Here is a 72,089-nt window from a genome sequence, read left to right on the forward strand (position 1 = left end):
CCTCTCGATGCGGCGGTTTATATTGCATCTCCGCCCAATCAACAAGGAAATCAGCCAAAGCCTGTGATTTTATGGCATCTCTTCTTTCATACACCGGCACGTACGGTGATATCTGGATTGCCCATTTTGCAATCCGGCCGCTGGCATCTTTGTTGCACATGATGTCGGAAATTGGTGCTTCGCTCACCACCTTCATGGGGTGCTCCTCAAAGTAGTGCTTGAGTTTAGTGGCGGCCATGTACACGCCATAAGTCATTTTTTGGAAGTGAGGGTAGTTTTGTTTTGAGAGGGAGAGCACCTCGCTCAGGTAGTATACCGGCCTCTGGACGGTTTTTCCTTCCTCTTCTCTTTCAACTACAACCACTACACTCACAACCCGGTTTGTTGCTGCTATGTATAACAGCATAGGCTCCCTTTCTAGAGGTGAAGCCAGTATGGGTGCTGTGGCTAGCATTGTTTTTAGCTCCTTAAACGCTGCGTCTGCCTGAGGGGTCCAGACGAACGTGTCAGATTTTCTCATCAGAGCATAAAGTGGCAGAGCTTTTTCTCCCAACCTGCTTACAAACCGGCTTAGCGATGCCAAGCTTCCGGTAAACTTCTGCACATCTTTTAACTCTCGAGGGATAGCCATTCTTTCTATTGCCCGGATTTTTACCGGATTAACTTCTATGCCCCGGCTTGATACCAGGAAACCGAGCAACTTGCCGGCAGGGACACCGAAGGTACATTTTGCCGGATTGAGTTTCATCCGGAACCGTCTTAGGTTATCGAACGTTTGCCTGATGTCATCAATTAAGGTGTTTTTTACCTTAGTTTTTATCACAATGTCATCCACATAGACTTGCACATTCTTTCCGATTTGATCAAACAAGCATTTTTGCATACAGTACAGTACGTTGCACCGGCGTTGCGCAAACCAAAAGGCATAGTGACATAGCAATAAGCCCCGTGCGGGGTAATGAACGCAGCTTTTATTTGATCTTCCTTTTTCAAGGGAATTTGGTGGAAACCGGAATAGGCATCCGTAAAGGACAACAACTCACACCCATAGCTTGAATCAATCACTTGATCGATTCGTGGCAAAGGAAAAGGATCTCTTGGGCAAGCTTTGTTTAGGTTGGTGTAGTCGATGCACATGCGCCACACCTTCGGAGCTTTTGCCTCCAGGTTCTCATCTTTCTTCTTTTCAACCATTACCGGATTGGCCAGCCACTCTGTGTGCGTGACCTCCACAATGAATCCGGCAACAAGCAGCTTGGTTACCTCTTCTCCTATGATCTTTCTTCTGTCTTCAGCGAACCGGCGCAGTGGTTGCCGCACCGGCTTGGCATCTTTCCGAACGTTTAAGGAGTGCTCAGCCAGCTCCCTCGGAACACCTACCAAATCATCAGTTGACCAGGCAAAGATATTCCGATTCTCACGGAGGAAGCTGACGAGCGCGCTTTCCTATGCTTGATCAAGGCCGGCACCGATACGAACGGTGCGCTCTGGGTAAGCCGGATCCAGCACGATGTCCTTTGTTTCATTTGTTGGCTTGAATGCCGGTGAGCCCATGTTTTCACTCATTGCCGCTAAGCTCAACTGTGAGGACTGAGCCAGCGCAACAGCTGTCTGCATTCTTTTCTTTTCCTCCGCGATCACCAGCGATTCCGCTAGGTTCGATCCGGCAGATGCAGTTTCCAGTGAGATCTTATAGTTTCCCACCACAGTCAATGGTCCACGAGGTGCCGGCATCTTCATTTTGAGGTAAGCCGTATGAGTTGTGGCCATGTAGGCTGCCAATGCCGGTCTTCCCAGCAATGCATGGTAGGGACTGTCCAGATCCACCACCTCAAACTCGCATTTTCCACCCGGCAATTGTCACGTCCTCCAAATGCCACGTCCACCCGAACTTTTCCTATCGGGGCACAGGACAAGCCAGGAACGATTCCGTGGAACGTCGTGCGCGTTGGCTGAAGCATGTTTTCTGTTATGCCCAGCGTATGCATGGTGTGCTTGTACATGATGTTTATGTCTTGCCATTGTCTATCAGCACCTTGCTGAACTTCACTCGAGTTTGTGGCCCCTTCATGATTGGGTCCACAACAAGAGCATATCCACCGGATTCGGCATGATCTTAGGGTGATCCTTTGATGACCAGGTAATTTCTGATTGGACCACATCATGTACTTGGGAACCGCCGGCATCACAGCATTGACCTCCATGGAGCGGCGGTGCACACTTTGCCTGTCTGTTGGCTCAGTGACAAAGACAACACAGCACAGATGCGGATCTTCATAAACATTCTGGCCTAAAGGTGCCGGCGGAGGTGGTTGGTTATCGTTTTGCTCCACCCGGTTAACTTGCTGGTACTGCTGCCGGTTTGGCTGCACCGGTAAGGCGTTTGCCCGGTAAGTGGCGGTGGTGGCGGTAGCTGTTGCCGCTGCCGCGGCATGTCTTGTGGTGGCTGTGCATCTTTTACCGTCCCCTTTTGCATCAAGTACTTGGTCTAGGTACAATCCTTCGTCAGATGGTTTGACGGGTGTGCCGGATTCGGTGTGTGCCATCGGCAAGGTTGATCCATGGCAGCTTCCATGGTGTATTTCGCGGGTTCTTGCCGCTTTCTTTTCTCGGACCCGTGGTTTCTTTTCCACCCATTGTTTCTTAGGACCAGCCCATGGCTGCGATCCGGTTTTTTGCCTCCGACTGCCGCCGGCCTCGTAGTTTTCCCCGCACCGCAAAGAACTTCTTGTGGACCGTACCTTCGATCCGGAAAATCTTCCCTTCTTTTGTTGTTCCGGTTATCCCGGTGTTGTTCGTGGCGCAGCTGTTCCTGCTCCGGTTGCCTTTGCCGGCTGCGTTGGGTCTCCCAACGCATAGCTATCCGCCACACGTATCATCTCTGCCAGCGTTGTTGGCATGTTGCGCCGCAACTTTTGCCACAACGGTGAACCTCTTCGCATCCTTTGCTAAACCAAGCAATGGCTTGTGCCTCGATTACCCCTTCACAGGAGTTCCTTGTGGTGTTCCACCGCCGGATAATCCCGGCCTGTTTCATTCGGGCGCTGCACGCATAGAGCAAGTTGTCGCGCTGTTTGGCCTCCGATAGGTGCTACGAAATTGCTCACAAAAGCCTCCTCAAAATCCAGCCAGCCATTTATGCTTCCTGCCGGCAAGTTGTTTAGCCAAATTCTTGCCGGTCCAACCAAAAACGATGGTATGATCCTCACGGCCCAACGCCGGTTTCCTCCTCTGCTACGGTTCCTCCACCGCCGCAACGTACACCGCGGTCACGTAATCCGCGAGCCGATCTTCCGGCTTCGTGGTGCCATCGTATGTCTTTGTGTCACGAGGCAACATAAAGTTGCGAATCGGTGGTTTTTCTTTCATGATCCTTGGGCCAAAGCACTTTGGACCCGGAGGACCTTCCTCCTCGATCATTTCGACAAGTACACTCTATCCAGACGGTGCCTCGCATCCCGTTCCTAAGTATCTCTCTCCTGTGCGTTCTCCCAATGGGTTCCGGTGACACCGCCGGTCTTGCAGAATCGGCTTCATCATAACATTCCGGCACCGCGGCCCTTGCCTCGCCGGTACCTTGGGGGATCTATTTCCTCCTCATCGTACGCTGCCCTTGCAGCTCGATAGTTATGACCGGTCTCATATCTACCGGCATGATGGTTTCCGGCCTAGCCTCAGGCGTAGCCTCGCTCTGCCCCTTGGCTTTTTCTACCGGCATCATGTTGCCCGGCTTGTTTCTGTCCGGCAAGAACCGGATCGTACACGATCATTCGCTGCGCATTCACCTCTTTTTCTCTCCTTCTATCCTGGGATGGGGGACGATGCCCGCCCATGGGACTCGCAACCGGCATTCTTTGTCGAACGCGGATTTCGAGGCCGCGGCCTTGTTCAGCTTAGCCAGCTGCTCAGCATTTTGCTGCTCAATAGTTTCCAGCAGCTCTCTAACACGCTCTTGCTGTTTTGCCAAAGCCTCTCCGGAAAGCGACTCGCACAGCTCTACGGCAGCTTTAGCAGCTTTTATAGTTTTATCCGGGCTGCTATACTTAGGCTTTTCCACGATGCTAACAGATGCAGAGGCACTCTTGCCGGTAAGAATCTCTTTGCGCAAATCTTGATCTAGGTTGCGAGCTTTTAGCCGGTTTTCCGGCATCCTAGCGACATGTGCGCTAACGAAGCAAAGCCATGGGCAGCGTTATACTCACGTACGGTTAGGTTCAGCTCGCGCCGCGCCCGACGATGTCCTTGCCGCTCTCCGGCATCTTACGGCGCTGCGCCTCCAGCCTCCGCTCGAGCCGCCGGGTCGATGTTCTGCGCGATGGGGGTGGCGAGGACGTTCATCGCCGCCTGGAGCGGTGTCTCCGGTGGCGCGGATGATGCTCCCGCTGCGCCTGCGCCGCGCTCCAGCGGTGGCTTAGCCGCACGGGTCGAAACCGCGCGACCGGCACCTTCAGCCGCAACCTCCTTTCCTGCACCAGCCACACCGGTCATCATTACCTCGACGCTGCCGGCGGAGCGGCCAGCACAGAGCCATCTTGGCGGGTCCGGTGCCACCAGCACCGGCAAGAGGCGCTGGCGCACGGGGACGGTGCCGAAGTAGACGCGGTGGCTGCCGAACTCGATGATGCGGCCGTTCTTGGGGAAGACGCCGCCGTTGGCGAAGCAGCCCACGTTGTCGTTGATGAAGTCCATGGCGTAGATGCGCTGCACCAACGCGGACACCGTATGCTCGCCGGAGATCTCGAGGACGCCCGCCCGAATGTGAACTCCATCAAGCGCCACTTCATGCCCCACGGTGGGCGCCAACTGTCGTCGTGGTGAACGAGCAGATGCCATAGGATGGCTTAGATTGGGGTCGAATGGACGCAAGAGGATTCGGGGGAGGGTTTGCGATTAGATGGGAAGAACTTCCGGATGCTTTCCTCAAGAACACAGCCAGAGACCGGTATACAAGAAGAGAGACAAGAGGAAGAACTCTTTACTAGATCGCTAGCTTCATTGATCACAGCATGGTTACAAGTTCTGTCTACCTCTATTTCATCGTATCGTGCCCGCAAGGAGGGCTGCCCCCTCTCCTTATATAGGGGAGAGGGAGGCTTACAGAGCAAGAAACCCTAATGGCATCTTTGACTGGACAAACTACTTTACAGAGTTACTGTACAAAGCTACTTTAATCATAAATGACACCGGGGCCTTCTTTTATCATAGAAGCTGACGTCCTCCGGCTTCTTTCTCCGTCACCTCTCTCTTTGGCGCCAGGGCTCCGAATAAAGTTGCTTTGCTTAGCTCATCCTTGTCTTCTTGCTCTGAAGAGAATCTTTGACCAGTCCTGCCGACAGGCTCTCCTTTCCGGTATCTTCTTTACCGGGTTCCGGCATACCCCTTTGGGGATACCGGCTTAGCTTTGCTCTCCCGGATTCCTACTAGGCTTCCGGTAAGAACATTAAACCGGTATCTTGATGGCTCAAACCATCCGGTTTGGCATGCCTTTGGCATACCGGGGGTTATCCCCCCAACATTGCTCCGGGGAGCTTTTTCTCAGGGATGGACTCATCAACACAAATAACGCTCGAACGCGGCAAGAAATGTTCAGCTGGTAGGGCCAATGTGGTGGCGTACGCAGCTGGCCGAGGTTGGGCGCTCTTATCAGCAGAGAGAGAGGGACGCTTGGGACGTCGGGAGTTGGCCAGAGAGGCGCCAGCGAGAGGAGCCGGCCGACGAGCGGCGGAGCTGGAATGGCGTCGGAGAGGAGCAACTGCCTCAACATCAACTGCCCTCGAATGGCAGGGTTAGACCCACGGGAAGCAAGGGCAACCGTGACAAGTGTGACAGAGGGATCCATGGAGGTGGTCGGCGAGTCAAGGCTAGACGCCGTCGTGGGCATGGGGACGGTGAAAGCTTCGAGAGCTGCAACATCACTGTGGCGTCTGCAGATCACGCCGCTACATGTGGTGTTGCGACAGGTGCGTGTTCGGAGGATGACGGTCGACGTTGGAGTCTGTTGTGCAGCTGGTTGTGCTCTTGTGGTGCAGTTCCTTCGGATCTTGGTTGGGGATGCATTGTTCGGGTGAAAGCCTGCACTAACTTTTGTTTGGTGCCGGCAATGACGGCACACTATTGCATCGTTTTCCTTCTTGAAATCCGGTCCTCCACCACGACGAGTGTCATGGGATCTCCGGGTGAAAACCCAATCTCCATTTGAGAGGGCGGCGGTGTAGGAGCCACCTTTTTGAAGGCACTGCCTTGGACCCCATGACTCTTTGCAGGAGTTGTGGCCATTGTGCATGGTTGCTTCGTCGAGAAGGGCAGAGGAAGCTGGGTCGGTGAACCCGGATGGATGCCGAGGCGACAACCTTGGGATGCGATGATGGTCCAATGGGGTTGGGCCATGGCTTGTATCGCTCGGGTGGCGACAGTTGGTGCTTCGAGGGTTGTGATATCATCGACCCGGCCGACACAACATGAGAAGCCGTTCTGTCGGTAAGCCGAAGTGGAGGCCCCGGTTGTCGGCGCAACTGTTGAGGTCTGCAAGCGGTTGTGTTGGTTAGCTAGGGTTACGGCCAGTCGAGGCGTGCGATGTAGGGGATGTCGAGGCGGCAGCCTCGGAGTTGGAAGTGTGTTCTTGCTGCGAGGGTGGCCCAGCGTCGCATGGGCGGCGAGTCTCTTGTGTGTGAGGGTTTCTTTTCGGTTTTCCTCATCAACCGGGTTATATTACGGTTTATATGATCTGGTTTTCCTTATAAATGGGATCACCCTCTAACGAGGTTCTATCAAAAAAAATATTGTATTCACATTTGTCAGTGTAAATTTATGCATAAAGTTTTCAACTACGTGATAATTATATTCGTCATGATAAATATATTCTTTGGCATAACCTCATTAACAGGATAGGGGTGCTTCTAGATGAAAGACATCTCAAAGATTTTTCTGTAACTTTTGTTTTTGTTGAGGTGCTTTGTCGTGGGTTGTATGTTTCACACGGTTCTTTCGCGAAAAAAAGAATGTAAGCTTGTTTCTCTGGCCGTTTGTTTTTCTTTGAAATCACACAGCACAACGATACCAGGCAAAAATAAAAGCTAAAATGCGCCGACCGTGGGGATCGAACCCACGGCCACGTGGTTAAAAGCCACGCGCTCTACCACTGAGCTAGGTCGGCTCGCGTTACTTTGTATTGAAAATATTGTTATTATGAAGAGGAAAATCGTCCATATCGGAATTTGTGGCAGTTTGTTGTCTCCGCAACTTTCTTTTTCCTTTTTTTTTTTCTGTTTACGCTCGAACTTGGATCTGCTTGCATGAGTCTCTACAGCGCTCTCTTGACTCCCTGTCGCTGCATTTCCCATGCTAGATCATGCTAACCTTGATAAGCTGATAACAAAAGAAAGGATTTGAAATTGGTGAAATCTGCGAAAGATGCATAAACTGAGAAGTGAAGAACTGTAATTTGTTTTGAAACACCAGAATTTACGCTATTTCTACTTCCTGGAAAATAAGGACGGACGTTGAGGGGTATTGGAAGAGCTAGTGTCACCAATCACTCACGGTGAAAACTTCAATTTATCACAAGATGGAACATATTTTCTAAAGAGAGAATATTGCCACTTTCTTGATCAAAAACTCTTTGGTCTAGAATGAAAGACACAAGGGACTACTAATTGATCATAAGACTTATCACGGATCAATATGCTCAGTGAGTTCGCCGATCGAGTCAGAGACACCTTTGAGAAGATGCATTATGTATATAATTGCCGATCCACGTTGGTCTATGTCTAGGAGCTAGCGCTTCGCCTAAGTCTACACATGAATGACCTTGTCTCAAATTCCCAAAGTGCCTTCGTAAAGAAAAGGAGTATCCATGACAACTTCCTCTATGTCAAGAACCTTGCAAAAAGATTTCACAAAAGCAAGACGTCGGTGCTACTTTTCAAGCTTGACATCCAGAAAGCCTTCGATTCCATCCGCTGGGAGTATATTGTTGACCTTCTCCAACGCTGGGGGTTCCCACCACGTTTCCGAAATTGGATCACCGCCTTACTCATCACCGCTTTGTCCCGTGTGCTCCTCAACGGCATCACCGGTGCTCCCATTGCCCATGGTCGGGGGCTTAGGCAAGGGGACCCTTTATCCCCCCTCCTTTTTGTGCTAGCTATTGACCCGCTCACACAAATTCTTGACCAGGCCACCACGCACGGATTGCTTCACAAACTTCGGGGACGTGGTTCAATCCTTAGAAGACACCCCTCTTTCTTTACTTTAGTTGTCGTATCACCTGTTTTTTTTTTTTTTTTGCATTGTTTAACTACATACACGTGTTTATTTATTTTATTTTGAGGGAAACTACATAGACGTGTTGTGTGTTTAGTAATCAGCGGGTATTTATATGTTGTATTAGTCTTTACTGAACACTGAAGGAAGAAGATGTACAATTGAACAACAATTGTTTAACTACATTATTTTTGGTGTCTTTTATTTTGTACTTATGTTGAGTTATTTCTCCTTCGTAGTAGTGGCTTTTGTCTCCCTTCATAAGTGTCAGATGATGCATTTGGTGCCATTTTGAAAAAAAGAAAGGAAACGGGTGCCGACAGGTTTGCGGCAGGTGTCACGCGTTCACATGTATCTCCACTTGTTTATAGTCCATGGCATTATTCAAATGTTACGTCTGAATTCCTGCATAATTAATTTCCCGAGAAGCGTTTAAATTATACTCCTCCTCCAAGATATGTATGCTATAGCCTATAGATCTAGCCCCGTCTTGATATGACATCGGCGGATCCACTCTCTTCTATCCGGTGAACTTCAACCAACTGTACTTGTACCGCGGATTTCTGCAGCATCTGAAGACCGCCTACTACACATCTGCGCTACTACAGGTAATTACGATGTTTTCGTTGGTAAGGTCTTATCAGAAAACTAAGCTAGGTCTTATTGCGATTAGTCACTCCTCCGTATATTTGCCTGTGTCATCATCCTATGATCCTATCCCTCTGTGAACTGGTTCCCACTAATTCGCTTCCACTTGTTACAGTTAGCTAAGCTGTCAAGGGCGTCGAGAGATCTTGTTCTACTAGCGGTGGGGAACGACGACAAATTGCTTGGTTTGCTCTGTTTCCTCTCCGATTCTCTCTTTTATCCCCTACTTATTATTCACACACGCTAACTAGACAAGGCCGGGCTGTTTCTCTAGCGAGGGGGCTTGATTTGGTTGTCGCTTATTTTCACTTGCTAATTAAGGTTCCCTGGTGCGGTCTTTTCGCTTGGAATTCTTCTCCGTTTCCAACACCGCCACGCCTGCTGCCATCAAAGTCTTCGTGGCCGGGGAATTTTATTTTTTGCCCACTTTACTTTGCACCTCTACAATTTGCCCTCCATTACATTGAGCTTTCTTTTTTGCCCCATATTACTTTGGTACTTGATGATTTGCCCCTTGCCCACATGCAATGACCAAGTTGCCCCTCCTAGCTGATTAACCTGGAATCCTGGATCGAGCCCTCCGTTCGTCTGTCTCGCGTCGTTGGAACAGAGCAGAGCAGCCCCGTCTAGAAGAGCTGGGCGGCGCCCACCCTCCGGTAGTGCCTCCCCTCCGCCCCAATCCTCGCGGGTGAGTAGATCCTCCCCTCCCCTCCGCCCCAATCCTCGTTCGCACGCGTTCGCCTTCCCGTAGTGCTTACGTCCGCTGAATCAGCCTGTCCACGCGCGGCAAGCTGCAGGGCCCATAGGGGTGAGCGCGCAGGAAGCAGCAGCTAGCGGCGGATGTGTAGCAGTCCGCAGGGTGGTGCAGTGCCGAGCACCAGCGCCGACGGAAGTTGCGCGACCTGTGAGCTAAGGTTCTTCCGCCCCGTTGCGCAAACAGACGAGAAAGGGGAATTTTATTTTTTGCCCCACTTTACTTTGCCCCACTTAGCAAGCATAGCTACCTTGGCAGCAACACGATAAGTTGGAAGCGGTGGCAGCGTCACTGCCTTGGTTCCCATTTCGCACATATTGCATATTTCTGTTCTGTCTTTGATGATTATACTCGAGTAAATTGGCAGTGAGGTCTAGCAGCCTCTTAAATAATGTTTTTTCCTCTTTCTTTCAAGGGTACTGTCATACTCTACAAATGGATGATCAAGTTAGTACTACACGAAGTGACCTAGAACACATGGTACAGGATGAAAACGCAAAGCCGAGGCCGCTGCAATTATCAGTTATAGAAGGCATCACTAATGGTTTCTCTGATGACCGGGAAATTGGCAGAGGTGGATTCGCGGTGGTCTATAAGGTACATAACTATTAGTCACAGCCAATATGAGAACTCAAGCTTCTGCTGACTACTGGTAATCTTTCTTTCTGCAGGGAGAGCTTCGGAACGGGATGATTGCTGTGAAGAAGCTATTGAATACGCACATTCAGGATGAGAAATTCCAGGAAGAAGTAAAATGCCTCATGAAGGTGAAGCACAATAATGTAGTACGATTTCTAGGATATTGTGCCGATACACAAGGGAGGCTGGTAGACTTTGAGGGAAACATGGTCATGGCAGATGTACGACAGCGATTGCTCTGCTTTGAGTATCTACAAAAAGGGTGTCTTCATGATTATATCACTGGTAGGATCATGTCACACATGACATACTTTTGGGGCTTTAACTGTGCACAAAACCTGCATTCCTAGTTTGTTCCCGTAAGAGAAATTATTATGGTGCTATATAATATCAAGTTATTCACAAACTAAAGACTTTAACTATCTTGAATACTAAACTCTCTTTCTTATCCTTTTGTAGATGCATACAGTGGACTTGAATGGACACAACGGTATGAAATAATCAAAGGCATTTGCAAGGGTTTAAAGTATCTTCATGATAATCATATTGTTCACTTGGATCTTAAACCCGCTAATATACTGTTGGATGACAATATGGTACCGAAAATAGCTGACTTTGGTCTCGCGAAGTGCTTCGGTGAACACCATAGCCGGATAATCATTTCAAAACTTGGTGGAACACCGTAAGCTGGCTAAGTCTCCTGAAAGCTCGAATCTATAGTGAGGCATCTATGCATTCTATTGCATTGCCATTTCATATTCATGTATCAATTTTCATGCAGAGGTTATTTGGCACCAGAATTCTACGGGGGGAAAATCACATTCAAGTCTGACATATATAGTCTTGGTATTATAATCGCAGAGATACTAACTGGACAAAAGGGATATACCAAAGTTGAGAATGTATGAATAATTTCTCTTATGATACCATGTTAAGTCAAATTTAACAGAATCATGCAGTGCCTTTACTTTGCATAATGTAACTATTAATATTCTACTGAGAAATACCGAGTCATTATTTTATTCTTGATGCACGGGAAAGTATCATTGTTGGAAGAATATATAGGTCAATAATTAGTTTTTTCAGAAAGGAACACTTGGAATTTGACTGTGTAATAATCAACCAACATTATTTGTTTAGTAGCAGAGTAGCACAGATTAAATAGATCAAGTACAAACGGAGAAACACACTCGTACTTGTTCCAACTGTGTTAAAAAGTAGGCAAGTAAAAAAAAGCACTGATTAAATAGATCAAGCAGTACTAAAATGGATGAACACATGGAAATATAGAACGTGAAGGTTAAAAAAAGTATAGTCGCATGTGTTACTTCTGGGAGGAAGAACTCACATTGTATATCTGCTTGCGACTTTGTGTTAATCAAACAGAAAAATAAAATTTACATGGCATCAGATCTTACTTAAAACTAGAGGTTATTCTGTTGTTAGTTTGGTGTTACAAAATGCGTATTAAGGGCACGTATGGTCTTCACAACTTCGCAAACGCTTCCTAATTTAGTCTCTCATCCAAAAGTTCTCACCCTTTTTTCAATAAGTGCAACTCACGGTTACAAATTTTGTAGATACTTGAAAGCTGGAGCAATAGATTGGACAATTCGGACGGAGAAACACAGTTGGAACAAGTACGAGTGTGTGCCGAGGTAGGGAAAGAATGCACCGAATATAACCCAGCGATGCGACCAGATCCACAAAGTATTATCAAGAAGCTTGATGAATCGGAAAGCACAAATGGGCCCACTGAAGATGCCGTGAGCAGTTCATCAGTAGAGCAGGTAGGTTTACTTACAGCAAATGACCTGGAGCAGATGCTAATTGATGAAGATGCGGAGCCGAAGAACCTGCCTTTATCTCTATTAGAACAAATCACAAATCATTTCTCCGATGATCAGGAAATTGGCAGGGGAGGGTTTGCAGTTGTTTATAAGGTACGATAACTGTAAACTGACCTGGTTTTTAATAAAGACAGTTGTTGCAAGAAGTTGACGAATTGACAGAGTAAAAGCCATGGTGGGATTGCAGGGAGTGCTAGGGAATGAGTTTGTGGCTGTGAAGCAGTTGTCCACAAAACTTGAAATCAACGAGAATAAACTCTACCAGCAAGTATACTGTCTTATGGATGCGAAGCACCCAAATATCATACGATGTTTGGGATGCTGTGTTGATACACAGCGGAAAAGGATAAGCTATAACGGAAAATTTGTCACGACAAATATACAACAACGATTGCTCTGCTTTGAGTATATGCATAAAGGGAGTCTTCATGATTATATCACCGGTAGGCACACTGACATATCTTTCTTTCATGAGGTCTGCTTCCGTACACCCTCTCCCTCCAAAACTTAAAAGGGTAATATAATCTTTTCCCATTACTTAGTTGCGAATATGGATTGAAATTCCTTGGCTACCGTGATCCAGATCCGAACCTCCGTACATGAACAGCTACTCGTATGCCTATATGTGATCCATAAAGCGGTGATGCAGGTTGGACTACATCTGATCGTCGTGAGTGTCATGGAGTTGTCTGTCTATGCGGCGTGCTGCCGCCGTCGCTCGCTGCCAGGAAGCCCATGGCGATGCCCGCGAAGGTGAGCAGCACGCCAAGAATGATGAACTTGATGTCGGTGGTCAGTTTTATTTTTAACAAAGAGAATATATTAATACAACATAATGCTCTAAGAGCATCTCTACCGATGCCCCGATAGCTATTTGGGCGCTGGCGCTGTTTTTGGACTCACACCGACGCGCCCAAAACGCGCCGGCGCGGGTTCGGGCCCAATAGAAGCGCCCGCAACCCTGTGTCGGCCCCTTCGCAAAGGGCACGAATCGGGTGCGCCAGCACCCTCGTCCACGTAGGAAAGCACCCGTAGGGCACTTGTCAGCCAGACGCCCCGGTTTCCCTCACCTCCCACCCTGCTCGAGCCGACTCCCACCCATCGGCGCCGTCGCGGTCGCGTCTCCCATGCTTGCCTTCCACCCCGCCTGTCCATAAAACACCGGCCGTCGACACTGCCGCCACTCCCTCTATCGGCCACCACTCTTTCGGCTGGAATAGAGGTTGTCGCCACCGCCACCCAAACGCCCAACCGCTCCGCCCGCAAGGTGTTCGTCGGATTGCCTCGATGGATAGCGACGACGAGATGTTGGTGCAGCTATTCATGGAGGAGGAGAGCACTGCCCCTATCCGGCGGCAGCAGCATCTGCTGATTTTGACGAGCCTCCTTCGCGTTCACCAGCCCTTCATGGCCGTGCCTCGACGCGGCGGTTCAAGGCCAGGCAAGAGGAGGAACACGGACCGGCATCGTCAAGCCAGCGCCATGCTACTTGAGTGCGACTACTACGATGCTACTCATTCACCAAAGGAATTTCGGCGCCGGTTTAGGATGAACACGGATCTATTCATGAAGATTGTCTTCGGCGTTAGGGAGTACGACTGTTAGCCTAAATATAATCTTGTCATGGTGTGACCTGCATACGTAGGTTGAGTGCATGCTATAGTGTGAATAGCACACATAGGTTGTGTGCTTGATGTGTGTGAGAACATGGCACATGAGTTGTGTGCAGCTGTCTTCAAGTTGGCTTTGACTAGCAGTCTCCAAGTTGGATTTGACTAGTAGAAGCCAACTAGACATTAGTTGTCTAGGTCGGTTATTGTAGCACCGACTTAAAGCCTCTATATAAGGAGAGGCACCCCATATGGAGAGAAAGTTGTAAGCCAAGATGTAGCATATGTGGCTATATAATAGTGGAAGAGCATTTGTTGCTCAAGCAAGTTTCTCCCCTGTTCTCCTTGCTCATGTGTGTGTCCACTAAGAATGAGCTGAGAGATTGAGAGAAGGCTGCACCCAACATTTAGTATGGGTAGAAGCTAACAATTGGTATCAGAGCCTCATGGTTCGGGGCCATGGCGAGCGGTGAGTCCGCGGCGAGCCCGGCGGATGTGGAGGCGGCGCGCTGTGACGTCGTGCGCACGGCGGCATGGAGGCGTTGCACAGCAGTATGGAGGCTGCGGCGGCCATGGCGCAGCGGCCTCATACCAGCACTAGAGCACCGGGTTGGGAGATGTCAGGCGATCGTCGAAAAGCCGCGACACCACCACCTCTCCAGCAGCGGCGTGCGTCCGCAACCCCTCCTCCGGCAAACGAGCGACGGCGATCGCCAAGTCGGGGACGGAGCAGGGTGCGACACGGCGGGGGTCGAGGTCGTGGTACAGCGGGAGGTGATCCGCAAGATGACTAACGGCGGAGGCGGCGGTACGAGCCTCGTCTTCCCGATGCTCAAGCGCGGAGACTACACCAACTGGGCCATGGTGATGGAGGTGAACCTGCAGGCGGCATCGCTCTGGGACGCGATCGAGGACGCCGCAGTCTCTCAGCGAGAGGACAAGCACGCCTTGGCGGCACTGCTCCGCGTCTAGGTTGTACGTGGCCATGGCGGGTGTTCCGGGTGGAGGCTTGAGAGGCAACGACGATGGTGGTGACCAAGGTTTGGTTGCGACAAGGTCATGTTAGTCGGCTCCGTTCCGGCGTGTCCGAATGTCTTCGTGGTGGTCTCCTCTTGCTGCGAAGTCGAAGCTGCCCTCGGGCGGTGTACGATGACCTTCGAGGGGCGGTCCGGTGAAGGCCTTTTTCGGCACTTGTCTTGCGCATCCCCTCTCCGAGGCTCGTCTTCAGAATCGGAGCTGCCGGTCTCTCCTCGAAAAGCCATCTGTTTGGCATAGGCCGACTTGAGCTTCTTAGCTTTTGTGGGTAGCCAGGGTGGCTAGGTGTGCCCGTGGCGGGTGTGCCCAGCTTGTATGTATCCGGTCCACGTCGTGCGTCTGAGCGCGTTGGTGATCTGTTGAAGGCCTGCGGCGTTGTGCGCATTGTGCGTGTGACCGGTATGTGCGCATCAAGCAGCCAAGTGTGCGTCTCAAGATGAAGTGGCAGGAAGAAGTTGCGGCGTTGGTCGCCGTTGAACAAGGAGATACTGGAGACGAGGAAGAAGATGACAAGATTAGGGGGGTGATTGTTAGCCTAAATATAATCTTGTCATGGTGTGACCTGCATACGTAGGTTGAGTGCATGCTATAGTGTGAATAGCACACATAGGTTGTGTGCTTGATGTGTGTGAGAACATGGCACATGAGTTGTGTGCAGCTGTCTTCAAGTTGGCTTTGACTAGCAGTCTCCAAGTTGGATTTGACTAGTAGAAGCCAACTAGACATTAGTTGTCTAGGTCGGTTATTGTAGCACCGACTTAAAGCCTCTATATAAGGAGAGGCACCCCATATGGAGAGAAAGTTGTAAGCCAAGATGTAGCATATGTGGCTATATAATAGTGGAAGAGCATTTGTTGCTCAAGCAAGTTTCTCCCCTGTTCTCCTTGCTCATGTGTGTGTCCACTAAGAATGAGCTGAGAGATTGAGAGAAGGCTGCACCCAACATTTAGTATGGGTAGAAGCTAACAACGACGACCACTTCATGAGCAAGCAAGATTGCACAGGTTTGTGGAGTTTCTCCTCAATCCAGAAATGCAATGCGCTGTCTTGAAACAGAGCTCCTCCAGATACAACCAATGACTACATGCGCATGGCGGAGTCGACATGTTCACAGACTGTCTACAAGTTTTACCGAGCCCCCATAGTGGTGTTTGGTGGGGATTATTTGAGAGCACCAAGGGCAGATGATACACCTCGAATCCTGGAACAAAATGCAGCCCGAGGGTTTCCCAGGATGTTAGGAAGCATCGACTGTATGCATTGGGGTTGGAAGAATTGCCTTTTGCTTGGCAAGGAATCTATAAGGGGCATACCGGTGAGTGCAGTGTCATTCTTGAGGCGGTGACAGATTATGACCTATGGATTTCGCATGCCTTTTTTTGGCATGGCAGGAACAAACAATGATATCAACATGTTGCAGCGCTCTCCGGTGTTTTCCAGGCTAGCTGAGGGAGAAGCTCCTGCCATGAACTTTGTGGTAAACGGCCACGCATACAACAAGGGGTACTATCTAGCTGATGGTATCTATCCAACGTATGCTACATTTGTGAAGACAATCCCGAGTCCAGCTTCGGAGATGGACGCTTATTCTGCGACATGCCATGAAGCAGCTCGCAAGGATGTTGAGCGTGCTTTTGGGGTGCTTCAGCAGCGTTTCGCCATCGCCATTGTTAGGTACCCTGCTCTCACTTGGTCCGAGTCTCAGATGTGGGAGGTGATGAACGCGTGTGTGATCATGCATAATATGATCATTGAGAGCAAACACGGCGAAACCTGTGTATGATGATCAACCATTTGATTATCATGGCCTCTTGCTGAAGTAGAGCATGTGCCCCAACAATTTTTCGCTTTCCTTCACATGCACCAAGAAATCCGAGATGCAGATGTTCATTTTCAATTTCAGGCAGATCTCTTTGGGCATTTGTGGGCAAGGAGAGGAGCCGCCAACAACGCATGATGTAGTTTGAATTATTATACGAATAATTTCCTTTTTTATTTGTGTTAAACTATGTTAAAATATTGTATGAATAATTTTATGTGATTGAAATGGTTTTGAAATATTGTAAAAGAAAAACAAAAGATTTTGGGGCCACCGGTTTAGGGACGCCGGTGTGGGAACCCGTTCCCCAAATAGAAAATGTTGTGCCGACGCACTTGCTGGCACCCATTTGGGTGGCGCCGGTGGAGATGCTCTAATGAGCGAAAAGTACACGAGGATGGGCCTCTCGCGACACCGCCCTCTTCGGATGTGTGTGCCGCCGCCACGCTGATCTCTTTCGTCCGAGCTCCTCTGCAGCCCTCTCACCCAGAACCAGGGCCCCCGCACCATTATCTCTCGACGCTTGCTACCTGAGTGCCATCGCTCCGTCTTCAGTGCCTGCTCCGTCCGTTCATCTAACACCTCCTGTGGCTGTTGGCAGCGTCAAGGATCCCGCGGTCTGGGACGTCGGCAAGTTCGTTCTAGACGTGCCTCCACACCCGCAGTCTACGCCCGCCGCCACGCTCGCAACAGCTGCGGTGCTCGCCCACCGGAAATCTGACCCGCCATTGGTGGATGCATCGTGGGGCGCTCTCTTCGTCCCAAGCTGCGATGGTGGCTACTCCGCCATCGAGCTGCCTGGTGCCCTTCCCAAGTTAGTCTGATGCCGATGGGGAGCTGGATTCATCCAGATGGTGTTGGGGACCGTTCCAGTGTCGTTGCTCACTTCTCCGCATGCTACTACTCCCGCCTTCACCGAGGTCTCCAGCAACACCATGGCTTCCTCGCAGCAGCCATCATCCCGTTGCTTCCAAGGCAATGGTGGCTTGCGTTGTTACTTCTTCGCAAGCTCCACCGGGCATTATGGCCACGCCGTCACTGCTCCTCCTCAACTTGACCCACACGTGGCTGCGGAACTCAAGGGCGGCAATGGTGGGTGTTCTCTAGGTCAAAGTGTATGCATCAGATGGCTTTTGCGACCTTCCACCGTCCTTCGGTGTGGTTGAAGGATCGATATTTCCGGTGCCTCTCTAAAGGTCATCAAGTTCGTGCTTGCAGGGAGCCAATTTGCTGCATGACCTGCCTCCATTTTGGCCACATCGCCCGCAACTATCGTGCAAATCCATGTATTGACCAATCTTCGACAGATCGACATGCTGCTCACTCTCGTACACTTGCTGAAGTAGAAGAAGAAAACTTGACATTTGCGTCCATTCAGTCTAACCTAGCGGAGCATGCTGAGTTGCTTCGCTCTGATTTGCAAGGCTGCCTTGCGCGGGTTGGGAGCTTTTTGGCAAGAGCGGAGGCTTCTCTTGGTAGGCTTCCTTTTGACCATGTTGTCGCTCCACTGGTCGGACTCTTTGATGGTGCCACGGGGGTAAGGCTGACCCCTTTGGTAGTTTCTCCCCTCGTGGTAGGCCATGCACATCAGCTATGCCGGTTGTCTTGTAGACTAAGGCCATCGTTGAGGTCGTGACTCCGGTGATGCAGATCATGGCTAAGCTATCGAGGATATGTGAAGAGCCCCATTCACCTTTGTCGATGGTGTGTTTGACAGTGGACTCTCCTAAGGCCTTGGCGATGCCTTTTGTGCCTACACAACCACCACTGGATCCCACACAGTCGTTAGCCTCTGTGGAGCGGGGAGGTTTGGATATTGTTGCCCCTCAGTCGCATGATGAGGTTTCTATTGCTCTCTTCGCAGGAGAGTTTTGCGACTTCCTTGCTAGGTTGGAGGTTGGTGATCCGAGATCTGGCAACACAATGGGTTGCCTCCTAGAGGAGAGGACAATCAGGAACAAAAGCAAGAATGTGAGATCTAGTATCTTGAAGGAGAAATCTTTTAAAAGCAAAAGCAAGAAGAGTGGTTCTACAAGAAAAGCATTCGCGGCTGCTCGATAGATCCTAGTGTAGGGGTTTGTCGTAGTTGCATTCGGAGGAGTTCGCCGGAGTTGCGTTGGGAGCGGTTGTTGAGTGGTGTAGTAGTCTTTGTGGTTGAGGAGTGGTCCGCTTGCTCGGTTGAGTATCGGTTTTTGTCCATTTTTTCGTTAATTAACCGGAAAACTCTGTCTTCGGTAAGGCAAATCTTTTGCCTTGTTAAAAAAACAAAATGCTCTAAAGGCATTGCCGATGCCCACCCATCCTAAACAAAAAAAAGAAGAAAAGAAAAAGAAGTCCCGCTATAGTGATCTATCCTTTACATCAGTAGTACAAACAACACCAAGATAACGCTCGAACTCCAAATTCTCCAAAAGTGATACCTTCAAGAAGGGAACAATGCATAAGCTTCATCATCGCCCGATCATACAACATGATCATAGGTTTTCACCCTAGAGAAAGTCTGCGCTCTCAAAACAATGCCTTCAACAAGGCTATTATCAGGCACAACCAATTAAGGCCAGACCTTGGATTTTCACCCTGAAAGATAAGACTGTGTCGTTCTCTTGTGTTGCCAATGTCGCTGCTACGAGGCACGAAACACCAAGTAAATTCTATGTCGCCTCAAAGAATCGAACCACCATTACTAGTTCTTAGATCTTAGGTCCTATGATATACTTCTTCTTTGACCTCATTATGGAATGCAAAAGACATGTCCAACGATGGCAACAAATAGCGAAGCTTCGCGATGCTCCCTCCTAAAACCGAACGGCCAAAAAAATAAGGGTGTGCACGATTGAATTCTATCTAATCCAGCAATCTCCAGGCATGAGACGCCCAATGAAAATCATCTTCGGAGTCTTTAACGACCAGTTCAATGAGGACAAGCATCAAGAGGAACACGCTTTTGGCTCGAGAAGAATTCAAGGACCACTACCTAATTTATTAAGCAGACCCATTGGTCAACTCCCTGCAGACCCGGTCATCCCGATCTCCGGTGCTCGCAAATGGAAGCCAACAAGCATTGTTGCAGATCAGAAGAGAGGAGAACGGGACTTAGAGCATGACTAGTAGAGCCCTTAAACCCTCAAACCCTCAAAAATAACTGCTTTTTTACAGTTTGTGAGAGGAAAAACGCGTAGACTAGAACCCCTAAACCCTCGAACCCTCAAAAAAATTTAAAGGCCCAACCCTCAAACCCCTTTTCAACCTGTAGAAGTAGGGGTTGGAGAGGCCCAACCCCTACAACCTCTATTCCCCCACACGCGCGCGCAGGAGGGAAGTTTCAGCCCCGCGCCTCGCCTCCAAACCCTGGCCGCCGGCAGACGCCACCTTGCCCTGCCGCTACCGGCCACCCCACACCCCGCCGCGACCGCCGTTAGCTCCGCCTCGCCCGCCCGAGCCTCCTCACCAAAGGAATCAGCGGCAGGCGCCCCCAATCGCCATTGCCGACCCCATCTTCCCCAAGTCCGGCCGCCGATGCCGTCGAGCGCCGCGGCGCCTCCCGCCTCCCCTGCCGTCGCCGTCACCACCATCGACTCCGGGTGAGCTCCTCGTCCCGCCGAGCCCCTCCGCACTCCCCTCTCGCCCTAGAACTCCGCCGCCACACGCGCCCGCACCCGCCCGCCCCGCTGCTCGTCGCCGGTCGAGCTCCGACGGCCATGAAGGAGCGGTGCCGCCACGATCAGGTTCGCCGCGGCCTCCTCTCTCGAGCGCGCCCTTCCGCGCATATAGGGGGCCACGGGAGCGCCGCCTCCGCCGCTCATCGGTGCCAGTCACCGTTGGGTTGACCACCTCAGTGGCATTTTCTTTTGATTCTTTTATATCAGTTTGAGGGTTTGAGGGTTCTAGTCTTTGCCCCTATTTTTCACCCCTCAAAAGTGCCAAAAAATGCCCATTCTCAACCCTTAAACTGGTTTGAGGGTTTAGGGGTACTACTAGTGATGCTCTTAGCCACGCACTTCATGGTCGAGCGCACGGCGTAGATCACACGAAGTGAAAGTTCCCATGCTGGCACAACACGGACCCAGATCAGGCCCTGCGGCCAAGACGGAACTCGCATGTGCACCGGAGCATGTCCGCTTGAGCACCGCGCTACCTAGCTCCGCGACATCTCCCCTCCACCTTGAACTGAAGGGTGCGACCCCAACCTCTGCATGGAAAAGATACATACGACCTTTATTGTTTTTATTAAAACGTTCAACAAATTAGACATGACAAAGAACATACATCACAAAACCTGAAGCCATCACGCTAACTTGACAATGGACGAAAGCCTGTTAACAAGACCACTATGTGACCGGAAAGACAACGAAATACCTCCACCAGCTAGGAACCTGAAACAATCACATACCCCGAGACGTCCTCTAAGCGAAATGAGAGCGTACATCCTGATAAGCAGACTCTTGGTGAAAACCTTATGTATACGCCACATAAGTCGTCACAAAAGTCGAACATCCGAGCAACATTCATGGTCAAGATCCGCATAAACTTCACTAATCCTGCAAACGACATCACCACGACATCAGCCAGCGCCCTCTCCGTGTGCACACACATCTTCCGCATCTGCCACCGGGACCCCACACTGCCATGACTCATCATCGTCAACGCAGTAGTGACACGTCGCTCCATCGGTCCACTTCTAGATCACTTCGATCGTTGCTCCAAAAACGATGCCCTCAAGAGGGGTAACAAAGCCGGGCGTCGCCATCTCCGATCTTGGAGACACATATATGGAGTTTCCCCCGAAGCAACTCGAGTGTAATGATGGACAAGGAAACACGATGCCTTCGACAAGGTAATGACGCCACACGATTCCTCCATCATTCCTCAAGACCGAGGTCGAGGCACAGTTTTCGCCGGCTTCCACGTCACCAAAACTCGTCATCTACAGGATCTTCAACACCGGACCTCCGTGTGAGAGCTCCCCTACACAACGACTTGCCGCAAAACGGCCAACCTCCGCTGGCGAAGGAGTAGACCACCACCTCCATGTCTGGACCATATCCCAGACATCCTCAATGATGCAGAGGTAGCCTAGGGGAGACTTCGCGCCGTCGGCATAGAGTCAGTGGGAGACAAGCCTGCAACCCACCCATGCCAAAACGGACCTAGCTCGGGGCCAACTCGCGCCACCAACTTCCGGCACCACCAGCCACAGAAACCCCGCCTCGTTCATCACTACCCTGCCTCACCGCCTAGCCCAAAGAAGCTAGCTCGTGTATGCATCTAGCTCACCCCGCGCACCGGATTGACTTCTTCGGCCACAGTTGTTTTGAATCAAATAATCTCCTCCATCTAGTTGCTCGTGGAAGACTAAATTATCTGTAACACTCCTGTCTCGCCCCCGTGGGGCGGCAGGAGGGGAAAACCTAAATCGTCACCGCTAGCCCCTCTCGTACCCCCTACTCCTACCTCCCTCACCCGCTGCCAAGGGCACAACCGAGCAAAGCTTGGTCGTTCCCGGTGTGTGTGTGTGTGTGTGTGGGGGGGGGGGGGGGTCGTCTCCACGCATGCGGGAATGCGGCACGGATGCCATCCCCAAGCCTGGACGTGGAGTACCGGGCACCACGGTGGCGTGACTTCTCCGGTTTCGTTGCAGCGCGGCGGTCGGCGATATGGAGGTGGTTCACCTCCAAATCGGCAAGGGAGGAGGTGGTGCGTGGCGTCGATGGCAACCTGTGCAGTGATGGGGCTATATGGGCCTGATTCGGCTCCATTGGGGCTGCACAACTCTGATCCATCATGCATGTCTTCGTGGGAGGATGCATCGCAGTCTAGATAGTGTCGGTTTTGGAATTGCACAGTTGCCGGTGAAAACTGAGGCGGTTGATGGCGGCGCCTCTTGGCATCGTTTCCTTGTCGAAGGCATCATTTTTGTAGCTGCCATTTTCTTGATCGGGATTCTCCGACGAAAACCCTTGATCCGGGATTCGGGATCGGACGTTGGCGACACTTTCACTGCCACTTGCCATCTTGAGGGCAGCGGTTTTTTGGAGCACATGCTGACTGGATTGGTCTAGAGGTGTAGCGGTGTTGCTTTTTGTTGCGCATCATCGATGACGAGTCTCGACGGCTGATGACGTTGGGACTTCAAGTGCAGAGTGTTGTGTCAGCAGAGTATTTTCCCCACAAGAGTGACTTGAGGGTTTATATCGAAGTCTTGAGGAACTGAGCAAAGAGTGTTCTCTTCTCTATTTTTCTAGCAATCCTGCAAAGTAGAATAAAGCCTTGTGTCCCCAACTCCACCGTGTGATTGTCAAGCACAAGGTTTCGTGTAAGTAAATAAACACAAGTAATAATAAAGCGAGTAAAACTAGATAAAATAAAGTAATTAAGTAAAAAAAATAGTAAAGGGGTTGATTGTTTTGGATGTTTTTGATGCAAATAAAAAAAGTAAATATTTCTGTATTTTTGGATTAAAATAGTGCAGCAAATAGAAAACAAGATAAACGCAAGGTAAAGGTGTTTCTTATGATAAAAAGTGGACTGGGTTCATGGGTTACTTGACTATTCTATCTTTTAACTTGTAGTGGACAAATAGCAATTCATCAATGAGACATGAAGATGCAAAATAATAACATGTGAAAGATATGCATTCATATGAACATCACACCCTAACATAGAGATGATGCAACACGTATCTCTTATATTCTACAGGAAAGGGAAAATCCATGCAATCTTGTATTAAGAATTAACAGAGCATAGTCATAAGTACTTTGGCATAATGTTTGAATATCAAATATGCTACCTTGAACAAACAACATCATCACTTTTGTCATGTGACGAACATAGCACATGGATTCACTTTATCCCTAGCGAGGTAGCAAAAGAAAATGCAAAGCCATAATAGATCTTGAATTCGTTGTCACTATTCAGTCACTAAAACCATGATACTCCGTCTAATACACACATCACCCCACACACGCTCTTGCATAGATATTGGATCAGAACAATACTTAAGAACGGGGTACATAATATGCATCTACCAATACATCCTGCGCATAATATGATCAGATCTCATAGCACAATATCATAGAATAAGGATCCACCATATATGTATTACAAATATGGCCATAATCATGTAGGGTAGCTCATATGGCACTAAGAACTATGAAGAACATGAGAGAAATAGATCAAGCTACTGCCACAAACTCATAGTCCAGAGGTGGACTACTCCCCCTTGATCATGGTGATGATGATGAAAACGTTGGAGATCCCTCAAGCGGTGATCCTAGCGGAGTTTCCCCCTCCAATCTTCGCTGATGCAACCTCTGTTTTCGTGTTTCTGTCTTCTGTGCACTCTCCTCCCGAGAACTCTTCGGGACCATATATATAGTGATTTTTAGGTCAAAATACGTCGGTGGGCGAAGGACTCAGGTCAATTGGACGACCGACGTCTGTAGAGTTATAAAACAAATAAAGGAGATCATTAGTAAATCCCCATAAATCAATGTAAAACATGATATTATCATCATATATGCTGCAATATGTGGGAATTCAATATGATAAAGGACAAATTTCATGTATGCATTTTACATGCATCAGCGGCATGGTGCGGCGGTACCTCAGTGTAGGTTACGCGGTGGAGGACACATGTAGGGTGGAGGAACTATCTGGCCCCATGGTGGCATCAATGGTAGGCCTCACAGGAGCCAAGTATATCTTTGTCTTGAAGATAGACCAACGGTTGATGGTGGTGATGGCTTATGCAACGTGTGCATGAGGTGCTCGCTAAGAGCCTACTAGACCGGATGAGTGCTCCCATTTCTTTTAGAGGGTGTCTCGGGGCATGTGAAATTCCCGATTCTTAGTTGATGAGAGTTTGTCCTACTGATGTGGGGCTACCACGACAATGCCGATGGATTATGGACTTGGACTTTAGGGAAGAAAGCGTTGGTGGTTTCTTCAGCACACAAGCAACACAAGGGACACGATTTACCTAGCTTCAGGTCTCGGAGGGAAAACCCAACATGTTGCTTGTCTGTTCTTTATTGATGATGATTAGAAGCGTGTCGTGATGGCTATGAAGAATTAGCGTAGCTAGGGTTTATATTCTATATATTCGTTGTGGGTTGTCCTCCCGGCGACCCCTCGTAGCCCTTATAAGAGAGGCTAGGTCCCAGGTATCGCGTCCGAGTCGACTACACGTTGAATAAGAACTCTAGGGTTCCTTGTTTTGGGCCTGTTTGTGCCCCGCACGCCAAGTTCTTGTGCTTCGGCTCCTTAGTAATTGCCAATGCTTCTTGGGATGCGTATTCCTCACGTGGGCCTCCAGTTGGACCGCACATGGTATGGTAATAATGGGTATGTACCTGATAGGTGTGCCCATGTCGATAGCCCCTAATTAAGTGTCTAGGGGAGTTGTAGACTCGCGTAGAGACTAGAATTTATGAGCTCACTCAAAGTCATATAAGGTGAAACTACAAAACTGGGAGTACATCAGGTCCACACATCATCAGGTCCACACATCATCAGGTCCACACATCATGTGCCTGGTGCTCTCGACAGATCGAGATTAGCTAATTGCTCTTGTGAAAAAATAGAGTTAACCTACTCAAGCTCGAGTCCTCGGAATCGAACCTGGTATAGGCATGGTAGCTCGCCTTGTGCCGTGGGGTTATTTATCAAGTGGAGCTCTAGCTTATGAGAGGGTACCCAACACGTTCCGTCGGGATTTTCATCACACATTAGGTATGGAAGTTATCTGGCAGAGCGCAACGGCGGTTCCCATGCCAGTAGATTAGATCTACGGGTCTTATCTTCATGTTATAAACGTGGCAACCATATTATCTTCACAGCGGATGCGATCTAGGCATTCGAGGAGCTATCGACTCCGCACTCGACGTTACACAGGTTGCAGTGAATGGGGCTGTGAGAAGCCAAGAGTCGACGATGCAGACGAAATCGATGCAGTACACAAGCTATACCATCGTTTCTATTGGGTGCGCGACGAGCGCTCCTAACGGGAGTAGCCCTGAGACTATGCTTGGTTACTTCTAGCCATGCATAGGATCGTTTTGTCATGACACCCAAGGAGGTACTTGACTTGGGACACGCGCCTGCGGGCGCGAACAATTGTTGTCAACTTCGTTGGGGGACCTGATAAAGTGGGTCGATGTAGCTGATGTCATGGACGACGACACGATGTACTCGAGTGCTTTTGCATCCGCGTGCTCCCAATGGGAGTATCCCTCGAGGGTATGACTTGACTCGTGGAGTGTGTCATGGCGAGGAGGGTAGTAGAGGTCCTTGTAGTCGCCCATTTTGTAAACCGCAGAAAATGGGAAGAGTTGTGAAGTATTTGTCAGTAAAAAAATGTCGCCTTTGCAACTTATAATATTGTAGGTTATGATTGTACTTGGTGCGCCGCCACCGTACCTTAGGCCATTTCGTTAGCCTGATGCCCTTGGTCTCTGTGCCTTGCCAACATGTCAGTTGGGCTGCAAGGGCTATAGTCTTCATGGATTCAACGTTTAAGCAGAGTTAGCTACTAGGGTTTTTGCATGTGACTTGTTGACCGCATGGAGTTAATGATATGTAAGGTTAGATTGTGGGGGCAACCTTGAGTGGCAAAAGTAAATAGTTATCGAATCTTGATAGAGGAACACTTAGCTTTATTGATAGCAGATACAGGGGTGGCTGAGTAGCTTGCACCGCACAACTGGGTGTCTTCGTCGGAGTCGAGGGCCTCATGATTAGCACACTTTGCATGGAATCTGTCGACTTTGCGTTTCGTGATGTCTTGCGGGTGTTTAACCAAAAAGAGTCAACGCAGTGGACGAGGTCGCGCTATGTCGGACGGAATCGAGGCAATGTACGTAGCCAACGCGGCATACGGAGTTGTGCTGTGACAGAGGATTGCCGACTTGGCCATTGACGAAACCGAAGTTGGAAGATGACGAAAGTCGTTCTTGATGGCGTTGAGGGATCCCGTCCAGATGATAATTCCAAGAAGATCGGCTAGGGTTTATTAGCTTCTATGTCTTTGTTGTGGGTTGTCCTCCGAAGCGACCCCTCCTAGCCATTATATGAGAGGCCAGGTCTCAGGTATCATATCGGTTATAGGTTGAATACGAACTCTGGGGTTCCTTATTTTGGGCCTATTCTTGTCTTGCACGCTAGGTTCCTGGGCTTCAGCTCCTTAGTAATTGCCAATGCTTTTTGAGATGTGTAATCCTCATGTGGGCATCTAGTTGGGCCGCACTAGTATGGTAATAGTGCGTACCTGATAGGGGTATGCCCACATCACATGCTGACATTGTTGTCGGGTGTGTAGGTGTTGTGAGGTGGCTTTGGGTTTTTGATGTATAAACTTTGCCAGTCCTTGGTTGAATAAATCATTCAAAGCCGTATGCATCGGGTACTCCCTCCATTTCGAAAATGTATATTTGATGGTTTTGCTTGCCTATCTCTTGTTTTACCACCAGAATAGAATGTTTGGTTCAAGCATCACATATAAAAAAAAATACCGTGTGTTGTATACTCTGTATTTTTCAAATTTTTTGAACTTCAAGTATTTCAAATAACTGAATCCCCTCATCACTCCATGTCATAGATGCATCTCGTGGACTTGAATGGAGAAATCGCTATAAAATTATTAAAGGGATTTGCGAGGGTCTGCATTACCTTCACGAGAATCATATCGTTCACTCTGATCTCAAACCGCATAATATATTGATGGATAGCGATATGCTGCCAAAAATTGCGGACTTTGGCCTCTCAAAGTGCTTTGATGAAAATCAAAGATGGACTATTACTACCAAATTGATTGGATCAGTGTAAGATGGTTAATCCTCTCAAACTAATTTGCATTATCAGGCAATGATTGTGTACATCGTCCTCTCTTTTTTTCTCGATCTTCCATGGAGCACATAATACTTTTTATGCAGGGCGTATTTAGCACCAGAGTTCTATAGTGGAAAAATCACATTGAAGTCAGACCTATATAGTCTTGGTGTAATAATCATGGAGATACTGACAGGAGAGAAGGGGTATACAGATGTTGAGAATGTAAGAACAATTTATGTTACCGTTTCAAGATTTTTTTTTTTTTATAAAATAAACATGTTATTCCTTGATTTGCATATATAATATCATGCTCTTATTTTCCTGTTGTTTGAAAAGTTGTATAATGTAAGCATAATCGTAAAACTAGCATAATGGCCAACACATCTTTGCCGCTAGATTTATTTGTATATGCTTTTTATATGTGGGGGTGTACATGTAACCTATAACCATCCATAATTTTTTTTATTACTAAGCCAATCAGTGAAACCTTATTTGTAATTCAAAAGATCATGGGAGTTAATGTGTGTCAAACAAAACCAGTGTATTGTGTATTTTTTTATGCAACATAATATTAAATATATACAATTGGTCCCTTCAACACTTCTATATTTAAGTTACACAGTTTGTTGAAATTTCATCTCAAAAAGTTTTTTGAAATTTAAGCTACATGATATGCATCTTAATTGGTTTGCTTATAGTTAACTATTACTCATGCGGACTAAGTAACAGTACAATTGTTTATTGGGTAAGTTACCTGCTGCTGCACCAACTATTATTCAAGAAATTAATCTGTACATTAAAATGTAATATTATATAAAATATAGATTATTATTTTAGCCAATATGTATATGCTGCCGGAGAATATGATTGAGCATCGCTGGTAATCTTTCCACCTGGCTGCTTAGTTCATGGCCCTTGGACTATGAGTTTCGCAAATAACCGCCATCTCATACATGCATCCACTCGCCTCTAGTCTCTAATAATCGACATCTTTTCAGCTGCCAGTCAAACCCATAAATGTTGATATATCGATTTGGGGCATGTTAAGTTGGCATTGATTCTCCGTTGCTAACTGCAGGTCAAATAGTAATATTATTTTCCAACCTTATTCCATATTTCAGTTAAATTAAAATATCTTATGTATAACCAATGTCTAATGTTCTTACAAATTATTTCAAAATTTTCATATTCATGGAATTTAAATGAGTTCTGTATAAAAATAACTGATTATTTTATAGTTTTTTCTACTACTTTAATGATGTATAGACATGCAAGTGTGGACAATAATTTTTTCTATATATGCCTATATATACCTTCACTACTAATAAAATAAATGAAGAAAACACATAACATAATTGCATATGTCATGATTGGTGAGGAAACCTTAATTACCTTTTGTTTTGCCTGTTCTGACCAGACGTCAAAATGCAATTTACATGACATTAAGATCTGATACGAAATGTGGGAGCAAATTTAGCCTTTTGGATAACGTGTTTTCTTAGTTTGATGTCATAATTGATGTGGCTTATACGTGAAGCTATCAAGTATGGTAATAATATACTCCAGAAATTTCCCATCTAAAATATGTTACTCAGCTGTCAATACAATTTCATAGGTACGTGAAAGTTGGAAGGTTAGGTTCGAGAAATCACAGGAAGACATATGTACACAGTTGGAACAAGTACGGGTATGTGCTGACGTAGGGAGAGAGTGCACTGACTATAATCCAAAGATGAGACCAGATCCACGCATTATAATCGATAGGCTGGTTGAAACAGAAACAACAGATGGGTCTACTGAAACTAGCAGGATGAGTTCATCTATTGCACAACATAGATTACTCACGGCACATGACTTGGAGAAAATTCTACTTGATGCAACTGCTGAGCCGATGAGCCTTCCATTATCTCTCTTAGAACAAATCACAAATTATTTCTCCAGTGATCAGGAAATTGGCAGTGGAGGGTATGCAGTTGTTTATAAGGTATGATAAACTGTCGAGTGCCCCTGATCGGACAACTTGAGTTTTTGCTAACAAGCTATGTTCGGACTGTAGGGAATGATTGGGAATCAGATAGTCGCTGTGAAGATGCTGTCTAATGCATATATGCATGAGAGGATTTTCCACCAAGAGGTAGAATGCTTGATGAAAGCAAAACACAAAAATATAATACGATTTCTGGGGTATTGTGCCGATACACAAGGGAAAATGGCATCCTACCAGGGAAGGTTTGTTATGGCAGATGTATCACAAAGGTTGCTCTGCTTTGAGTATCTGCCAAAATCTCTTGATCGCTATGTCATCGGTAGGGTCATTGTGGCTTGTAACGTGCTTTTCCATCTTCATTTTCTTTATTTATCTTGATTATTTGATTCAATGATACACTATCAGAATCGAAGTATACAAATAAATACATGGCACCGTGTACATTCTAGATATCAAAATTTTCAATAAGAACTAAAGTATCTCACATTCTGCTCGTTCTTATGTAGATGCTTCTCATGGGTTTGAATGGAGAGTGCATTACCAAATAATCAAAGGGATATGCCATGGTTTAAATTATCTTCACCAGAGTCATATTATACACTTGGACCTCAAACCAGCTAATATATTGCTGGATTATAATTTGGTGCCTAAAATTGCTGACTTTGGTCTCTCACGGTGTTTTGATGAAAAAGAAAGCCAGATCGTTACTTCACACTTGATGGGAACAATGTAAAGCTGGCTAAGCTCTTCAGTGCTATTTTTTCCGTAATAGGTCAGCTAACAATTAGACATTTCATTATCTTCTCTCATTTCATTCAGGGGATATATGCCACCAGAATTCTTCAGCGGGCAAATCACATTGAAAATAGACTTATACAGTCTTGGTGTTATAATCATCGAGATGTTGACGGGAGAGAAGGGGTATTTTGACATTGATTGTGTAAGAACCACCTGCCTTACTGTTTCAAACATTTATTCTATGTCAAGCGCCCTGCTGCACCTTGGTCTTCACGTGAGAAACATGCGGAGACTGAAACCCATCCACCAAGCCGTCCACACGTATGTCCAGCCGATGAGACGGCGCCATCATCCAATCTAGGAGGCACCCATAACACCTCCAACGAGGGCTACGATGCAGTTAGACCACCGTTGATGGTGGCATCCTCACCCACTTCAGCAGTTAGACCACCGTCTTCTCCTCACCGTGGACCGCTGCACCCCACAGTCTAAGCGATCCGCCGTCGGGAAACCGCCGCGAGGCAGCACCACCACTAGCTAAATCCCTTTGCACCGACGATAAAGACAACCAAAGTTGGAGGAGGCCACATCACTGCGTGACCGGCGCCATGGCCCCACCACACGTCATCCCGCGGCGACCGCTCAAGATCTACCGCCACAGCCACGCCTCTGAGCCGCAGCGGAGGGACACCCTGCTGCACCATCATCCTCGCCCACACGGGCTTTGCCCGGCTGGGATCCGACAGCGACGGGAGAGGACATGGGGAGAGCGACGGCTAGGGTTAGGGGGACGGTAAATGGAGAGGGGAGATCAGTTCTGTATAAGAGACGCAAAAGACTTAATTCTCTTGTTAGCTTTTTTTTTTTTTGCATTGGTATGTGGTTTGAACGTTAACATCATGTAGGTGTTTTGTATATACCTAGTTTTCTATTAAACATATATGTCGATCCTTATTCCCTCAGTTAACTCACAACTCACAATTGAAATTTCATAGATACTTCAAATGTGGGCCAATAGATTGGAGATTTCACAGCTGGAACAAGTACGGGTATGTGCTGAGATAGGGCAAGAGTGCATTGCAACAAACCCAGCGAAGAGACCAACTACACAGGATATACTTGATAGGTTTGCTGCAACTGATCTCACAGATGGGGTTACAAAACTGCGTGTTCATCAGTAGTGAAGGTAAGTTCACACAAGGCACTTGCGTCCAGTTTCTCCTTTTAGAGCATGTGTGCATCTCCGTTTCACTCTTGTTGCTTCCAAGTCGTGTATGAAGTGACCGGTCCGTGGTTGTCAAACAGGCAGAAAAGGCTTCCCGCTAACTGCAGGGAGGTGCACTCAAATCAGAAGGAGCTCAAGCACTGAGGTGAGTTGCCCTAGTCAAGGCTTAAAATTAGGGTTGTTTTGTGGTACCCCAAATAAATAATAGCCATTAATTTTCGTCCATCCAATGGCCCAAAAATTTTCATACCATAGTTGAAAACTCACAATTTTCGCACCTAAAAAAAACATCGGTGGGCCGGCCCAATTGACAGGCCCAGCCCAGTAGATTGGTCCAGCCCCATTAGCTGCCGACCAGATCGTGGGTGGGCATTCCTGCTCGTTCTTCCACGACGAGAGAGGTTCCGCCGCCGCCGTGTCCATCCCAACTCCGGCGCCATGACGGTGGACAACGGCTCCTCGGCCTCCATCCTCACCATCGCCGCGGAGCAGGGGAGAAGCAAAAATACATTAAGCACAAATAGCAAGGTTGAGTTTTAATCAAAACCACATCACTTCAGCCTTGTTGCTGTCTGCCTCTGGACTGACGAAACACCTACAGCAGAACGCTTGTTTGCTCCAGTATCCGCACCCTGTCGGGCCTGTTTTGTCCTTTGTACTATCAATTCCAGGCTATGTCTGTTACACTATATCTTTCTGAGAAAATCAATGTAGATCGGTAATTCCAGGCTATGTCTGTTACACTATATCTTTCTGAGAAAATCAATGTAGATCGGTAATACGAAAATATAATCCATAACGGTACCATATCATTCAGAAATCCACCTGTTAGCTGATGGTGCAAAATTAAGTCATTGTCTTATTCAGAAATCCACATGTTAGCTGGCCTATATTTGTAAAACACCAGGGCTATAATTCAGTAATACAAAATTCACACTGTAATAGAAATCAAAGATAGTGAGGAAATTGTTTTCCGATTCCCATGTTCACAGAACTTGACAGGAATACTCCACAACAACAAGCAAACTTAGAACGCCATTATCACTGGTTAAAGCTGCTCCTTTGTCTACACACTCTCAGGCTCTCAGCCCTGATACTTTGTACCCACTAGCCCACAAAGCAAAGCAATAATACTAAATCAGTTGCACAAGGAAATGAGAAAACGGAAAGTCAGAGCAGAGTTCATCTATACTGGCGTAGGTCATAAAATTGACACTGAACACATATGTAACTGACATTTCAGAATAAGAAAATAAGCAAATGTGTTTTGTGTTTCAGAGCTAAGCCTAAAACCTTATCAGAACATCGCCACATCCATGTATTTCAGAGCTAAGCCTAAAACCTTAAGAGAACCACCTTCGGAAGACGACACAGCAGCACCTTTTGCTTCAAATCACATACCACCTGGTATATGTTTAAACAAAAGAAACAGTAAATAATACATATCGTATACCAGAAATAATATTGGCGGAAAAATATAGATACAATGAAGATAACATTTGGTGTTCATTACATGCAGCACACAATTTATTATTATGGTACAGTTACCTTAGTCCGCGGGTCTGAATCTCTCATGGAACGCCTTAGGCCTCTTCTTAGATGGAGCACCTTTTGGCTTTATCGGAATTGGATCGAGAACTTTCCCAGTAAAAGCTTGGTTTGCCCCTGAAAAATATGCAGGCAACGGACCAAATGTTCTGGAAGCAGTATTGACATCATTCTCGCCAGCCTCAGCATTCTCGTCATTCTCGTCGTCATCCAACGAAATAGTGTTAAAAAATCCCATCACTCTGTGATTCCTGGATGCTCAATGAAGCTTTGAATAGAAATGTATTCGCCTTGTTTCGGAGTTCGCCGGTACCGATCCATCTGTTCAGACCAAACATGTCTACTGTTATTGCCCTCGGGTTCCAAACCAGCTTTAGTTTGCATTGTCCATCTGACGGCAATACAACAGTGAGGTATATCGCGGAAGCCTAGGTGTTTCAGAACACGAAATACGTGTGCACAGTGGATTTCCTCACGCTGCATCTTCCGACAGTGGCAGCACACGCTCTCCATCAAGGTATCGCCGAAAAACACACGTCACATCATGATTGCCCCATTTACTGACTACAATACAACTAAAACCAAAAGCATCTTGCTGGGTCACCTCACCAATCTTCCATTCATCAGATTTCATGATCTGCTCCTTTACTATCTTGAACATTACCGGAGTATAAATACGGGCAGCACTACTTTTCAACAGTGGGTGATCGGATATTTTAGTGAAAGGTACTGACTGCGAAGCTTTGGCATCCAGCTCCTCTTCATTCGTATGGATACGTGACTTGTAATACTGAGAGTGCTCGAGCAAATCGACCATCGACATATGCCTGTCAAGATGGTTATGGAGCCCAGAGTTGAGACTTTCACTCCTCTGGTTGCTCCTCATTCGCAGAAAGTACCCACCTTTTGTGTACGCCGCGGACCATTTCTCTCTCAGATCATACATCCTATTAAACCATGAGTCCTTTTCGCTAACCCCGTGCTTCTGCTTATACTCGGCCCATCTCCTCTCAAACTCATCAACTTCCATCCTCATGTAAATGAATTGCCTGAAGTCTTTCAGCTTTTCCTTGCGAAGGTGCTTTATCATGTTTTGTTCTATGTGCCAGCTGCACAACCGATGAAATGCATCGGGCATTACAACGAAGATTGCTCTAGCCATTGCATAGTCCCCATCAGTGATCAGTGATCTAGGATGTTTCTGGCGTATCGCCATGAGAAATGTCTCGAGCAGCCATACATATGAGCTTGTGGTCTCATCTGATAAGACCGCACAAGCAAACACAGTCGTGCTGCGATGGTGGTTCACTCCAACGAACGGAACAAATGGCAGGTTATAACGGTTCACACGGTACGTGCTGTCAAAGATTAGAACTCCGCTAAATGCATCGTAGTCCAACCGAGACTGTGCATCTGCCCAGAAAATGTTTGTCAGATGCCCTTCACTGTCAGTGTCATGTCTGTAGAAAAAGTCAGCCTGTAATTGGGCTTGCCCGTGGGTGCCCGCTACATGACCACCTCCGTTCGCTTGAGGTGTGCGGGTGGCCGCTAGCTGTTCGTTCAATTCCATCAAATTAAGCGTCGTCCGCTGTGCCCACCAACACCCGCCAACGAGATCACGCGTCTATCTAAAGCTCACCAAACCGGCGACGCAGATACACGTATCACCGGCCAGAACGTGCAAAGGCTTTCCCACCCAGCGACGAATCCGACGGGGAGATCGAGGGATCTCGGGCAGCCGTCCCAAATCTCCGATAAAATCCCCCGCACACGCGACGAATTCACCCGCTGCTCGCAACGGCGCGGGGGCTGCCGTCCCGCGAGGGCGACCAACGGCGGAGAGCGGGGTCGCGGGGGCGGGCGATTCCGACGAGGGGCGATCGGATTTCGGGGAATTCGAGGAGGATCTGGCGGCGTACGGAGGAGGTGCAGGAGATGGGAAGTCGAATTGGGAAATTTCGCTGGTCATGTCGCCCGTCGCCAATGCCTTGAAGCGGTGAAGCCTCGATGAATCGCTAGAATCGAAGCGACATGGCGGCGGTAGCGGACGGGCCACCACTACCCATCATTAATTTTCCTTTGACCGTGGGCCTTAACTTAAGGGAATAAACTGGGCTGGGCTGGCGGCGCCGTGGACAGCCCGTGACCATTTACAGGCCTAAGAAAAAGTCTGCATCCATGTCTTTCTGTTACGCCATATAGTTCAGCAGCATGTATTCAGCATCTCTACCTTCAATCTTTTTCTTCTTGTACTCCGCAACAAAGTTATACAAATCTCGGGATATAAACCCAACCTTGTCGGGACCACCGGCCTGATGTTCCATTACGTCCATTATCTTGTGTGTGCGGAGGCCACCAATCCCATACCCAACTACATCGGCCTTCTGGTCGTCTGTCATCCGGCGGTGAGAGAACAGGTAAGCAGACTGGCCTTCCTTAGCGAGTGGATGGTTATGCTTGTCCACAAAATTCTTCACGAACCATTCCCCGGTAGCCGCACTCAGCTCAATCTCTAAACGAGCTCGGCATCCACAACGAGTAAGAGCCTTTGGAGTTCTTTTTGGTTCAGGCTTTTCGAAGTTCACCAATGTAAGGTATCCTTCTTTAAAGCATGTGTAAAGCCGCCTGAACCGAGTGTGTGTGCCAGGCAAGTATTTCACCTCCTCCTTCCTAATACTGAACCCTTTGACCTTTGCGTACTCATTATAGAACTCATATCCTTCATCCTCATTTCTGAAGGTCTTGCTAACCACGAGGAGATACTCTTCACTCTCCTCGTCGCCAGGGCCTTGACCATCCATGTCTGAAAACCACAATCATAAAAATAAGATTCATGTTACTAGTCTAGTAAAATGGATATGTTGTTTCAAGTGATAGGTCAAGCAACTCTCATACATTTAGCAGTAGTTCTTGTATATATTTTATGCAATCCAAATATAAGCTTGAACAAAAAGCCATTTGAGAATTTAGAATTTAGATTAGTCTGCGCTATCATTGATGACTTGACACAACGATTTCATATCTCTGCAAATAACTTATGTACTTTTCTTTCTAAAAGATGCAATGAAGAGCCTAGTTTCAAACCTAGGACTAGGTCTACAAATAAGGTTCGCTATATGCATGACTTATCATGTTGTGAATTTATCTGCAAAAGAAATTTTCTGAATTTGGTGCTTACAGGCTACATAACAGCTTAATTAACATCCAATAATCTGCCAACACCACATAACTAAGGAAGCAGTGTATGCATCACACTCGCAAATCAATGAAATAGAGGTAACGGATTTGCAGGATAAACATGATTATTTAGTATTTATATGAAAATACCTTTTCAGAATGACAATAAATCACAAAGATAAACTTTTTTTTTTTTGAATTGAGGAGCTCCCGCTCCCGATTTCATTAAAAATGAAACCAAGTATCACTTGCGCCCATTACAACTTCATCCCACACCTTTCCTCCAAACTCCTAAAGTTTGACTAAATAGAACCAGACATCATACATGTATCTCTCTAAGTAAATTTCGATAAACTCAGAAAGCCTTTACAGTACAACAAGGATTTGAATCTAAAACAAACTTTATCACAGAACAATGTCTTTCCTTTTGGAACATCTCTTAACATTTTTCCTCCACCTTTTTTTCTATATGTGACAAACTGATTACGAATAAATCCAACATGTACAAAGGACGGCATTAGACTCAACAATCAGACTACTATGTCATGATAATTATAGTTTCACAAGCCACAACATGCACATCTGCACATGTGGAGCTAGCAATGTGAGGCACATCACCATACATAATGTCTCTACACCTCTCGACAGCAAAGCTTTTATTCTCTGAACTATGGTTGTTCCTAAAACACTGTATCATAGCTGTTTTTGCCTTCTTATTCAGGTCGGCCAAGCTCTGGGCCTTTCCACTGTCTGGTCAGGGGGGACGTAAGAAAATGAAAATCTAATTTAAGCAACATCATCCTACAAAAACAGGATAACAGTAGTATGAAGCCAAATTGGTTTGTTGGTCAACTCGCATCCACCGAGTAGCATAACAGGATAACAGTAGGATAACAGTAGCATAACAGTAGTATGAAGATGCTAGTTTGTAAGCACATGAACAAAATCATGCAGTAAAGTGTTAATTCATTCCTGTCTCAGGTGGATTGGAAGTATTGGATGGGCCAGAACCAGAGAAATAGGCTACCTGGTGCCGGCGATGCAGGACCGGGCCGATCCGCTGGTGGCGGCGGCCGCCCATGATGCAGGATGGCGTGGAGTCGATGGCGGCGGTCGCCCTAGATGCAGGAGGACGGGGTGTCGATGGCGGCAGCGGTCTCCACGCGGGACGACGGGATCTCGAGGGTGTCGACGGAGGCGGCGGTTGCGCTCCGCGCAGGACGACGCCGACCGGATGCCGTGATGGCGGCGGCGGTCACGCGACGGAGGTTGGCGAGGGTGTTGACGTAGGCTCGCGAGGGTGTCGACGGAGGCGACGGTTGCGCTCCGCGAAGGACGACGCCGACGGGATGGCGGCGGCGGTCACGCTCCAGGGAGAACGCGATGTTGAGGGAGGCCGGCGACTGCTCTCGTGATGGAGGCTGCCGACTTCTCTCCTGTTGGGCCAATTGTTGGGCCCGTTTCGGGAGAGCTATTTTTTTTTTCGATGGTGTACTTGTTGATGGGCTGTCGGGCCGTTTAATCCTGACCGTTGACTAATCATACCTCTCCCTTTACCAGCTGTGGTAAAAGGTAATGTAAAAGATGCCTAAAATTAAAGTTGTGCGAACTCCAATCGAGCTCTGATTCGGTGTACTTCGTCTAGAAATGTTTACAACGTAAATCAATGGCTCGCATAAAAACTTACCACTTCGTTCAAAAGGTACTTATCATAGTTTCTTTTACGTGTTGAAAATAACTACAATACGATACTTGTAGAACACACACTAGATGTACGCTTAGTCCGGTTTGGGTCATTAACCTGCATGTATTGAGTGCCATTTGTACATTCTCCATGTACGTATCCCATGCATGTAGTCTGTACGCTCGCCCAGTTTGGTGACCGCGCATCGTTAGGGCATCTCCGATTCTGGCCATACTTCATGGTTTTGCAGCATTTCTAATTTAACGAGCAATCGTTGAAGTGCTCCAGACGGTGAAATTGTTTGGTTTGGCGGCATTTCTTCGTTGCATGTTCCAATTTTAGACCCGTTCTTTTTTGTGCAGGTTATTATTAGCTCGCGCAATGATCTCGGCGACAAGAGCGACAGACACAATCCTTCGTGGTGGGAAGTGGGGCAGGCTCGTCTCTCATCAACTCCTGCACGTGGTCCTCAGCACTCGGGCCTTCACGAAGCCTTTGTGCAGGTTATTCGCCCACCATGGCCGTCTGGACCGATTTGATTAGGTCATCTCCAGCGGCGCGACGCAAATGGTCGCTGAGCGACCGTTTTTGTCCGCCGTGACCGAAAATACGTTCGCCCGGCCGGGCGACGCAAAGTGATCGTCGTCGTCACGGAGACGCAAACCTGACCCAAATATGCGCCAGGTTTGCGTCTCCGCGGACGCTCGGCGGTCGCGGAAAATATCCGCGTTGGGTACATCCGGGCCCGGTCGGCAGTGACTAGATAAGCAAAATATTTTTTCATTACTATTGATTGGCCAAAAGGACCATCTTTACAGAGATGGTTAGTCAAGTTAACCTAAAACTACAATGGCCGTACCTACTCGCCGTCGCGCGGTCTACACCGGCCTCGGTTACTCGCAGTCGCGCGCCCTACTACTGGCCGCCGGATGGGCCGGCGCCGTCGTCGAAGCGGGAGCGCTTCTTGCACTCCGCGCGGCGAACGGACATCTTGTCCTGCCGCCTGCGGCGTTCGAGGGCCTCGGCCAGGGAGCTGTCCCACAGGCCGTCACCGCTCGGACCGCCGCCGCCGCCGGGCCTCCTCCTCCGCCGCCGCCGCGTCCTCCTCACGGACCGCCGCACGGACCGCCGCCGGATCGCCGCCACGTCGGCCGGCGACGAAGCGGGCCTCGTCCCTAGCCGCCGCCGCCACGCTTCGTCCCCGGCGGCGATGCCGACCTCCAGCTCCCGGTTCTCTGCTCGACCCGCGCGGAGAACGCCCTACGCTCGAGCGAGTCCAGGTCGGAGCACGTTAACCCCTAGCCATGGCCGTCGCATAGCCGGCGGCTTCCTCCTCCGCCACCAAAGCCTCGGCGGCGGCGGGCGTCCCCTCGCCGGGGACTCGAAGGACGCGAGTAGAACCCGCCGGTCACCGGCGCACTCGAAGCGCCCGGGCACGGGGGGTCGTCGTCCGCGATGTCGTGGATGACGGCGTCGGCCGGAGGCCGCGAGGGCCGCCCGCGCCTCCGCGAGCTCGGCCACGGCGTCGGCGAGCTCGGCCATGGCGTTGGCGATCTCCGCCCGGTCGCCGCGAGGCGCCCTTCCGCGCGCTCGCCGCCTCCGCCTCCGCGCGACCTCCGCCTCCGCCTCCGCGACCTCCGTGTCCGGTGCTGGGCCTCAACGCCGGCGGCAGCTACCTCGTCCTCCTCCTCCTCCGGGTGGAGCTGGCGGCAAATGTCAACAACTTGCTCCCAACTCATGTGGTCCGCCATGGATGGATGGTAGTGTGAGGTGTGCCCGTCGCACCCGGCGGTGTCCACCGTATATAGCCACGGCGGGGCGGGAAACGGCGTTGGCGCGCAGGGCGTTTCCCGCGTGCGCGAAACGCCGGCGAAACTTGCGAATGTATTGGGCGCGCGCGGGAACGATTGTCGTCGCGCGGGAACAGTTAATCGCCGGCGGCAGTCTTCGACGGGACGTAAAACGCCATTAGCGACCTTGACGCTGTCCCCGGATAAAATATGCGTCCGCACCGCTGGAGTTACCCCGACGCAAACGGTCGCCCTGGGCCACAACGCGTCCGCGGGCTGACGCAAACAGACATTTCGAACGTCTGAAATGCGTCGCGCCGCTGAAGATGGCCTTAGGCCATGAATTGGCTGCACCGCTGCCATAGTTTTAGTGCCTCCGCAACCGTGCGTGGTCGGGGTGCCGCCTTTGGAGAGGTGCGCGATGCCGCCTGCTCCCTAACAATAAGAGGCAGGCCATGCTAATGTCGACCGTAGCCACCGGTCCATGTGTGTCATGGGTATTATTCCTCCTACACTTACGGATTGGTTTCTACGGAATTATACTGCCTAGGTTCGATTTTGTAATTAATATGCTGATTTGTACTCGTGGAGAATAGCTATGTTGCAATCTTATTTTCCTTTAATTTCCCGGGCCCTCAAGGCCATGTGGTATTTTTTTTGTTTATCGTAGGATCCTCCTCTAATGGTATGCCACCACTTCTTTTTATAGAAAAACTGGAACACAAGATTCCATTAAATACTTTTCTTTTAGATAATTTCATTAAATACCTTTTTTTTTCCGGGTGATTTCACTAAATACTTGACTCAGGAATAATGCAGTTTCCAGGGACCCTTGCCCCCGACAAAAAAGTCTCAACCGTGGAAGTGATAGGAGCACGAATGTGTGAGTACACCACTACACGAGGGAGCGGACATATGTGATGTCAGAGATTTAGGGCATCATCTTCAGCGGCGCGACGCAAACGGACGCTGAGCGACCGTTTTTGTCCGCCGTGACCGGAAATGCGTCTAGACCAGCGGGACGACGCAAAGTGACCGGATCGTCCGCGGAGACGCAAACCTAACCCAAATATGCGCCAGGTTTGCGTCTCCGTGGACGCTCCGCGGTCGTGGAAAGTGTCCGCGTTGGGTGCATCTGTGCCCGGTCGGCAGTGACTAGGTAACCAAAAGATTTTTTCATTACGATTGATTGGCCAAAAGGACCATCTTTACAGAGATGGTTAGTCGAGTTAACCTAAAACTAGAACGGCCATACCTACTCGCCGTCGCGCGGCCTACACCGGCCTCGGTTACTCGCAGTCACGCAGCCTACTACTGGCCGCCAGAGGGGCCGGCGCCGTCGTCGAAGCGCGAGCGCTTCGCGCACTCCGCACACCGCGCACGCCGCACATTGGACACCTCGTCCTGCCGCCTGTGGCGTTCGAGGGCCTCGGCCAGAGAGGAGTCCCACAGGAGTGTCCTGGCCATGGAGTTGGCCTCCTCCGCCGTCGCCAGGGCCGCTGCCTCCTTGATACGTCTCCGACGTATCGATAATTTCTTGTGTTCCATGCCACATTATTGATGATATCTACATGTTTTATGCACACTTTATGTCATATTCGTGCATTTTCTGGAACTAACCTATTAACAAGATGCCGAAGAGGCAGTTGCTGTTTTCTGCTGTTTTTGGTTTCAGAAATCCTAGTAACGAAATATTCTCGGAATTGGACGAAATCAACGCCCAGGGTCCTATTTTGCCACGAAGCTTCCAGAAGACCGAAGGAGAGTCGAAGTGGGGCCACGAGGTGGCGAAACACCAGGTCGGCGCGGCCTGTGCCCCGGCCGCGCCGACCTATGGTGTGGGCCCTCGTGCCGCCTCTTTACCTGCCCTTCCGCCTACAAATAGCCTTCGTCGCGGAACCCCGCACCTAGAGCCACGATACGGAAAACCCATCGAGACGCCGCCGCCGCCAATCACATCTCGGGGATTCTCGAGATCTCCTCCGGCACTCCGCCGAGAGGGGATTCATCTCCCGGAGGACTCTTCACCGCCATGGTCGCCTCCGGAGTGATGAGTGAGTAGTTCACCCCTGGACTATGGGTCCATAGCAGTAGCTAGATGGTTGTCTTCTCCTCATTGTGCTTCATTGTTGGATCTTGTGAGCTGCCTAACATGATCAAGATCATCTATCTGTAATACTATATGTTGTGTTTGTCGGGATCCGATGGATAGAGAATACTATGTTATGTTAATTATCAAGTTATTACCTATGTGTTGTTTATGATCTTGCATGCTCTCCGTTATTAGTAGAGGCTCTGGCCAAGTTTTTGCTCTTAACTCCAAGAGGGAGTATTTATGCTCGATAGTGGATTCATGCCTCCATTGAATCTGGGACAGTGACAGAAAGTTCTAAGGTTGTGGATGTGCTATTGCCACTAGGGATAAAACATTGATGCTATGTCTAAGGATGTAGTTATTGATTATATTACGCACCATACTTAATGCAATTGTCTGTTGTTTTGCAACTTAATACTGGAAGGGGTTCGGATGATAACCTGAAGGTGGACTTTTTAGGCATAGATGCATGCTGGATAGCGGTCTATGTACTTTATCGTAATGCCCAATTAAATCTCACTATATTTATCATGACATGTATGTGCATTGTTATGCCCTCTCTATTTGTCAATTGCCCGACTGTAATTTGTTCACCCAACATGCTTTTATCTTATGGGAGAGACACCTCTAGTGAACTGTGGACCCCGGTCCTATTCTTTACATTGCATACAATCTACTGCAATACTTGTTTTACTGTTTTCTGCAAACAATCATCTTCCACACAATACGGTTAATCCTTTGTTACAGCAAGCCGGTGAGATCGACAACCTCACTGTTTCGTTGGGGCAAAGTACTTTGGTTGTGTTGTGCAGGTTCCACGTTGGCGCCGGAATCTCTGGTGTTGCGCCGCACTACATCCCGCCGCCATCAACCTTCAACGTTCTTCTTGACTCCTACTGGTTCGATTAAACCTTGGTTTCTTACTGAGGGAAACTTGCCGCTGTGCGCATCACACCTTCCTCTTGGGGTTCCCAACGGACGTGTCAACTACACGCATCAAGCAAATTTCTGGCGCCGTTGCCGGGGAGATCAAGACACGCTGCAAGGGGAGTCTCCACTTCCCAATCTCTTTACTTTGTTTTAGTCTTGCTTTATTTTATTTACTACTTTGTTTGCTGCATTATATCAAAACACAAAAAAAATTTAGTTGCTAGCTTTACTTTATTTACTGCCTTGTTCTCTATATCAAAAACACAAAAAAAAAAAAAAATAGTTACTTGCATTTAGTTTACTTTTGCTATCATGTCTAGCTCTGTACCTGTTACTTCTTCACCTGAGGAATTAGTTTTTACTTTTAAACAAGGGGATGAGGAAAGTTTTAAAGATGCTTGGTCCAGGATTTTTACTTCTTATCGTAAAGCTGAACCTCAAATGACTCTAAGTTTGCTCCTTAGTAATTTTTATTTTGGTCTTATGATTCGCTATAGATATGACTTGGATGCTCTAGTGGGAGGAGATTTCCTTCATTGTAATGGGGATCAAGCTTTTAATGCCATAAAGAAGTTGGTTGCATCACATGATTCAGCTAATAACTTTGATTCAGCCCTTATTAGCATTTATAATAGATTAAACACTCTTGAGACAAGTGCATCTCGCTTAAATGAAAATTATGGATATATTCGTAACCGTCTTGATCAAGTTTTAGTGAACTCTGAACCTTCATTGTGGGATCCTACTATTAAAATTGTCATAGGTGACCAAACTCTTCATGCTAATTGTGATATTATGACTGAATTTTGCCTAATGCCTAAGAGTATTCATAAATCTTTGAAACTTTGGGAATTACTGAAGGGGAGAAGGAATAACTCTTATTGATAACTCTGTTATAATTCCTAAAGGGATAGCTGCGGGTGTGCATACAACCATTCTTGGGAGAACAATATCCATTGATTATCTTGTCATTGAATGCGCAGGAACAGGACAAATCACACTCGGAAGATCCCTGCTGAAACTATTGGGAGCAGTCATAGACATGAGAGAAGGCACCCTAAAATTCACCTCTACACCCGGGGGTAGCCATATATTCCCTAAGCCAAAGAGTAAAAAAAAGGACAAGAAAGGTAAGGGTAAAGCCCAAGGTAATGTCGATGCTTCATCTCTCGATGTTACTTGATACACACTTTCTGCGCCTAGCTGAAAGGCGTTAAAGAAAAGCGCTTATGGGAGACAACCCATGTTTTTACTACAGTATTTTTGTTTTATATTTGAGTCTTGGAAGTTGTTTACTACTGTAGCAACCTCTCCTTATCTTAGTTTTGTGTTTTGTTGTGCCAAGTAAAGTCTTTGATAGTAAAGTTCATACTAGATTTGGATTACTGCGCAGTTTCAGATTTCTTTGCTGTCACGAATTTCAACCTGCCTCCCTGTAGGTAGCTCAGAAAATTAAGCCAATTTACGTGCGTGATCCTCAGATATGTACACAACTTTCATTCAATTTGGGCATTTTCATTTGAGCAAGTCTGGTGCCATTTTAAAATTCGTCTTTACGAACTGTTCTGTTTTGACAGATTCTGCCTTTTATTTCGCATTGCCTCTTTTGCTATGTTGGATGAATTTCTTTGATCCATTAATGTCCAGTAGCTTTATGCAATGTCTAGAAGTGTTAAGAATGATTGTGTCACCTCTGAACATGTTAATTTTTATTGTGCACTAACCCTCTTATGAGTTGTTTCGAGTTTGGTGTGGAGGAAGTTTTCAAGGATCAAGAGAGGAGTATGATGCAATATGATCAAGGAGAGTGAAAGCTCTAAGCTTGGGGATGCCCCGGTGGTTCACCCCTGCATATTCTAAGAAGACTCAAGCGTCTAAGCTTGGGGATGCCCAAGGCATCCCCTTCTTCATCGACAACATTATCAGGTTCCTCCCCTGAAACTATATTTTTATTCCGTCACATCTTATGTGCTTTGCTTGGAGCGTCGGTTTGTTTTTGTTTTTGTTTTTGTTTGAATAAATGGATCCTAGCATTCACTGTATGGGAGAGAGACACGCTCCGCTGTTGCATATGGACAAGTATGTCCTTAGGCTTTACTCATAGTATTCATGGCGAAGTTTCTTCTTCGTTAAATTGTTATATGGTTGGAATTGGAAAATGCTACATGTAGTAATTCTAAAATGTCTTGAATAATTTGATACTTGGCAATTGTTGTGCTCATGTTTAAGCTCTTGCATCATATACTTTGCACCCATTAATGAAGAAACACCTGGAGCTTGCTAATTTGGTTTGCATATTTGGTCTCTCTAAAGTCTAGATAATATCTAGTATTGAGTTTTGAACAACAAGGAAGACGGTGTAGAGTCTTATAATGTTTACAATATGTCTTTTATGTGAGTTTTGCTGCACCGGTTCATCCTTGTGTTTGTTTCAAATAACCTTGCTAGCCTAAACCTTGTATCGAGAGGGAATACTTCTCATGCATCCAAAATCCTTGAGCCAACCACTATGCCATTTGTGTCCACCATACCTACCTACTACATGGTATTTCTCCGCCATTCCAAAGTAAATTGCTTGAGTGCTACCTTTAAAATTCCATCATTCGTCTTTGCAATATATAGCTCATGGGACAAATAGCTTAAAAACTATTGTGGTATTGAATATGTACTTATGCACTTTATCTCTTATTAAGTTGCTTGTTGTGCGATAACCATGTTTCTGGGGACGCCATCAACTATTCTTTGTTGAATATCATGTGAGTTGCTATGCATGTCCGTCTTGTCTGAAGTAAGAGAGATCTACCACCTTAATGGTTGGAGCATACATATTGTTAGAGAAGAACATTGGGCCGCTAACTAAAGCCATGATTCATGGTGGAAGTTTCAGTTTTGGACATATATCCTCAATCTCATATGAGAATAACAATTGTTGCCACATGCTTATGCATTAAAGAGGAGTCCATTATCTGTTGTCCATGTTGTCCCGATATGGATGTCTAAGTTGAGAATAATCAAAAGCGAGAAATCCAAAATGCGAGCTTTCTCCTTAGACCTTTGTACAGGTGATGACCCACAAGTATAGCGGGTGTATCGTAGTATTTTCGATAAGTAAGAATGTCGATCCCAACGAGGAGCAGAAGGTGTTGACAAGCAGTTTCGATGAAGGATTCACTGTAAATGCTCACAGACAAGTATTCAGGGGGGTTTGATGTAACAGTTGAATAAAGTACGAGTAAGTAAAGTGCGGGAGTAACAATTGCAGCGAGTGGCCCAATCCTTTTTAGCACAAAGGACAAGCCGGTTTGTTTACTTATAATGACCAAACGTTCTCGAGGACACACGGGATTTTAGTCTAGTGCTTTCGCTACATACGGCTAAATAATCTTCATTGTTATGATAAGTGTTGTGTGGGTGAACCTATGCTAATGTACCGCCCTTCCTAGGACTAATACATACTTGTGATTATACCCCTTGCAAGCATCCGCAACTACAAGAAAGTAATTAAGAATAAATCTAACCACAGCCTTAAACTCTGAGATCCTGCTATCCCTCCTGCATCGATATACCAACGGGGGTTTAGGTTTCTGTCACTCCGGCAACCCCGCAATTGGCAAACGAATACAAGATGCATTCCCCTAGGCCCATAAATGGTGAAGTGTCATGTAGTCGACGTTCACATGACACCACTAGAAGAATAACACCACAACTTAAATATCACACCATTGAATATTACTCAACCATAGTTCACTACTAACATTTAGACTTCACCCATGTCCTCAAGAACTAAACGAACTACTCACGAGACATCATATGGAACATGATCAGAGGTGATATGATGATGAATAACAATCTGAACATAAACTTGGTTCAATGGTTTCACTCAATAGCATCAACAACAAGTAGAGATCGATACCGGGAGAGTTTCCCCTATCAAACAATCAAGATCAAACCCAAATTGCTACGGCGGTGACGGTGTCCAGCGGTGGAGACGGCGGTGATGATGGTGGAGATGATGATGATGGTGATGGAGATGATGTCCAGCTCGATGACGGTGACGATGGCGTCGATTTCCCCCTCCCGGAGGGAATTTCCCCGGCGGATTCCTGCCCGCCGGAGAGCTCTTTTCTCTCTGGTCTTCTCCGCCCCGCAGAGGCGGCTTTAACTCTTCGCGAGGTACCCTCTGTGGCTTAGGTCTTCAGGACGAAGGGTTTCGCGAAGAAAAGGAGGCGAAAGGGGCTATGGGCCCCCCACACCACATGGTGGCGCGGCCAGGCCATGGGCCGCGCCGCCCTATGGTGTGGGCCCACCCTGGGTCTTCTCAGCTCCTCCTTCTGGCTTCCTTCGTCATCTTGAAAAATAGGATTTTTGGTATAATTTCCTTCCAGAGTTGATCTTCTGAAATATTGCGTTCTGACGGTGCTTTTTCCAGCAGAATCCTGGCTCCGGTGCTTGATCCTCCAACAATGATGAAACATGCAAAATAGATGAAATAACATAAGTATTGTGTCCCAATATGAAATATATCAATGAATAACAGCAAATTATGATATAAAATAGTGATGCAAATTGGATGTATCAACTCCCCCCAAGCTTAGACTTCGCTTGTCCCCAAGCGAAACTGAGCTCGATAAACAGGACCACATGTTTATAGAGTGAAGAGTCGATAAATAAAATACGGACAAGAAGCATCATATTCATTCGCACAAGACATTATAGTAAACAACTTCCTCATATAACTCAACTTGAAACAAGTATAAGGTAATCACAAATAAAGGTGCATAGGAAATCATAGTTGGTGATGGCAAACTTCGTTCTTGGTCAGAGAACAATTAACAGATTATACTTATCTCATTGAGCAGCGCTCTCATGTTAAAATTTATAAGGCACAACTTGCATACTCAATCATAATGGTCTCTTCATGATCATTGATAACTTGCAAAGCTATATTCATTCAGATAAAACTTGTACTAAACAAGGAAGAATAAAAGACATGATGAAGCAAATCACAATATAATGGTTGGATCACAACTACTCAAATGCTTGCTTGAGATGGAGGGAAATAGGTTTACTGACTCAACATAAAGTAAAAGATAGGCCCTTCGCAGAGGGAAGCAGGGATTAAATCATGTGCTAGAGCTTTTTCAGTTTTGCAATCGTATAAAGAGGGTAAAAGTAACATTTTTGAGAGGTGTTTGTTGTTGTCAACGACTGGTAGCGGGTACTCTAACCCCCTTGCCAGACAAACCTTCAAAGAGCGGCTCCCATATTATTTTCATTTTATGTGGCACTCCTTCCAACCTTTTCTTTCACAAACCATGGCTAACCGAATCCTCGGGTGCCTGCCAACAATCTCATACCATGAAGGAGTGCCTTTTTATTTTAGTTTTATTATGATGATGACACTCCCCCCAACCTTTGCTTACACAAGCCATGGCTAACCAAATCCTTCGGGTGCCGTCCATCAATCACATACCATGGAGGAGTGTCTATTTAGTTTAATTAATTTGGGACTGGGAATCCCATTGCCAGCTCTTTTTGCAAAATTATTGGATAAGCGGATGAAGCCACTAGTCCATTGGTGAAAGTTGCCCAACAAGATTGAAAGATAAAACACCACATACTTCCTCATGAGCTATGAAACATTGACACAAATAAGAGATACTAAGTTTTGAATTGTTTAAAGGTAGCACATGAAGTATTTACTTGGAATGGCAGAAAATACCATGTAGTAGGTAGGTATGGTGGACACAAATGGCATCGGTTTGGGCTAAGGTTTGGATGCACGAGAAGTATTCCCTCTCAGTACAGGTCTTTGGCTAGCAAGGTTAATTAGCAAGCATAAGAGTCGAGGGAAACAAACAAATATACATGTGATAGAAACAATCATGCATCTTCCTTGTAAGCACAAACAATTTTAACTTCAGAATAATAAGCTATGAGCTAACAAGAAAGAAAGACAATGAAACATCTACATGTATTTCTCTTTTCTAACTAAACCTCAAAGTGTTGTTGCTATTGACCAATGCTAAGTTTGCCAAAACCAAATAGATTTATTCAATGCTCCCAAAGTGATACCAATACTAACAACAAGGTAAATCATATAGTAGAGATTGCAAACTAAAATAAGATGTGCAATACGTAAATGATAAGACTTCTCATTAATATTCCATAACGATAACTCACACCAAGGGATACATAGATAACCAACTAAAGGAGAGATACTTCCAACTGCAATCCATCTTATATGATAACTTCCCTACTCATGATATGACACTACTTGACAATAAAAAGTAAAAGGTAGTGATGATGTGATACCGCGGCACTCCCCAAGCTTGGAACAAACCAAGGGGATGCCAATACCGATGATGAATTACTCCTGCGGAGATGGTGGTGATGAATTCCGTCATCAAATTTCCAAGGAAGAGGCTCTCCATCAAGAAACGACATCTTGGCCTCGGGGAATCCTGAAACTAGCAAAGACGGCTTATGTATTTAAACCTGTTTTCATACTCACGCTTCGATTCTCGAACGTCATAAAGTTGTGCTTGGAGCTTGTTGGTGGTGTCGTGAAGTGAGAGGATGTCGCTCCAAAGCTTTGCGCTTTCCTTCTCATGTTCAAGAATGAGTTCAGACACAATCCTGTGGAAGATATCCACCTCACGCTCAGCCATCTTCTTGTATTTGAAAACCTCTTGTTCTAGCTTCTCCATCCTGTCTTCCAAGCTTCCTTCTCCTTTAGGACCCTGGACATCCTTGACCTGCAGTTCTCCTTCAACAAGCAGCAACTCCTTGGGGTGCATCCTCAGCTCCTCCATGTACAAGTTGCCAACATCCTTGCTGGAGCTGTCCTTCGGAGTTTCCGACGAAGACATGATGGCTCTAGATCCGAAACAAAACCTGGCAGAAACAGCTCGAAACAAAACACGTCGAGAACACGATATACGGACCTCCAGGGGTCCGGGGGATTATATAGCAAAAATTTTCACGACACAAGGGAAGTACCAGATCGAACTAGAGTCGGAAAGGGGCGACGAGGCGGCCAGACCATAGGTCAGCGCGGGCCCAGTCGGCCGCGCCGCCTATGGTGGCGCCTCGTGCGTCCTTTCCACTCCATTTCGAACTCGTAATTTTTCATATTTTCCAAAAACAGCAAAAATATTGTTCGGAAAGTAAATTGCGTACTTTTCATTACCAAAGATCGTTACCTATTCAAAATCGAGTTCTGGCGGACTGTCAATTTGCCCTTTGATGAAAGCCTCCGGTGTTTCCACTTGAATAATATCAACATCAACATTATAGGAATCACCCGAGATATAATGCTTGAGCCTTTGTCCATTCACCACTTGCGTAGCATTGCCTTGGAGAGAGCTAATTTTGATTGCTCCTGAACGATACACCTCCTCGACAACATATGGTCCTTCCCATTTCGAGAGTAATTTCCCTGCAAAGAATCTGAGGCGAGACCGATACAATAGGACTTTATCCCCAATATTAAATTCTCTTTTGATAATCCTCCTATCATGCCATTTTTTAACTTTCTCTTTAAAGAGTTTAGCATTTTCATAAGCTTCACTTCTCCATTCATCTATAGAACTTAATTGCAACAACCTCTTATCACCGGCAAGTTTAGGATCTTTATTTAATTCTCTAACAGCCCAATAAGCTTTGTGCTCTAGTTCTAAAGGTAAATGAAAAGCTTTCCCATAAACCATTTTATAAGGTGACATTCCCATGGGATTTTTATAAGCAGTTCTATAAGCCCATAGTGCATCCTTCAATTTACTAGCCCAATTCTTTCTAGTTTTATTAACGGTTTTTCCCAAAATAGATTTAATCTCTCTATTTGATAATTCTACTTGACCACTAGTTTGAGGATGATAAGCGGAAGCAATTCTATGATTAATACCATACTTAGCAAGAGTTTTTCTAAAACCTCCATGAATAAAATGAGAACCTCCATCAGTCATAATATATCTAGGCACTCCAAATCTAGGAAAAATAATGTCTAAAAGCATTCTTAAAGAGGTCTCACCATCAGCACTTTTTGTAGGTATAGCTTCCACCCATTTAGTAACATAATCAACAGCAACAAGTATGTGAGTGTTACCTTCTGAAGAGGGAAAAGGTCCCATGAAGTCAAATCCCCAACAATCAAACGGTTCAATAACAAGAGTATAATTCATGGGCATTTCATTACGTCTGGAGATATTACCAACCCTTTGGCATTCATCACAAGATAAAATAAACTTTCTCGCATCTTTGAAGAGAGTTGGCCAATAAAAACCTGATTGTAGAACCTTTTGCGCAGTTCTTTCTCCGGCGTGATGTCCTCCATAAGCACTACCATGACATTTACTCAATATCTCTTGTTGTTCATATTCGGGAACACATCTTCGCATAATACCATCCACTCCTTCTTTATATAAGTGTGGGTCATCCCAGAAATAATGCCTCAAGTCATAAAAGAACTTCCTCCTTTGCTGAGCTGAAAAGGTTGGAGGCAAGTACTTGGAAACAATAAAGTTAGCATAATCAGCATACCAAGGACTGTCTCGCGAGCTCACCTTTATTACAGCCAATTGTTCATTTGGAAAACTATCATTAACAGGAACAGGATCATAAGCAATATTTTCCAATCTAGACAAATTATCAGCAACAGGATTATCAGCACCTTTCCTATCTACAATATGTAAATCAAATTCTTGCAAAAGAAGTACCCATCTAATAAGCCTAGGCTTAGCATCTTTCTTTGTCATAAGGTATCTAATTGCAGCATGATCAGTATAAATAGTAACTTTTGAATCAACAATATAAGATCTAAATTTATCGCAAGCAAAGACTACAGCTAATAATTCTTTTTCAGTTGTAGCATAATTTCTTTGAGCAGCATCAAGAGTTTTACTAGCATAATGAATAACATTCAATTTTTTATCTACTCGCTGTCCAAGAACAGCGCCTACAGCAAAATCACTAGCATCACACATAATCTCAAAGGGTAAGTTCCAATCAGGAGGTTCAACTATAGGAGCAGTTGTTAAGGCTTTCTTAAGAGTTTCAAAAGCTTCCTTACAATCGTCATCAAAAACAAAAAGGTACGTCTTTTTGAAGAAGATTAGTAAGAGGCTTTGAAATCTTGGAGAAATCTTTAATAAATCTCCTATAAAACCCAGCATGACCAAGAACACTACGAATACCTTTAACATCCCTCGGATAGGGCATCTTCTCAATTGCTTCAACTTTAGCTCTATCAACTTCAATACCTCTCTCAGAAATTTTGTGTCCCAATACAATTCCTTCATTAACCATAAAGTGGCATTTCTCCCAATTAAGAACAAGGTTAGTTTCTTCACATCTCTGCAAAACTTTATCAAGGTTTCGCAAGCAACTATCAAAAGAATTCCCATAGACGGAAAAATCACCCATGAATACCTCTACAATACTCTCACAAAAACCATGAAAAATAGCAGACATGCATCTTTGAAAAGTAGCAGGAGCATTACATAAACCAAAAGGCATGCGTCTATAAGCATAAGTTCCATAGGGACAAGTAAAAGTGGTTTTCTCTTGATCTTTAGCTTTAACAGCAATTTGTGAAAACCCAGAATAACCATCAAGAAAGCAAAAAATGAGTATTTTTAGACAATCTTTCTAGCATTTGATCAATAAATGGTAAAGGGTAATGATCTTTCTTAGTAACTTTATTAACTTTTCGAAAATCAATGCACATTCTATACCCTACAACTACTCTTTGAGGGATGAGCTCATCATTATCATTAGGCACAACAGTCATTCCTCCTTTCTTGGGAACGCAATGAAGGAGATATGCCCTAGAGGCAATAATAAAGTGGTTATTATTTATATCTTTATGTTTATGATAAATGTTTATATATCATGCTAGAATTGTATTAACCAAAACATTAGTACATGTGTGATATGTAGACAAACAAGAAGTCCCTAGTATGCCTCTTAAACTAGCTTGTTGATTAATGGATGATTAGTTTCATAATCATGAACATTGGATGTTATTAATAACAAGGTTATGTCATTGTGTGAATGATGTAATGGACACACCCAATTAAGCGTAGCATAAGATCTCGTCATTAAGTTATTTGCTATAAGCTTTCGATACATAGTTACCTAGTCCTTATGACCATGAGATCATGTAAATCACTTATACCGGAAAGGTACTTTGATTACACCAAACACCACTGCGTAAATGGGTGGCTATAAAGGTGGGATTAAGTATCCGGAAAGTATGAGTTGAGGCATATGGATCAACAGTGGGATTTGTCCATCCCGATGACGGATAGATATACTCTGGGCCCTCTCGGTGGAATGTCGTCTAATGTCTTGCAAGCATATGAATGAGTTCATAAGAGACCACATACCACGGTACGAGTAAAGAGTACTTGTCAGGAGACGAGGTTGAACAAGGTATAGAGTGATACCGAAGATCAAACCTCGGACAAGTAAAATATCGCGAGACAAAGGGAATTGGTAATTTATGTGAATGGTTCATTCGATCACTAAAGTCATCGTTGAATATGTGGGAGCCATTATGGATCTCCAGATCCCGCTATTGGTTATTGGTCGGAGTGAGTACTCAACCATGTCCACATAGTTCTCGAACCGTAGGGTGACACACTTAAAGTTGGATGTTGAAATGGTAGCACTTGAATTATGGAATGGAGTTCGAATATTTGTTCGGAGTCCCGGATGAGATCCCGGACATCACGAGGAGTTCCGGAATGGTCCAGAGAATAAGATTCATATATAGGATGTCATTTTATGTGAAATAAAATGTCGCGGAAGGTTCTATGGAAGGTTCTAGAAGGTTCTAGAAAAGTCCGGAAGAAACCACCAAGGAAGGTGGAGTCCACAAGGGACTCCACCTCCATGGCCGGCCAGCCCTAGTGGGGGTGGAGTCCCAAGTGGACTCCACCATAGGGGGCCGGCCAACCCCCACATGGGAGGTGGGAATCCCACCTTTGGGTGGGAGTCCTAGTTGGGCTAGGTTTCCCCCCTCCTATGGAAGGTTTTGGTTTCGGGTCTTATTCGAAGACTTGGACACCAACACTTGGGATCCACCTATATAATGAGGGGCCAAGGGAGGGGGCCGGCCACCCCAAGACCATAGCTTGGCCGCCCCCCTTGAGTGGCCGGCCACCCCCTCCCAAACCCTAGCTTTGCTCCTCCACTTCATATTGCCCGCATAGCTTAGCGAAGCTCCGCCGGACTTCTACACCGCCACCGACACCACGCCGTCGTGCTGTCGGATTCAAGAGGAGCTACTACTTCCGCTGCCCGCTGGAACGGGGAGGTGGACGTCGTCTTCATCAACAACCGAACGTGTGACCGAGTACGGAGGTGCTGCCCGTTCGTGGCGCCGGAACCGATCGTGATCAAGATCTTCTACGCGCTTTTGCAAGCGGCAAGTGATCGTCTACCGCAGCAACAAGAGCCTCATCTTGTAGGCTTTGGAATCTCTTCAAGGGTGAGACTCGATACCCCCTCGTTGCTACCGTCTTCTAGATTGCATCTTGGCTTGGATTGCGTGTTCGCGGTAGGAAAATTTTTGTTTTCTATGCAACGTTATCCTACACGCAATGCACAGGACTAACCCATCTACTATCAGCAATATGATATATAATACCAGCTTCAAGAAGTCTTAATACCTCATTCCTTACCACTTCCTTCATCTTCGGAATTAGGCGACGCTGATGTTCAACAACAGGCTTTGCATCATCTTCCATATTAATAGCATGTTGGCAAATAGAAGGAGAAATCCCTTTCAAATCATCAAGAGTATAGCCAATAGCTCCTCGGTGTTTCTTCAATATTTCCAATAACCTTTCTTCTTCAAACTCTGAAAGCTTAGAACTAATAATAACAGGATATATTTTCTTATCATCAATATGAGCATATTTAAGGTTATCAGGCAAAGGCTTTAAATCAAAAACAGGATCTTCCTTTGGTGGCGGTGTTGTACCCAGATCTTCCACCGGTAAATCATGCTTGAGAATAGGTTGGCGAAGAAAAATTTCCTCAAGCTCATCTCTTTCTTTCCTAAAGACTTCACTCTCGCTATCCTCCAAATGTTGCTGCAAAGGATTATTAGGAACAAGAACAATAGATGCACACTGCTCCATTTTAAAATCATTACTAGGCAAGTCAGCTTTATAAGGAGTTTTGGTAAATTTAGAGAAGTTAAACTCATAAGATTCACCAGCAAATTTAGTCAAAATTTTCTCTTTCTTGCAATCTATAATAGCTCCACAAGTATTTAGAAAAGGTCTACCAAAAATAATAGGACAATAATCACTAGCAGCAGAACCAAGTACCAAAAAGTCAGCAGGATATTTAATCTTACCGCATAAAACTTCCACATCTCGAACAATACCAATTGGAGAAATAGTTTCTCTATTAGCCAACTGAATAACCACATCAATATCTTCAAGTTCACAAGAATCAATTTCATGCATAATCTCCGTGTAAAGCTCATAAGGAATAGCACTAACACTTGCACCAATATCACATAATCCATAATAGCAATGATCACCAATTCTAACAGATAGCATAGGAACACTAGCTTGTTTGGGTTTATTAGGATGTGAAACAATATTAGAAGCATCTTCTGAAAATAATATGACCATCCTCCACATTTTCGGTCACAAGATCTTTAACTATTGCAACAAGGTTCAACTTTTATTTGTTCTTCAGGTTCTACAGGTTTTTTTTCACTTTTATAAACCGCACTATTTATAACAGGACTCCTTCATTCGAGCCGGGAAAGGAGTATTTTCAATATAAGCTTCAGCAATCACATGATCAGCATTTTCAACTACAACGCATTTATTAATAGATGAATCAATTTTATCTTTATACGGTTCATGATACTTATCAAAATTCTTCTTTGGCAATTCATAATGAGAGGCAAAAGCTTTATAAAGATTTTCAGCAACTTGAGAATCAAGACCATATGTAGCACTCATATTACGAAATTTATCAGTATCCATAAAAGCTTCAATGCATTTATAATCATAAATTATACCTGATTCTCTATCCTTGTCGTTCTCCCAACCTTCAGTATTTTCTTGGATCCGATCAAGAAGGTCCCTTTTAAACTCTTCTTTGTTGCGTGTAAATGATCCAGAACAAGAAGTATCCAGCAAGGTTTTGTCTTGAAAAGAAAGTCTTGCATAGAAATTATCAATAATAACATTACCAGGAAGCTCATGAATGGGGCATTTGAGCATTAAAGACTTCAATCTCCCCCAAGCTTGGGCAATACTCTCTCCATCATGAGGCCAAAAATTATATATGCGATTCCGATCCTTGTGAATTTCACTTGGAGGATAGAACTTAGAATAAAACCGGGGCACAATATCATTCCATTCAAGAGAATCCCCATTATCCAAGAATTTATACCAATGCGCCGCTTTACCGGACAGCGATAAAGAGAATAGTTTCTTCCTCACTTCATCCATAGCAATACCTGCACACTTGAATAAACCGCATAATTCATGTAAGAACAATAAATGATCTCCAGGGTGGACAGTTCCATCCCCTTCATAGCGGTTATCCATAACACGTTCAATAATTTTCATAGGTATTTTATATGGTATCACTTCCTCACCTGGCGCCTCATCTACTACCGTTGCAGTAGTAGTAGATTTCCCAAATAAAAATTGAAGAGAAGATCTCTCCATAATGACTTATAGCAGCAGACAGAAATAAAATCAGCACAAACAGTAAAGGTTTTCCTTACCAATTCCACTTACCAATAGCGCTTCACTCCCCGGCAACGGCGCCAGAAAATAGTCTTGATGACCCACAAGTATAGGGGGTGTATCGTAGTATTTTCGATAAGTAAGAATGTCGATCCCAACGAGGAGCGAAGGTGTTGACAAGCAGTTTCGATGAAGGATTCACCGTAAATGCTCACAGAGACAAGTATTCGTGGGGGTTTGATGTAACAGTTGAATAAAGTACGAGTAAGTAAAGTGCGAGAGTAACAATTGCAGCGAGTGGCCCAATCCTTTTTAGCACAAAGGACAAGCCGGTTTGTTTACTTATAATGACCAAACGTTCTCGAGGACACACGGGATTTTAGTCTAGTGCTTTCGCTACATACGGCTAAATAATCTTCATTGTTATGATAAGTGTTGTGTGGGTGAACCTATGCTAATGTACCGCCCTTCCTAGGACTAATACATACTTGTGATTATACCCCTTGCAAGCATCCTCAACTACAAGAAAGTAATTAAGAATAAATCTAACCACAGCCTTAAACTCTGAGATCCTGCTATCCCTCCTGCATCGATATACCAACGGGGGTTTAGGTTTCTGTCACTCCGGCAACCCCGCAATTGGCAAACGAATACAAGATGCATTCCCCTAGGCCCATAAATGGTGAAGTGTCATGTAGTCGACGTTCACATGACACCACTAGAAGAATAACACCACAACTTAAATATCACACCATTGAATATTACTCAACCATAGTTCACTACTAACATTTAGACTTCACCCATGTCCTCAAGAACTAAACGAACTACTCACGAGACATCATATGGAACATGATCAGAGGTGATATGATGATGAATAACAATCTGAACATAAACTTGGTTCAATGGTTTCACTCAATAGCATCAACAACAAGTAGAGATCGATACCGGGAGAGTTTCCCCTATCAAACAATCAAGATCAAACCCAAATTGCTACGGCGGTGACGGTGTCCAGCGATGGAGACGGCGGTGATGATGGTGGAGATGATGATGATGGTGATGGAGATGATGTCCAGCTCGATGACGGTGACGATGGCGTCGATTTCCCCCTCCCGGAGGGAATTTCCCCGGCGGATTCCTGCCCGCCGGAGAGCTCTTTTCTCTCTGGTCTTCTCCGCCCCGCAGAGGCGGCTGTAACTCTTCGCGAGGTACCCTCTGTGGCTTAGGTCTTCGGGACAAAGGGTTTCGCGAAGAAAAGGAGGCGAAAGGGGCTGTGGGCCCCCCACACCACATGGTGGCGCGGCCAGGCCATGGGCCGCGCCGCCCTATGGTGTGGGCCCACCCTGGGTCTTCTCAGCTCCTCCTTCTGGCTTCCTTCGTCATCTTGAAAAATAGGATTTTTGGTATAATTTCCTTCCAGAGTTGATCTTCCGAAATATTGCGTTCTGACGGTGCTTTTTCCAGCAGAATCCTGGCTCCGGTGCTTGATCCTCCAACAATGATGAAACATGCAAAATAGATGAAATAACATAAGTATTGTGTCCCAATATGAAATATATCAATGAATAACAGCAAATTATGATATAAAATAGTGATGCAAATTGGACGTATCAACAGGCGGCATGGAAGTACCCCATTGTGACACTTGGTTAAAACATGTGTATTGTGATGATCCGGTAGTCCAAGCTAATTAGGACAAGGTGCGGGCACTATTAGTATACTATGCATGAGGCTTGCAACTTGTAAGATATAATTTACATAACTCATATGCTTTATTACTACCGTTGACAAAATTGTTTCATGTTTTCAAAATAAAAGCTCTAGCACAAATATAGCAATCGATGCTTTCCTCTTTGAAGGACCATTCTTTTTACTTTTATGTTGAGTCAGTTCACCTATCTCTCTCCACCTCAAGAAGCAAACACTTGTGTGAACTGTGCATTGATTCCTACATACTTGCATATTGCACTTATTATATTACTCTATGTTGACGATTATCCATGAGATATACATGTTATAAATTGAAAGCAACCGCTGAAACTTAATCTTCCTTTGTGTTGCTTCAACACCTTTACTTTGATTTATTGCTTTATGAGTTAACTCTTATGCAAGACTTATTGATGCTTGTCTTGAAGTGCTATTCATGAAAAATCTTTGCTTTATGATTCACTTGTTTACTCATGTCATTTCCATTGTTTTGATCGCTGCATTCATTACATATGTTTACAAATAGTATGATCAAGGTTATGATGGCATGTCACTCCAGAAATTATCTTTGTTATCGTTTTACCTGCTCGGGACGAGCAGAACTAAGCTTGGGGATGCTGATACGTCTCCGACGTATCGATAATTTCTTGTGTTCCATGCCACATTATTGATGATATCTACATGTTTTATGCACACTTTATGTCATATTCGTGCATTTTCTGGAACTAACCTATTAACAAGATGCCGAAGAGCCAGTTGCTGTTTTCTGCTATTTTTGGTTTCAGAAATCCTAGTAACGAAATATTCTCGGAATTGGACGAAATCAACGCCCAGGGTACTATTTTGCCACGAAGCTTCCAGAAGACCGAAGGAGAGTCGAAGTGGGGCCACGAGGTGGCGAAACACCAGGGCGGCGCGGCCCAGGCCCTGGCCGCGCCGACCTATGGTATGGGCCCCTCGTGCCGCCTCTTTACCTGCCCTTCCGCCTACAAATAGCCTTCGTCGCGGAACCCCCAGTACCGAGAGCCACGATACGGAAAACCTTACTGAGACGCCGCCGCCGCCAATCCCATCTCGGGGATTACGAGATCTCCTCCGGCACCCGCCGGCGAGGGGATTCATCTCCCGGAGGACTCTTCACCGCCATGGTCGCCTCCGGAGTGATGAGTGAGTAGTTCACCCCTGGACTATGGGTCCATAGCAGTAGCTAGATGGTTGTCTTCTCCTCATTGTGCTTCATTGTTGGATCTTGTGAGCTGCCTAACATGATCAAGATCATCTATCTGTAATACTATATGTTGTGTTTGTCGGGATCCGATGGATAGAGAATACTAAGTTATGTTAATTATCAAGTTATTACCTATGTGTTGTTTATGATCTTGCATGCTCTCCGTTATTAGTAGAGGCTTTGGCCAAGTTTTTGCTCTTAACTCCAAGAGGGAGTATTTATGCTCGATAGTGGATTCATGCCTCCATTGAATGCAGGACAGTGATGTGAAAAGTTCTAAGGTTGTGGATGTGCTGTTGCCACTAGGGATAAAACATTGATGCTATGTCTAACGATGTAGTTATTGATTACATTACGCACCATACTTAATGCAATTGTCTGTTGTTTTGCAACTTAATACTGGAAGGGGTTCGGATGATAACCTGAAGGTGGACTTTTTAGGCATAGATGCATGCTGGATAGCGGTCTATGTACTTTGTCGTAATGCCCAATTAAATCTCACTATATTTATCATGACATGTATGTGCATTGTTATGCCCTCTCTATTTGTTAATTGCCCGACTGTAATTTGTTCACCCAACATGCTTTTATCTTATGGGAGAGACACCTCTAGTGAACTGTGGACCCCGGTCCTATTCTTTACATCGCATACAATCTACTGCAATACTTGTTTTACTGTTTTCTGCAAACAATCATCTTCCACACAATACGGTTAATCCTTTGTTACAGCAAGCCGGTGAGATTGACAACCTCACTGTTTCGTTGGGGCAAAGTACTTTGGTTGTGTTGTGCAGGTTCCACGTTGGCGCCGGAATCTCTGGTGTTGCGCCGCACTACATCCCGCCGCCATCAACCTTCAACGTGCTTCTTGACTCCTACTGGTTCGATTAAACCTTGGTTTCTTACTGAGGGAAACTTGCCGCTGTGCGCATCACACCTTCCTCTTGGGGTTCCCAACGGACGTGTCAACTACACGCATCACTCCTCCGCCGCCGCCTGGGCCGCCGCCTCCTCCTTCGCCTGGCACGCCACCTGCAACCCCGCCAGCTGGGCGACTAAGCGGGCCCTGTCCCTAGCCGCCTCCGCCACCGCTTCGTCCCTGGCGGCGATGGTCCATGTCGGAGCACAGTAACCCCCAGCCATGGCGATCGCATAGCTGTTGGCTACCTCCTCCGCCAACCGCGCCTGGCGGCGCTGGGCGTCCCCAACGAGGGTCTCGAAGGAGGCGACCAGAACGAGCTGGTCGCCGGCGCAGTCGAAGCGGCCAGGGACGGTGGCGTCGTCATCCGCGATGTCGTGGATGACGGCGTCCGCTGGTGGGGCCGCTGGAGGGCCCGCCCGTGCCTCCGTGAGCTCCGCCCTGGCGTTGGCGATCTCCGCCCTGGTCGCCGCGAGGTGCCCTTCGGCGCGCTCTGCCGCCTCCGCCGCCGCCGCCTCCAGGTCCAGCTGCTGGGCCTCAACGCCGGCGGCGACTACCTCCTCCTCCTCCTCCGGGTGGAGTTGGCGGCACATGTGAACAACGTGCTCCCAACTAAGGTTCTGCTCGGGCATGGATGGATGGTAGGGTTTAGCTTGAGGTGTGCCCGTCGCCCCCACCGGTGTCCACCATATATAGCCACGGCGGGGCGGGAAACGGCGTTGGCGCGCAGGTCGTTTCCGAAACGCCGGCGAAACTTCCTCACGCGGGAACAGTTAATCGCCGGCAGCAGTCCTCGACGGGACGTAAAACGCCATTAGCGAGTTTAACGCTGTCCCCGCTAAAAAAATGCGTCTGCACCTCTGGAGGTACACCGACGCAAACGGTCGCCCTGCGCCACATGGGTCCACGGGCCGACGTAAACGGACATTTCGGACGTCCGAAATGCGTCGGCCCGCTGGAGATGCCCTTAGCATAACTTGGTACTCTAAGTCCTCAACACTTGTCAAGAATTGGAGGGAGTAGTTGGATAATTAGATACTACACAAACCGTTCTCTTTTAAGTTTTCTTTTTTAACTTCATACTAAATTAAAGTTAATGAAAAGAGCCTTTTCAGTTTTCTTTTTTAACTTCGTAGTAAATTAGAGTTAATGAATAGAGGACGGAGGATGCACTTTCATTTCAATGAATAAGACTTATATTTTTTCTAAAATTCAACTACGTAAATTTTTGACCGAGCTTCTAGCTTATTTTAAATATTTATAATTCAAAATTAATACCATTAGATACATCATGAAATATATTCTCATATGATACTTATATAATCTCATGGTTTTTGTTAGTTCTTTCTAAGTGTTCGATCAAACTTTATCTAGCTTGATTTTTTCAAAGAAATATATAGGTCTTATGTGGCGACCTGGATCTGGTAGGATCCAAGAGTCTATGTGCATCAACTGTACTAGTTTCAAGGATTTGCTCACATTCACGAGTTAGATATTATAGTCATCTCATTATTAGATCGCAACATATCTGGATACATAGTCATTAATTATATAAATGCATTTAGGCTATAGTAACAGTGGAAAACAAATAAATTGGTGGATCCAGCAAATGTGCCACAGGTAATCGACTGGAGTGACCCGAACATCGTATCTCACTTATTATCGAAACAACCTGCAACATAATACTTTGCAGCCACGAATTGTCAGTGCATTGAATGTGTGGCAAGTTACACCAAATACAGTAATAGACTTATTTTTACATGCTTAGGGATGTCAAAGTAGTATTTGCCTAAAGCAACATTTTACATTAGTAAACCACATTTTAGCATTTCCGAAGTTCTAACTTGTCCTATGTTTAATAAACAATTTTATCAAGTAATATAAGGCTAGAGATCACATAGTCCAGCTAGCCTAGATGAAAATTACCCATGAATGACACACGGACATATGGCTTTCCCAAAATCCCACCAATGAACAACGCACATACATAGGGTTTGATATTAGTTTTATGTTTAGAAAGACAAAGTTGAGAAGGAACATCTTCAAGTTAAGTTTACTCATCTTCGTCCATAAACCGTGGGCACGACTAATAGATTAGAGCATCTCCAGCCGCGTCCCCCAAAGCGTCCCCCAAAGCAATTTGGGGCGCGCCGGACCAAAAAACCGTTCCAGCCGTGTCCCTCAAAGCCCATTTTTGTTCGGCGCGGCCCGATACGGTGTCCGGCGCCCCGAGCCCGTCCCCGTCCCACAGGGGACGCTCCGGGGACGCCGGACACACCGAAAAGCGAGGCGGGGAGTGGCGGGGCCGACCCGTCAGCGGCACAATAAATTTTAACCTAACCGTCGCCTACCTCGCGATGGAAGTTAATTGGCTTTGCAGTGACGGTGCAGTCCCCGCAGAGGTGCAACGACGCGTCCCGTCGCACCTAGCTCTGCGTGCCGGCGTTAATGAGCGCCACCGCTCCTCCGCCTCCCTCCGGCCTATAAAAGGGCCGCCTCTCATCGTCTCTCTCACACACAAACCCTAGCGCCTCTCCCCCAAACCCTAGCCACCACCATCTCAACAAGACTCGACGCTATATTTGTGTCCACCACGGTTCCAACTATGTATTAGTTTGTGGAAACCACGTACCCAATTATGTATTAGTTTGTGGAAATTGAAATAAAAATGCCAAAAAAAGTATTTTAAATGTTTGGGGGCGGCGTTTGGGGGACGCGGCTGGGGAGCGACGTCCCCCAAACACGGCACGAACAAAAAACGTCACTCAAACGCTCAATCCGGTGCGGTTTGGGGGGACGCTTTGGGGGACGCGGCTGGAGATGCTCTTAGTTCACACTTTTCCCACATGGAACAACAAGAAGGTCATGCCAAGATCTTCCCCAAATGCCTAACTACTTATTTGTAGGCAAGTCCGTTCCAAATAGACATATAGTCTCACACCAATAACGGTCCTTAAGTAGGTTTTCATAACTAGTCAAGCGAGAGCCCATAATGACATTGCCTGCACGAACATGATTTTTTTTGGACTCCCTAGGCGGCGGACAACACCAATTTAATCATACAACTCCATACGCGATGACCCATCATACTACTCCTCCCAGGATGAATCCTTTTTAGTTTTATTTGATAAACATGTTTAACAAACCATGTTTATTTCATAAACATTATTTCATTTGAGCCCCCCCCCCCCCCCCCCCCCCCCCCCACCACCACCACCACCACCACCACCACCAATGATTTTTCATGTAGCGAGTAAGCATAACTATAATATTCAAAAGGTTCACTAGAATACAATCTAGCAACATTTTACCTAAGTTGACAAAGTGGGGTGATGATTCCTATGGCTTATTGTACCATAGGACATCAAAACATCGCCATTTCTAACAATACTTGAGTTACATAATAAAACTATCCATGCATTCCTATTTTTCATAACCAAAGTAGCATAGCAAAAAATAATGGGGCAAGAATATGTAGGTGCAACTTGGCTGAGCAAGAACAATGCGGCCCTACTTCCTCCTCGCTTTCGCACTCACGGTCTAAACCAACTAGCGCATAGTAAAGCATCGAATGAATGACCATAAAAAAGAACCCAATAAAGCATGTAGCAAAGCAACTCCCCTTAAAATATCACTCACATAACCCTACACATAGTAAAGTGTTATTCTTGTTAAATTTACGGGCTTAGGAAGAAGGATGGATGGGCAAGTTTTCAAAAAAAAAAAATTGAAGATCATGGCCAAATTAGTATATAACTTAAGCTTAAGAGTAAAATGCATCGATAGTACTGGAACTTGGAGACCAAAATCGATATGATCACCGACCTTTTGAATATGCAACGTACGGTGACTAAATACGTCACAATGTTCATCACCGACTCAATTTATATGGTCGTATTTGTTGATGTGGCAATGATATCTTTTGCAGAAAAGCATCCTGATAAATAAAAAAAATTCAGGCACCAGTTTCCTCCTGATGCGTGTTTTCTTTTTTTTGCAAAAACGTCCCCTGACAATTGGGTCACTTGACAACATCACCTCACTCTCTTTATCTTTCTTTCTTCTCCGGTAACCCAAAAACCTATATTCAGTCTTCCAAAAACGGCTATCTATATATGAGCATCGACGAATTCTCCCGCGACATTTCAATTGCGTTTTTTCAGTTCGTGTTTACGGGTTCTGTTCTGCGCCGGCTGCAAAATCACCCCCCCCCCCCCCCCCCCCCTCCCCATGTTTTCGGAAGACTGCTGTTAGAGAGTATGTGCGAGGCGGCCGCGACCGCAGTCCTGGGCGGGCTCCTCCGCGACTGTTCCTGAAGGATAATCCTGGCACACTAGTTAGTGCAGACAGGTTTTCCGTTTTCTGAATAATAGCCGAGCAGTGTGCACCTGTCCACACCTCGAGCTTCAGTTTATTTCTTCAGAGTTTTAGCTGTAGAATTGGTCGCCTTGACCAAGTATCGTGGGATGGCACCATGACTATCTGATCGTGGCGACATTAACACGAACGCTGTGGGATGGCGCAGCCTGTAAGTTCGGGTGTAGTGGCCGTTTTCAGTCGAGCATTTCACGGATCATCGAATCCATAAATAAAGGAAACCAGAAAAGGTCGCAGTTGTTGTGCGCGACGCAAATCTCTCTCTCGTGTCTCTGTAGTTCTCACATACACTCACTCTGTCACCATTGCTAGCGATTCTAGCAACAACAGTTCCCAGGCGTCGCCCGACCACTGCCTCTGGCCGAGGTGTCCTGTGGCGCATCCGGCGAGGTCGTGGAGTTCAACGTCTCCTCATCCCCCGGCCCCCGCCTCTCGGGCGCGCTCACCCCGTCCATTTCGGCGTTGTGCGGCCTCCGCGTGCTCATGCTCGCCTCCGACGCGCTCGCAGGCCTGCTACCCACCGCGATCTGGACGCTGCGCCACCTCCGCGTGCTCGACCTCTGCGGCAAAAAACAAAATCCTACGACCCGCTACTGCACACCTGCAGCGGCTACGCGTAAACACGATGCCGCCCGCACCATCGCAGGAAACGGCCGTGTGCGCACGCATTCCACCTGAGCTGCGCCAGCAGCACATTCTCGGCCAGAACGCAGCGCTGTCCAGGCCACCACGGACACGGAGCCATGGAATACTCCTCGTCTTCCAACGCCGTCCCGGCCACCACGGACTCCTCGTCTTCCAACGCCTTCGCCGGCCGCCCGCATTGCCCTGCTCGAGCGACGCCGCCCGCGTGGTCCGGCGGCTCCACCTCCCTCTCCTCGTCGGGTCCTTGTCCAGTGCCGCGGGCGCAGTGGGAGTGGGGCGGCCACATCACCAGCGGCGATTCGGCCGAGTGGGGCGCGGTGGGAGTCGCCGCCGGCGAGGGAGGCAGTGGTCAACGCCGGGCGGCGAGGTCGGACGGGAGGAGTGGACGTGGATTGGGAATCTTACGAGAGAAGTTCAATTAGGGCATCTTCAATGCAGAGCGCTTATGTGTGGGGACTAAACAGGCAAAAAATGGTAAGCGCCCATGCAAAAGTCGAAGTCTCCAACGCTAATAGGAAACTGTGGGCGCTTGAGCGATTTAAGGAAAATATAAAAGAAAAGGAAGGCAGGCATGGAAATTGGCCTGCCGCGAAAAAAACGAGCTAGCGCTCGACTCTAGCTTTTGCATCCACGCAAGTCATTTTCCCAGGATCGACTGGGATTCTTTCCTAACTACCGGGATAGTAAGCCTAGCGCCTGGCAGTAGCGCCTGCATTGTACATGGCCTTAGGCCTCGTTCGTTTAATACCTACTAGGTGGCTTGGATTGATATGGATTAGAGCCCGTTCCTGGTTTTCCTGCCCGGCGCGAATTTTTTTCCAGACCTCCAAAATTGACTCTTCGCTTACTCCCTGCCGGTAAAATTAGCCCAGTCAATCCCGTCATCTTCTATTAAAATGGTCAGGAAAAATTCCAGCCCCACTTGACGTCTGGAAAAAATTTCCCGTCCGCGGCCGCAAGAAAAAGCAAGCGCAATGGGTGTGAAACGGAGACTATCCGAACTGTTGGAGACATGCCAGTGATTAGAGAAAAGGAATTACCGGGAGTTGTTCGGGTTTGGGTGGAGAGTTGGGATTCACCCAATCCACGCCTGGATGGAATCCATGTTTGGATTCAATCCAATCAAAACGAACAAGGCCTTAGGGTATCTCCAGCGGCGCGACGCATTTTAGCGTCCGCGCGCGTCCGTTTGCGTCGGGCCTTTTGGTCGAAATCGACCGCGCGTCCGTTTGCGTCGTGGGTGGCTCCAGCGGCACGACGCATTTTTTAGGAGGAGTCATTTTTTTAAAACATGAAACATAATGTACATACTTAAAACATAAAAAAACCTAAACGACTACTGCTGCGCATCGTGGCCGTGCTGCTCCTTGTCGCTGTCGAGCACGATGAGCTCCGGTATGACCCACGGCCAGTAGCCATCCGGGGGAGCGTACGCCGGGCGCGCTTGCGGTGCTCGAGGTTGAGGAGGCTGCGGCTGTGGCGGCGGTGGAGGCGCCCAGGGCTGCGGCTGTGGCGGCGGTTGAGGTGCCCAGCCATAAGGCTGCGGCGGCGGTGGAGGAGGCGCCCAGGGAAATGGCTGTGGCAGCGGTGGAGGAGGCGCCGAGTCCAGGAGCGCCTGTCGAAGGGCTTCATCCGCCGACAGGCCCGGCGGCATGACAGCGGTGGCGTAGCGGGGCAGCGGCGGCTGCACAGACGCGTCGTACTCGGAGACGAGGACGCCGAGCTTCGCCATCTCGTCGTCCGTCATGTTGTCGGGGAACTCGAAGTTCCGGCCCTCCGCCATGGCCTGCTGCCATTCGTGGAAGACGAGAGCGACGTAGTCGTCGCTGTCGTCCTTCACCTCCTCGCTATGGTACGCGAGCGCCTCGATGTAGTCGTCATCGTCGTCGTACGCAGCGTAGGCTTCGTCGTCGTCGTCGTCCTCGCGGTCGTTGTGCTGCGTCTGTTGACGACGCGTCGGCGCCTGCTGACGACGAGCCGGTGCCTGCTGACGACGAGCCGGCGGTGCAGGGCCGAAGGGATAATCCCTGTCGCCCATGAAGTCAGCCATGCGTCTACTGTCCGTCTCCGTGGACAGGTACGTACGTCATTGCTCGGAGTCGATGGCGTACGCCGGATCGGCGCGGAGGTCCGCCGGCAGATACCGCCTCCTGCGCCGGATCTCCGCGGTCCGATCAGGCTCGCGCGCAGGTACTGGAGGGATGGGCACCCGGCGGCAGCTGAGCCGCCAGCCGCTAGGTAGCTGCACACCGGACCAGGCGTCGCACGGCACCCATCTGCCGTGCATGAGCCTCCCCACCGTCACGGGGAGCGACACCTTCTTGCTGCCGCTGCCGGAGGCCTCGAAGTCGTTCTTCTTCTTCCCCATGGCGGAGCGGCGGTTGTGGTGCGTGTGGAGCTGTGGGCGAAAGAGCAACGCGGCCGGTGGACTTTTAAGGGCGGCCGCGCGCGGGATACGATGCCATTGAAGGCGCCGCAGAAGCCCAGCCGCCGCCCGCCAGTGCACGCGCAGAACAGGCAGCCGCGGCATTCATGGCTAAGGCTGCGGCGCAGACGCGGAAGCGCTGACCGCGGAAGCGATGGCCGCCGAAGCGATGCCCTCGATGCAGGCTCGCTGCCAGGCGGGCCCGGTGAAGACCGGAGCGGACACTTTGCGCGTCCGCGCAGCGTCTGCCGAGACGCAAACCTGGCGCATATTTGGGCCAGGTTTGCGTCTCCGCGGACGGCCCGGTCACTTTGCGTCGTGCCGTTGGAGAGGGTGCCAGACGCATTTACGGTCAAAGCGGACGCAAACGGTCACGCCGCTGGAGATGCCCTTACTCCCTAAACTCTGTCTCAAAGTTTAGATTATACTAGCAAAAGTGCCCGTGCGTTGCAACGGGAAAATATACTTATATAACTTTGGGAACAACTGTAGTACGGACGATCGCCGATTGCGTGGAACTGCAATTGGGCTGCCAACGTGAAAAGAAGCTCATCGTGACTCATTGCACCGCCAACAACCGCCTCTCCAATAACCTTTCAATCGGCATGGTTATCAACTCGTGGTCGCTCCAGCAACCTACAAAAAAATTCAAACTAATTTATCGATTCTTCAATTACATCGGGTCTCATCTATATTCTGCTCTGGAGAAACAAAGCATAATTAAAAATAGTTATAGAAAAGGGACATATGGTTCCAAAAAAAAGGTGTCATGCAAATTAAGCTAGCACTCACATGATTAAAAATAAAGTTTTCTACAAACATACACGATACTATAATTGTTGGAACTGCAGACTCCTAGTACCCGCCGAAGGCCGCTCTGCGCATTATGGTCGTACCTCAGTTGTGGCCTACCTTGTGGGTCTCCACGTCATAGTAATAACGGGCATTGGCGCATCTGAGCTGCGAAGATCAAACTTAATGATGACGCAGTTTTAAAAGGCAAGATCATCGAGCCATCGAAGCTAAAAGTTAGTAACATTAAATTAACCTTCATGAATTAACATGAAGCAATTTCCATGTATGTCCAAGCAATTTGCAGGGTACGTGGTCGATCTGGACATGCACCGATGCATTATTTGTTAGCTTGGCTAGCTAGGTTGACGTAGAGATCGATTTGCTTCTCGTGACTTGCTTCTCGCGCCGAAATCCACACACCCCACTGGGAAGCTTAGTCAAGCCACTGACCGAGCGTCTCCGACACCGCCCAGGGCACCTTGAAGCTCGGCCAGATCCATCGTTCCAGCGTCGCCGCATGCTGGCGGCTCGCGTCCGTGGCGTAGCAGCTTTAGAAGGCGTTCCAGTCGGCCAACTTCGATTGCTGTCCGATGAACTGAGGTTTCTCTAGAACTTGGTCACCAGCAGGTCCGTGTTGATTTAGTTGTCTCCCAAGTAGCCGGTGATACCTGCCGGTGGCGGCGACTTCCTGGGCACATGCAGATACCCATCCTCGAGAGACCTCCACGATGATCTTCTAGAAAGTGCCAGTCCTGATGGATCAGGTTCTCCACCCGGTGCTGCTCCGCGATGTAGAATTTTCGGTTGGAATCGAATCGAGGGATGAATTGGCTAGATGAGATTAGATCTGATTAATCCGTTACGTGCTTCATTCGTACAGGTAAACCCAGAAGCTAGCCGGATTATATAGGCATCACGTCAAAGTTTTTATTTGGTATGTTGCTTCAAATCTATACGATTCCTGTGCGGACGCTGAGGTCTCGGGCGCGGACGAGCAAAGACGGGAAAGGCAGAGATTCTCCTGTCTGTAAAGTTTTGATATTAAGCGGTCACCTTGCCATCTCAGGCTACTCAGCCATCTGTCCATGTCGCCTTTGCCCCTGGAATATGAGCTTGAGGTCCACGCCATCGCGAGGGCAGCCAGACGCGGTTTCTTCTGGACGCACATGGCGCTGCAAAATTCTAAGCACGGACATGGTCGGTAAGGCCGACCGACTGGTTGCACGGAGCATGCAGGCGCGCCTAGTAGTATTAGCTATCGATCCCGCAGCGGCGATCTCGAGCTTTGAGACGCACTCGAGCCACATGACCTGGATCGTGGCCTCCGTCCCGTGGCACTCGGCGGTGTCCAAGCGTTTGACGCTGTGGCGCTTGCTCCCGAACTCGGCTATCTCGTGGCATATGGAGCCGGCGAGCTCGACCTCAGGGATGGATCCGGCCACCGCCGTGGCTATGTGCCTCTATGAACGCCGCTGGGGCCGGGCAAACCCTCATGTTCGTAGGCCTACTCCTCCTCGTACAAACAACCACCTCGTCACATCCCGGAACGTACCCGCCGGCCGCCGGCGCGCTGCTGGTTACTGCCGGAAGCGCCACGCGGAGGTCAGCATCCAGATGCGTCGTCGTAGGCGAGTTTGCTCCCAGAGGGCCCGACAAATAGAACGAACGAACCGGTAGTGGCAGTTTACAGTATTATGCGATTAGGTGGGAGGGCAAAACAGTCCAGAAAAAAGCGTTGACGAAACTTTTTGACAGAAACCATGGACCAAACCACGGAAACGTTAGCCCCTTTATTATTAGGTATAGATATAGACTTAGCCCGGTTTTATTTATTTATTCGAAAAATTCCCTTTCTCTGTTTTGCAACTTAGCCCGGTTGGGAGTCCCTTTCTCTGTTTTGCAACTTAGCCCGGTTGGGAGTCCCTTTCTCTGTTTTGCAACTTAGCCCGGTTTTATTTATTTATTCGAAAAAGTCCCCGTGGACGGTATGAGGATGACAGACGGGCCCACATAGTACCACATCAGCAAATAGAACTACGCACGGTGATCCAGTGACCTAAATCAACACCGTGTCGTATTTAGTGACCGTACGTCCATATTACTAAGGTCGATGACCGTATCGATTTGGCTATCCAAGTTTTGGTACCACCCATGCATTTTACTCTAAGCCTAATCTATATAATTTTTAATTGATTAAAAAAATTAGTGGAATGTTCTAACAGAAACTTTTTTCATAAATATCTAATTTTTGCAAAAAGAATTCCTAAATTTCGATTAAAAATGGGAAAGATATGGGCATTTGAAAATTGGGCAAAAAATCTATCCTGGTTGGGGAGATGCGGGTTCATGCGGACCGGGCTATCATGGTGTAGGATCTAGCGAGCGAGGATTTGTCGACCAGGATCTACTGGTTAAGGTTTTTGAAGAGTCAATGTGGGTCATCGGTGGTTAATTTTTTTTCGCCAGAGTGCTCACTGTGGGTCGTCAGCGGTGGAGTGCTGCAAATCCGGTCGTGAACGAAGTCGAAGCTACGGTGGTGCGGGGCTCCGGCTATGACTGGACAGTGTGGTGTAACACGAATCAAAGGCGGCGGTGTGATCTTCAGTCTCCAAATGCCCCGGCTTAGCGGGGATAATCCACATTAAACTTCAAATTCTTACTTATTCTAAATGCACATTTGGTGCTAGACTATGAGCTACTTTTATTCGCCGCTTATCCCCATTTTCCCATAAAATTTATTGTATTTTTCTCAATTCCTAATACTCTACCCGACTACCCATACCTAGTGGATTGGGATGGGATGTTGTGGGAATTGGGTGACAACAGAGTTTCACCCAATACTCTAGAGTATCCCCACTAATCCCCACAACACGTCGATTTTCCCCTCAATGGAGGATCCGATGCTACAAGATCTGCCCTCTCTTGGAGTAGGAGGGGTCAAGACGGAACTTAAGATCCAAACAAGGCCGTATAGGCGGCGAGGACGAGCGACCAAGGCAAAATCGGCGGCAACGACCGGTAGCTGGCGGCGGAGAACCTAGGCGAGCAGGCGGATTCGGGAGAAGGGATAAGGGGGGCGACGAGGCTTATCCACCCTAGGACGCGCACCTAGACGCAGAGCAGGCTGGAGTAGTGCCGACGTGCGCGATTTCCGCGCCAGGCAAAACGCGGCGGCGGGCGGAAGGTTGGGTAGGACCTAACGAGCAAGGCCCACATGTTAGGGGTAGATGGAAGAGGGGGGAGGTCGCGGGTGACGTTCGATCGAGATCGGACGGCCCTGGGTGGCGAACCGCTTCGACAGCCTTAAATGGCCTCGGGATTGAATAGTGTTTTCAACATGGAATTCTTTTCCGACCAAATAAGGAAAATACTGTAAAATCAAGATAAGTATATAGTGCGAAGTTTATAAAAAATTATAAATACATTTTCTTTTGCAAAGTTTTATAAATACATTTTCTTTTGCAAAGTTTTGGAAAAAGTCATTTTACGCCCTCTCTCTCTCGAGCATTTCAATATTTTTAAAGAACATTCAATAAATGCAATGCAGTCAAATAAAATTTTAATTGTAGCAAATATAAATGTGTCTCACCCTTTTTTTAATGATTTAAATAAGGTTTAGAGAAAAATTCCGTTATCTTTAGGAAGTTT

General features: G+C 47.2%; 2 protein-coding genes and 1 non-coding gene across 7 annotated transcripts; 1 reads left to right on the forward strand and 2 right to left on the reverse strand.

Annotated features, from left to right (window-relative positions):
* Positions 1–7,081: 7,081 nt before the first annotated feature.
* On the reverse strand, positions 7,082–7,153 carry TRNAK-UUU (transfer RNA lysine (anticodon UUU)). Its single transcript has one exon. It is a non-coding gene; the product is annotated as a tRNA-Lys (tRNA).
* A 2,197-nt stretch (positions 7,154–9,350) lies between these two features.
* LOC127294097 (uncharacterized) lies at positions 9,351–37,734 on the forward strand. The gene is made up of 16 exons (XM_051323845.1): positions 9,351–9,598; positions 10,080–10,261; positions 10,336–10,588; positions 10,763–10,985; positions 11,085–11,205; positions 11,884–12,246; positions 12,341–12,596; positions 27,212–27,434; positions 27,546–27,666; positions 29,060–29,428; positions 29,501–29,750; positions 29,938–30,160; positions 30,251–30,371; positions 31,165–31,355; positions 31,475–31,539; positions 37,101–37,734. Exons 2-14 carry the CDS (start codon positions 10,100–10,102, stop codon positions 31,348–31,350), a joined length of 2,871 nt encoding a protein of 956 aa, XP_051179805.1. The 5' UTR covers positions 9,351–9,598; positions 10,080–10,099; the 3' UTR covers positions 31,351–31,355; positions 31,475–31,539; positions 37,101–37,734.
* On the reverse strand, positions 31,913–37,285 carry LOC127294098 (protein FAR1-RELATED SEQUENCE 5). Of its 5 annotated transcripts, none has more exons than XM_071818810.1 (5): positions 37,147–37,285; positions 35,173–35,745; positions 32,943–34,355; positions 32,751–32,798; positions 32,139–32,219 (listed from the first exon to the last, which is right to left on the reverse strand). In XM_071818810.1, exons 2-3 carry the CDS (start codon positions 35,741–35,743, stop codon positions 33,415–33,417), a joined length of 1,512 nt encoding a protein of 503 aa, XP_071674911.1. In that variant the 5' UTR covers positions 35,744–35,745; positions 37,147–37,285; the 3' UTR covers positions 32,139–32,219; positions 32,751–32,798; positions 32,943–33,414. The 5 variants fall into 5 exon arrangements, 4 of the variants coding, with proteins under 4 accessions (XP_051179809.1, XP_071674911.1, XP_051179807.1 ...); XM_051323847.2 differs by having other exon boundaries at positions 32,139–32,226; XM_051323849.2 differs by lacking the exons at positions 32,139–32,219; positions 32,751–32,798 and adding an exon at positions 31,913–32,035.
* Positions 37,735–72,089: the final 34,355 nt, after the last annotated feature.

This window comes from Lolium perenne, chromosome 4 (genome assembly GCF_019359855.2).
Source record: "Lolium perenne isolate Kyuss_39 chromosome 4, Kyuss_2.0, whole genome shotgun sequence".
NCBI classification, from domain to species: Eukaryota; Viridiplantae; Streptophyta; class Magnoliopsida; order Poales; family Poaceae; genus Lolium; species Lolium perenne.

Bases quoted from the DNA above. Each gene is read 5' to 3' on its own strand.
- LOC127294098 (XM_051323849.2), bottom strand. From the start codon at position 35,743: ATGGATGGTCAAGGCCCTGGCGACGAGGAGAGTGAAGAGTATCTCCTC. The intron at 34,356-35,172 runs GTAGAGATGCTG...TTTTCTGGGCAG, and splicing joins CAAGAAGAAAAAGATTGAAG to ATGCACAGTCTCGGTTGGAC.
- LOC127294097 (XM_051323845.1), top strand. From the start codon at position 10,100: ATGGATGATCAAGTTAGTACTACACGAAGTGACCTAGAACACATGGTA. The intron at 27,667-29,059 runs GTAAGAACAATT...ACAATTTCATAG, and splicing joins GGTATACAGATGTTGAGAAT to GTACGTGAAAGTTGGAAGGT. The intron at 29,429-29,500 runs GTATGATAAACT...TTCGGACTGTAG, and splicing joins GGTATGCAGTTGTTTATAAG to GGAATGATTGGGAATCAGAT.